The following is a 72089-nucleotide window of genomic DNA, read 5'->3' on the forward strand; positions in this document are numbered from 1 at the left end:
CTCGAGTTATCACATTTTGTCAAAATCTAAAGTTTAAATGTGTAATGAATTTAAAGATTTGACCAAGGTTTGACTTTATTGCTACCGGGCCTAAATTTTGGTTTCGGAGCTTGGTATATGTTCATTACTATATTTATGACTTGTATGCAAAATTTTGTGAAAAACGGAGTTGGTTTGACGTGATTTGTACGTCTGGTTGTTAAAATAGGAATTTCAAAGTTTCATTTTAAATTTCATTTGATGTGGTATCTGATTTGTAGTCCTAGGTATTATTTTGGCGATTTGATCGCGCGAGCGAGTTCGTATGAGGATTGTGGACTTATGTGCATGTTTGGATTGGAGCCCCGAGGGCTCGGGTGAGTTTCAGATAGGCTACAGAATGATTTTAGACTTAGGATCATAGCTGATGTTCGACTATTTCTGGTGCAGGCCTCAGACCTCGCAATTGCGAGGTATGGCTTTGCATTTGTTATATGGCAGACTTCCTGTTAGGTTTGCATTTGCGAGCTATTTCCTCGCATTTGCGAAAAATAGCTGGGCACCAACGGTTCGCAAATGCGAATAATTATTTCGCAATTGCGAAGTGGGCTGGGGGAGCAGTGTTCACATTTGCGATCAAAATGATCGCAATTGCGAGGAGTTCAAGTTCGCAAATGCGAACAAACCATCACAAATGCGATGGCAGCAAAAGTGTGAGATCTTCACATTTGTGAGGATTTCTTCGCATTTGCGGGATTTGCAATTGCAAACACCAGGTCGCAATTGCGACATTTGCGCCTGGGCTTAAGCTAAGTTAGACGGGATTTTGTTCATTCTTTCAAATTTTCAAACCTAGAAACCTTAGAGGCAATTTTTCCAAGAGCTCTTCTTCCCCAATCCGTTGGTAAGTGCTTCTAACCTATTTTCTTTCAATTACCTATTGTATTTCATAAGATTTCAACACAAAATCTTAAGGCTTATTTTGAATCGTTGGTTGATAATTTGCTAGATTTTGTTGGCTAGGAGGCTTGTTCGAAAGGGAAAGCCGTGGTTGAGCTTTGAGTTGATATTTGGAGCAAGGTAAGTGTCGTGGTCAACCTTAACTTGAGGGACTAGGACTTGTTTGTCTATTTTCTACGGGTTTAAATGTTGGATACAATGTATATGTGAGGTGACGAGTACTTATGCATTGTTGTTGGGTTAAAGCATGCTGTTGAAACTTGTTTCTCGTGATTTATTTCCTTCTTTGATTATGATATCCATGTCTAGACTATTTTATTACTTAATTGATCATTCTTCCCGCATTTATGAGTTATTGATTATAATTGAATACCATTGGAAGTTGAGGCTCCGTATTGTGGAAACGTTGTTGACGTAAGGTTTATTCTTGAATATTCTTTCTCCGAAATGTTTATATTTATTGCTTCATGGTAAGGGAGAGAGTGTTAATGCACGAGATTTATATATAGTAAGGAAGAGAGTTAAAGCATGAAGGGTGATGTCGTGCCGTATTTATCATTTCATGATGAAATTGAGAGTAAAAGCACGAAGGGTGATGCCGTGCCATATTTATCATTTTATGGAGAGATTGAGAGTAAAAGCACGAAGGGTGATGCCGTGCCATTATTACTGTTTCATGGTGAGGTTGAGGGTAAAAGCACGAAGGGTGATGTCGTGCAGTTTATATTCATTATGTTTATCCGTTTCATTGGATGAAGGTTTATTGACTGTTACATGTTGTCAATCCCTATTGTAGTTATCGTATTTTGTACCCTTTTTGCATGTCCCCTCCCAATAGTACATGTTAAATCCTTATTTGTTGTTATGTTGTGCGTATATTTTCATCTGTACAGGTTTAATTTCGTGGGTATCCTGTCATAGCCTCGTCACTACCTCGTCGAGGTTAGGCTCGACACTTATGGAGTACATTGGGTTGGTTGTACTCATACTACACTTTGCACTTCTTGTGCAGATTTTGTTACTGGTCCCAGCTCTGCGTGAGGCATATCATCTCGGATTAGCTTATTTGGAGACTCAAGGTAGATCTGCTGGCGTCCGTAGACCTTGAAGTCCCCTTCCTCCTTCCTTATTTACTGCTCATCTCATTCGAGATAGTTGTATTTATTTCAGACATTATTTGTAGAATCTCTAGAAGCTCGTGTACTTGTGACTCCAGATCCGGGTTGAACTAGATATTGAATTATTATGCTATTTCGTACTTCATTTCTGTCTGGTTGCTTATGTTGTTCAAAGTGTTTAATGTTGGTAAAAGAATTACTCTAACGTTGGCTTGCCTAGAAAGTGAAATGTTAGGCGCCATCATGGTGGCGAAGGTAGAAATTCCGGGTCGTGACACCATCGCACCTGCAAAAACCAGCCGCAGGTGCGATCACACAAGATCCTGCCACCGACTGCCTTAGCCTAAAATTGATCAAACAATCCGAACTTCGTCCGTAACTCTTCCGAGACACTCGGGTCCCTGCCCGAATATACAAACTAGTCCAATAACGCAACACGGACTTACTCGAGGACTCAAATCATGCATAACAACATCGAAACAACGAATCACACCTCAAATCAAACTTAAATGAACTTTAAACTTTCAACTTGCAGAACTTCCACCGAAACATATCAAATCAACTCGGAATGAACTCAAATTTTTCACACAAGTCCCAAATGACATAACAAAGCTATTCAACTTCCCGGAACCACAATCTAAACCCGATATCCCCAAACTCAATTATCGGTCAAACTTATAAACTTTTCAAACCTTCAAGGTTTTAATTTTTGCCAATTAGTGCCGAATCCTACTAGAAATATTCAAATGCAAATTCGGACATACGCCTGAGTCCACAATCATAATCCGGACCTAACAGAACCATCAAAATTCCGCTCTGGGGTCAAATTTGTTACATCCCATATTTTCATACGTGGAAGTATGTCATAAGTAAATTGATATAAGCTCGAAAAATGAGATGTTACATTCTGCATTTTTGTACGTTAAAGTTTTGTCATAAGCTAATCGACGTAAGTTCGGGAAGGAGATTATTTTGAGATTATAAGCATTATGCTATTTCAAACAAGTGATGAGTAAATTCGTGAAGGTGAGAGGGTAAGCAAATCAAAGAAACTGAATTTTCGTCAAAGTTTGACATGTTGCGGTAAAATACAATCCGAGCTAAAATACTCGGTATTTATGGACTAGTGCCATACAAGGTACCACTTGACCATAATAGTAAGGTATACAAAGTGTGTTAAAATTGAGTAGTATTTTAAGTAATTTGAGATAATTCTTAATTATGTGGGTAATTGATTAATTATTGGATTTGTGTATAAATATTTAAGTGAAATTTGTTGGATAATTTTAAGGGGGATGACAATCCATGTGGGATTTTGAAAAGTTGGCAGCAAGTTGATATCTAGTCATATGCTTAAGGAGGTGGTGGCTTATTTAGAGGATTTTGTGGCTTAGGCACATATAAGTGGGGCCCACACCCACTAAATACAAAAGGCTTCTCTAATGAAGATGGGCATTACTTACTAATACTAAGTAATGGATGACAATGCTTCAATAATTCATACAAGCATTTGAATGGTAGTAACGTGAGTTTTCTTGAAACAAAATTCATACGAGACTTCTTATCATAATAGAAATGAGATTTTGCGATTTTAAGGGAGTATAGTGTAATCTTTTTTAAGAATATCATACGTATTTTCTCCTACTTCGATTCGCCGTTACGTGTTTTTCGCAAAAGACGTGGGTTAGAGGGATTGCAAACAGAATTGGTTCAGGTATATTAAGGCTATCCCTTCTTTCTTTTTGGCATGATCCAAATAATACAAATGAAACGAGAAAAATACGCAACTATCATAAATGACTCTATTCATAGAAATACTAGGGGTGTCTATATTCTTGATTCCCCATGTGAATTATTATTATATCTTCTGTTCATGGGTCTCAAAAAAATACGTATTTGATAAAGTTTATGTTACATCCCGTACTTTAATATTAGGATAAGTAGTAGTAATCCATATGTGCTTGAATGGATTAAGACCATTCATGAGATTATAGAAAATTTATGACTATGTTATTATAAGACCCCGTAAGTTTAACAACCTTGATATCGTTATATACATTTGATATGATATTTTGAGTGGAACATTTTTGAAAAAACAAAGTTTGAAAAATATAATTTTATATAGTTATTAATATTACTACTTTCGAATATGCTTTAAATTATACACAAAATATGAGAAAGTTTATGAGATGTTCTTTATTGTAAAGATAGAAATTATTTTCTCACAAGAAAAGAAGATTATCTTTTTTATCATTTTAAGAATTAAGAATACGAGAATTTTTACTCTTTATATGAGATTAGAAAAATTATAAGTTGAGAAAATATATGTATTTTTACATGGATGTTTTACTGAAATAATAGTCTATGTATTTATTTTATATGGTACCACATGACCATGATAGTAGGGTACATAAAGTGTGTTAAAAGTAAGAAGTATTTTAAGTAATTTGAGATAATTCTTAATTATGTAGATAATTGGATTACTTAATGATTTTGGTGATAAGATTAACTAGGAAATTAAAATCTCTGGGATAATGATTAACGTGGCAGCCTTACCTTATGCGAATGGTGACTCTTAAAGTCATTATATTATGTGGCAAGAATTGAGATGTGAGATTTGGCAAAGTCTTAAGAACGTGAGTCATTCCATTTAATAAAGAAGAGTCATATATTCATTTGAAGTAAGTCACAAACTCATTCTTTATGTGCATCTGATAAGAATTCAAACGTACTTGTTTGTGTGTTATTAACGTAAGTCACATAAGCAAGATAAGATCTTCAACAATTCAAAGTAACGTGATATTTTGCAATTATAAAGCAGTATGGTGCAATCTTTCTCGAGAATATCATACGGATTTTTTCCTACTCCGATCTTGCCGTCATATGATTTGTCGCAATAAACACGTGTTAGAGGGATTGTCAAGAGAATCGGCTCAAGTATGTTAAGGTTAATCCTTCTTTATTTTGGCATGATCCAAGTAACGATATGTAAATGTAATATTATTTATAAATGGTTCTACTCTTAGTGACTAAGAAGGTCTAGGTTATTCATTCCTGTAAAATGATATTCAAGCATATCTAAGTATGTATCTAGTCCCTAATGAGGTATGTGATAGAGATGTTAATGTTTATAATATAGTGATACATGCATCTTCATGCATTTACCACCATGCTACGACCGGTTGGACAGTTATACATTTACCACCAAGCTACGGCCGGTCGGGCAGTTACCACCGGTTGGGCAGTTATGTATCATTATTTACCACCGGTTGGGTAGTCATGCATATTCATTTACCATCGAGCTACGGCCGGTCGGGAAGTCATGCATTTACCATCGTGCTATGACCGGTTGGGCAGTCATACATTTACCACCATGCGAAGGTCCGTTGGGCAGTTACCACTGATCAGTTGGGCAGTCATGCATCATACGATATGGATAAGAGTCTCAAAGAGAAGAATTTTATATATAAGTCGATTAAATACTTGACGAGATGAAGAAATCACATGACGGAGGACATTCAGTATGATCTATGTTCAATTTACACTACTTCCATCCTACAACTTTCTTGCGTTATTATCAAAGCAAAAGAGGATAAAAACAAAAAAAAACCCAAAATGTATTTGAAGGTAAATCATCATATCTTACGATTTCCGTTTGATGTTTAGTCCACAAGGCAATCTGGATCTTGCTTGTATTGGGTTAGTAATTGCGAGTAATCATTATGGGTTATGAAAATTAAGGGGCTTATTTTGTGACATTGTTTCAGTTGTATGTTAATTTATTCTATATTCATTGTTATGTTTCAGTTCCGCCTTACATACTCGGTACATTATTTGTACTAATATTTTTTTGTTGGGGACACTGCTTTCATGCCTGCATGTATATATAATCAGTTTGATGAGCCCTCATAGTAAACGAGATTGGCATTCAACGAAGGATCGGTAAGACTCTACCTCATTTGGAGTGCAGCCGAGTCTATGAGTCATCGGGTCAGAGTTTTTCTACAGACTTATGGGTAGACCGGTACCCTGTCCCATTTGATGTCAAATAATCTTAGAGGCTTTGTAGACAGAGGTTCATTTTATATAGTATGTCAGAGACCTTGACGGCCCATAGGTATTCATATTTTAAGAAAAATGGTTTAGTGATACAATATTTTTCACTTACAGTTGTACATTATGAGTTGTGGCCATGTGGACCCATGATAGTTACGAAAGGAATGAGTTCAGCTAACTCGACCTATATATGTTCTAGTTTTGGTCGAATAATCATGAGTTACAGAGTGGTTCGCTCTGGCCAGTGCGGCACCGAGTGCCAGCCATGCCTCCCCAGGTTTGCAGGAATTGAGATGTGAGATTTGGCAAAGTCTTAAGAACGTGAGTCATTCCATTTAATAAAGAAGAGTCATATATTCATTTGAAGTAAGTCACAAATTCATTCTTTATGTGCATCTGATAAGAATTCAAACGTACTTGTTTGTGAGTTATTAACGTAAGTCACATAAGATCTTCAACAATTCAAAGCAATGTGAGATTTTGTAATTATAAGGGAGTATGGTACAATCTTTCTCGAGAATATCGTACGGATGTTTTCCTACTCCGATCTTGCCGTCACGTGATTTGTCGCAATTAACGCGTGTTAGAGGGATTATCAAGAGAATCGACTCAGGTATGTTAAGGTTAATCCTTCTTTCTTTTGGTATGATCCAAGTAACGATATGTAAACGTAATGTTATTTCCTAAATGGTTCTACTCTTAGTGACTAAGAAGGTCTACGTTATTCATTCCTGTAAAATGATATTCAAGCATGTCTAAGTATGTATCTAGTCCCTAATGAGGTATATGATAGAGATGTTAATATTATAATACAGTGATACATGCATCTTCATGCATTTACTACCGTGCTACAGCCGGTTGGTCAGTTATACATTTGCCACCGAGCTACGGCCGGTCGGGCAGTTACCACCGGTTGGGTAGTTATATATCATTATTTACCACCGGTTGGGTAGTCATGTATATTTATTTATCACCGAGCTACGGTTGGTCGGGCAGTCATGCATTTACCACCGTGCTACGGCCGGTTGGGCAGTCATACATTTACCACTGTGCAAAGGCCGGTCAAGCAGTTACCACTGATAAGTTGGGCAGTCATGCATCATACGACATGGATAAGAGTCTCAAAGAGAATAATTATATATATAAGTCGATTAAATACTTGACGAGATGAAGAAATCACAAGACGGAGGACATTCAATATGAACTACGTTCAATTTACACTACTGCCATACTACAACTTTCTTGCGTTATTATCAAAGCAAAAGAAGATAAAAATAAAAAAAACCCAAAATGTGTTTAAAGGTAAATTATCATATCTTATGAGTTCCGTTTGATGTTTAGTCAACAATGCAATCTGGATCTTGCTTGTATTTGGTTAGTAATTGCGGGTAATCATTATGGGTTATGAAAATTAAGGGGCTTATTTTGTGACATTGATTCGGTTGTATGTTAATTTATTCTATTTTCATTATTATGTTTCAGTTCCGCCTTACATACTCGGTACATTATTCGTAATGATGTCTTTTTGTTGGGGACGTTGCCTTCATGCCTGCAGGTACAGATAACCAGTTTGATGATCCCTCATAGTAAACGAGATTGACATTCAGTAAAGGATTGGTAAAACTCCACCTCATTCGGAGTGCAACCGAGTCTATAAATCATCGGGTCAAAGTTTTGCTACAGACTTATGGGTAGGCCGGTATCTTGTCCCATTTGATATCAAATAATCTTAGAGGCTTTGTAGACTGAGGTTCATTTTGTACAGTATGTCAGAGGCCTTGACGGCCCATAGGTATTCATATTTTAAGAAAAATGGTTTAGTGATACAGTGTTTTCCATTTACAGAGTTACATTATGAGTTGTGGCCATGTGGGCCCATGATAATTACGAAAGGAATGAGTTCAACTAACTTGACCTATGTATGTTCTAGTTTTGGTCGAATGATCATGAGTTATAGAGTGGTTCGATCCGGCCAGTGCAGCACCGGTTGCCAGCCACGCCTCCCCAGGTTTGGGGCGTGACAGTTTATCCGGAAAGCATATTGATTTTTATGACATTTCGAGAAATCTTATTCATGAAATTCTTATGCATTTCATGCATTTATACATGTATATTGACCATGACCAGATGGCGTTATATACGTGTATATTATATGTATATGGGATATGGAAAAAGGTTACAGCGTTATATACGCACCACCACCTGATCAGCTGGTATACATTGATGATTTGCCCACAGTGGCCGAGATGATATAATGGGATGCCCTTAGAGGTTTGATGATGTTATGAAAGTATATACCTAAGCATGGTATGACATTTATACGCATATGCATGACATTGTAAATATTAATGATTCACAGAGTTATTCAGACTTACATGTTAAGTCTTTTACTCCATGTTTCTCTCATGTCTTTTGTTTCCTGATTTTCATTCCTTACATACTTGGTACATTATTTGTACTGACGTCCCTTTTGCCTGGGGACGCTGCGTTTCATGCCCGCAGGTCCCGATAGACAGGTCGAGAGTCCTCCAAGTAGGCTATCAGCTCAGCGGAAGGTGTTGGTGCGCTCCATTTTCTCCGGAGTTGCTTGTTTGGTCAGTATGATTTAGACGTGTATTGTTTGGTATGGCAGGGCTTTGTCCCGACCTTTATAACAATTAAGTATTCTTAGAGGCTTGTAGACAGATGTCATGTACGTAAAAGACTGTATGGCTTTGTCGGCCTATGTTCAATGTACAAGTGGTTATTTTGGCCTTATAGTCCCGTATGCCTTAAGTATAAGTTGGTATTACATGTTGTATTCTACTTATCGCACGATAGCCTCTCCGACTCAGTTATCTATTATAGTATGATACGAAAAGATACGTTATGTTAGTACTCGGTTGAGTAAGCTATCGGGTGCCCGTCGCGGCCCATCGGTTTGGGTCGTGACAAAAGTGGTATCAGAGCAGTTCTGTCCTAGGGAGTCTACAAGCCGTATCTAGTAGAGTCTTGTCTATGGGTGTGTTGTGAACCACACTTATAAGTAGGAGGCTACATGGCATTTAGAACTGCCACTCTTTCTTCTTACTCTAGATCGTGTGGTAGATGGTGCCTACATCCAGAATGACGGTTGGTGAGAGATATAGCTGTGAAAGAGTTGAGTCAGAGGAACTCGATTTTGCATCATACTTATGATGAGTAAATATGAAGTCTTCATCAGATCTTCTATGTATTAAGACGTGTAAGCTTCTTGATAAGGAGCCTTAAGGCAAGAATGTCTATCCACTCTTACTGTAAAAAGGGATAAGAGAATCGGAAGGTAGATGCAAGTTTCAGCAAGTTAAAAACGCAAGATGAAAAAGGGTACATGATACCCAGTTAATGAAGGATAACAGTAATTACAATTCAAGCAGAGAAATATAAGAATTCTGAGTTAATTTTAACAATAACAGAGATATATACAATTGATCACACCAATTTCAGTTATTCCCTATGGGGGCTGACAGGTGTTAGAGTATCAGGATATCAGGACGAGATATCAGGATCTGGCTGGGGTTAGAGTGTAACGACCCGACCGATCGTTTTGAGTATTACAACCTTGCTTTCCCCTTTACTGCTCAAATTGTACTTTAAAGTTGTAGTGTGAATTGCCGGGGCAATTGGTTCGGGTCCGGTGAGTATTTGAAATGAATTGGAACACTTAGTTTCAAGGTTTAAAGCTTAAGTTAAAATAGTGACTGGATGTCGACTTATGTGTAAACGACATCGGAATTTAATTCTGATGATTCCAATAGCTCCGTATGGTGATTTTGGTCTTAGGAGCGTGTTCGAAAAATTATTTGGAGGTCCGTAGTGGAATTTGGCGTGAATTGCCGAAAGTTAAATTTTTGCGAAGTTTGACCGGGGAGTTAACTTTATGATATCGGGGTCGGAATTCGATTCTGGAAATTTGAATAGGTCCGTAATGTGAAATGTGATTTGTGTGCAAAATTATAGGTCAATCGATCGTGATTTGATGTGTTTCGACGTAAGTTATAGAATTTGAAGTTTCAAGGTTCAATGATTTAGGATTGAGGAGTAATTCGTCGTTTCGATGTCATTAGGTATGATTTGAGGCCTCGAATAGGGTCGTGTTATGTTATGGGACTTGTTGATACAATTGGTTGAGGTCCCGATGGCCTCGGGTGAGTTTCAGACAGTGGACAGATCAAATTTGAACTTAAGGAAATGCTAGAACTGCTGCCTACGGGTGTGATCACACCTTCGAAGATTTTGATCGCAGGTGCGAAGCCGCATGTGCGTGAAATAAGCCGTAGAAGTGGCCAAGAGTGGGACTAGGCAGTGCTCGCAGGTGCGAGGAATTTGCCGCATCTGCGAGGCCGCAGGTGCGAAGGGGAATGCGCATCTGCGAGCCCGCAGATGCGAGAAAAGGGACGCAGATGCGAAGTTTTAGGAGGCTGGTTGTTTTCCGCAAGCGCGCATTTTTGTCCGCAAATGCGGATGCGCAGGTGCGAGCCCAGGCACCGCAGGTGCGGAAATGCCTGGGCAGTGTTTAAAAACGAGTGTTCCGAGATTTTTCTCATTTTTGACATTTTGGAGCTCGATTTGGGCGATTTTGGAGAGGAAATTTTCCACACAACTTGGGGTAAGTGTTCTTAAATTCCTTGTGATTATATTCCATGAATTCATCTTCATTTTTGGTGTAAGATTATTGAATCTTCAAGAGAAATAGAAGGAAATTTCTATAATGTCACAAAACAAACTTTTCAAGTTTGAATACCGATTTGGAGTCGGATTTGAGTGAAATTAGTATGGTTGAACTTGTAATTGGATGGGTTATCGTATTTAGTCAGTTTAGTCGGATTTCGAGACATGGGCCCCACATGTGATTTTTGGGGCGTAATTTTGGATTTTATGAAAATATTAATATTTTAATATGGAATTAATTCCTATAAATTTTGGGAGCTGAATCAAATTAATTGTGACTAGATTCGAGCCGTTTGCAAGTTGACACGCACATAATGGGATTTCTGGAGCATTGTTTAGCTTGCTCGACATTGGATTTGGCTTGTTCGAGGTAAGTAACTCTTCTAATCTTGGAGTTGAGGGTATGAACCCTGAATATATGTATTTTGTGAATTGTTGGGAGGTGACGCACATGCTAGGTGATGGGCGTGTGGGCGTGCACTATAGAAATTGTGACATAATTATTTATGTGGAATTTTATAGTTAAATAATCTTGGCTTTTTCCATGCGGTTTTATGTGTCAAAGAAATTGAGCTGAAAAGCATATTAAAAATCATGTTAAGGCTATGTGCCAATATTATTGGGACCCACAGAGGTCATATTGCTGTGAATTATTGTGTTAAATTGAAAATTTATTCTCAGTCATATTCATTTCATTGCATATCATAACTCAGTTTTATGGCTCTATTTTGATGCATATAAATGTTTTGGGCTGAAAGCCCTGTTTTACTGAGATGCCCGAGTGGCTTGAGAGGTTTATGACTGAGTGAGGCCGAGGGCCTGATTTATGTTGTATATTTATGGGATCGGGCTGTACGCCACAGCATGTTGCATATTTATGGTATCGGGCTGCACGCCGCAGTATGTTTGATATCGACCGAGGGCCTGATTTGTGAGGATGAGTGTGGATCGGGGCTGCCCGCCTGCAGCATATTTATGTTTGATATCGGTCGAGGGCCTGATTTGTGAGGATGAGTGTGGATCGGGGCTGCCCGCCTGCAGCATATTTATGTTTGATATCGGCCGAGGGCCTGATTTGTGAGAATCAGTGTGGATCGGGGCTGCCCGCCTGTAACATACTTTATTATTTTAGCATGTAAGTTGTCCGTGTAGATTATAGCGTTTGGGCTGAAGGAGCCCCTCCGGAGTCTGTACACACCCCCAGTGAGCGCAGGTACCTACTGAGAGCGAGTGCCGAGTGCGGAGTGCCTAGTGCTGAGTGACTGGGAGGCATGAGTGATTATGAGGTATGCCCGAGTGGCAAGAGTGATTGTGAGGTATGCCCGAGTGGCAAGAGTGATTGTGAGGTATGCCCGAGTGGCACAAGTACTGTGAAGTTTGCCCGAGGGGCTGTATATTAGTGATGTTCTGCCCGAGGGGCTGTTTATGATTTTATCATTGAGTTACATTGCATTGGCATGCACACATGACATACATGCATAGATATGTATTTCCTCGTGATGTACAACATCACATCATTCATGATTTCTCAAATATTTTTAACAGATGGGCATAGTGATGCATTTGTTTTTACACAGGTTATCCGGAAGGAAAATGAAACATCTTATTTATTATTGACATGATTTTGGGAGAAATTTATTGTTTCCAAACTATTTATATTATTGGAAACTTTGGCAAACGATTTGGGTTTTCACTGAGATATTTGAAACGAAGAGCTATAATTTTTGAAATCATTATTTGGCTGAGTATTTTATCCCTCAGTTATTTCTGGTATTATTTACTTTATGTTGTTATGGATTGTTGTGGACTATTGGTTTTGGACCCGACTTAGTGGAAGCTCGTCACTACTTTCAACCTACGGCTAGGTTTGTTACTTACTCAGTACATGGGGTCGGTTGTACTGATACTACACTTCTGCACATTGCGTGTAGATGTTGGCTGTTGTTGTTGCTGTGGTCGATGGTTGCGGGACTTGAAGATGTACCTGCGTTTCTATTGTAGCTTCCTTTTGTTCAGGGTAGCCTTAGATTTATAAAAGCTCTGTTTATGTATTATTCAAACAGACTATGTATTTATTTCATTTCCTATTTGTATACTCTATTCTTAGAAGCTCATGATTTGTACTACCAGTTCTTGGGGGATGTTTAAGATTAAGATGTTTATTCACTTAAATTACTTTAAATAATTGTTATTGGAATTGGATAGTTGAAAGTTGACTTACCTAGCGGGTTGGGTTAGGTGCCATCGCGACTAGTTGGATTTTGGGTCGTGACAAGGTGGTATCAGAGCACTAGGTTCATAGGTTCTACAAATCATGAGCAAGTGTCTAGTAGAGTCTTGTGGATCGGTATGATGAGGCCCATACTTATCTTCGAGAGGCTACATGGCATTTAGGATATATACTTCCTATCTTTCTTTCCTTATCGTGCGAGATTGATTCAGCTTGAGACATAACTCTTCGAATTCCTTCCACGTATTCGTATGCGCACATGAGCGCTCGGTATCAGCTGTGCATCGCCGACTTGTGATTTTATGAACGAGGTTCAAGAGGTGTATTATGTGTTTTGGTAAAGGGCCAGTTTGGAGGACTTGAGGCCAAGTTTAGACCGCAGCTTAGGCTCGGTAGCTTCAGTTGTAACCTGTACATTTGGACTCATATGTCCGGTAATATCCCTACGAGTGGAAGTTGTGGCTCGATGAGCGGCAGAATGGCTTTGTGATGAGTATGATGTAAATGTGGGATGTATTAAGACGATTTGAAGATGACGAGAAGTGTTTCCTTAAAATGTAAAGAAATGGCCATTGGGTGCTTGGTTTTCGTTTAAATGTAACATACAATCTCGAGTTTGAATGTTTGAAGGATCTTTCATATTGTTAAACTTTTGGGGTAAATTAAATTCTCATGTCTGGGTAATGAGTTTGGACGCAGATTGACTAGGTGATTGCATAGTAATTGTGACTGCAAAAAGATATAACGAGATACCAGATTGAGGCTAAGCAGGTGGATTATCCCCTGCGGAGTAATCTATGTAGGAGTATTTCTTGTGATGTGATTGGAGAGTTTCTTTTCTGCCGACAGGGTGTATGGGTGGATATTTGAATCTGAATCTGGTTAAGAAAGTTGACTTGTGTGGTGAGAGGATGAATACGAGCTTAGCGGATGATTGAGGTATTTTTATGGTTGGCGTTGTATGAACTTGGGAAGAAGTAAGAGACTGTGTAGTATTTGGTATTGTGAGTTATGGAATGTTTTAATCTATGGCTTTGAACCAAGTGGGGGAGTCTGCTGTTGACCACTTGATTTCATGGTTAGGTGTTAAATTTTAATTTTGGTCGGAGCCATACTTGTGGGTTAGCTATGACTTGCAGAAGTTGAGATCGAGGATGACTCGAATAAGGAAATTCCTGGTTAAGGATTGTATTTCACGTATGAGAAAATGAAATTCGCGGGATGAGGGAGTTGTTATTGGTGAATGACGTAGTGCGCACGTAGTATGCATTTGGTATGTGGTGTTAAAGTAGAGTTACTTCTTTGAGTGTTGTGGTGCTAATGGGGCACGTGTCTTTTGGCCCATTTGGGTGGTGCAATTAGATGTGAGCAAAGTGGGTGACTCACGAGAAACGTTTTAGTGGGTTTGAGAATTATATATAGCAATTGAGAATGTTTCTGGACTTATGTAAATCTGAGATTTGTGTTTGATGGTGACTGGACTTACGAAAATTCTATATGACTATGGATTCTACATTTTTTTTTGTAAGGAAGGTAAGAAGAGAAATTTCAAATTCACATAATGTATTCTCAGAGTGAGTGTTACAGTTGTGGTATTTTTTTGAAGGTGCTTAAGAAGAATACAATTGCTTATAGGCCGCAAGGCATTGTGGTTCTATGCTAAGGTTTGTAGGGTAAGTTGTGGTTAAAGATCATGTTATTTTAGCAAGAAGAAGTATCAATCTGAAGACAAATTCGGAAGGGACTTGGAGAAATAGGACAACTGGTAGTAGGTTGGATCAGTATGGTAATGGATAAGATCGGCTCTTTGGGTGCTTATGAGGTGGGGGTTTTCTACAGGTGCTTTGTGGCAATACACCTAGACTTGGCGAGCTGTGTGGCTTGGTCGAGTTAGAGGAATTTAGTTTTAAGATCTTGATTATGTGCAAATGGATTCCAAAGTATTCTTGATCGTTTCTACCGGTGTGGAGAACGTGTTGTGTATTGTGATTTCCTCCTAGAAAGAAGCAAGAGAAAGGTTTCTAACTAAAATGGTATGTAAATTATTGGTGACTCAAAGTTGATAATAAGATTCTTGTACTTTTCACATGATGGCAAGATAGATGTTTTGTGTTGTACGGAAGTTAGATTTACATGTATAAGGTGGCAGTTCAACCTTGAAGAGAAGGTAATGAATGTTGGACAACATGGACGGTTTCAAATAACTATATGAATACTATTACTACTTGATGTTGTATGAGAAATGGGCGGACTTCAGAAGGCACATTGTATTTTACTTACGAAGGTATAAATTAGTATTGCAGTACTCACATGGCTGATAGACTGCTGATATTCGAATTTTGTCAATTGGCACGGAAGAACTTTTAAAGTATTTTTCGTGGGATAATCGTGTATGAGAGAGTTATTAAACATTCGGGCGGTGGAGATAGAATCAAATATGGTGATTCGCGTGTTCTATGGATTTGGAGATTGGGAGTTCTCGGGAGCGGATTGTTTCATGGATGTGGACTGTGAAGTTGTGGCCGGAGCTAGCCATATGATAGAATGTGTTATGATTCAGTCATTATGGGTTTTTGGAAGAATTGTTATCTATTTGTGGGTAACCCGAGTTAATTTGGGGGTCCATAGGTAGGCCCAATTAAGATGTGTATTCTACACTGAGCCAGAATGGTTGGCTCCATACTTCTATTATTGAGGGATGTGTCATTTGGTTGATGTTGAACTTATTCATGTGCTCAAATGATCTGTGAATTATTCCTTTATGCTACGAGGAGTTGTGATTCATTGGTTATGTATACAAATGGTGCGGTTCTATTTGAGCTTTATAGTGGAAGTTGAGCGTGATGAGTATTTGGGTATTGCATGATTGATTGCGTATGAATTATGTTCTTTCAGGTTTTGTGTGGCATTTTTGTCATTTTCCTCTCTTTGGTTATTGATTTTGAGCAGGGTGGCTCGGGGTATATAATATGGACCAACATTTGGATGGGGACACCTATTGCAGCGGAGCTATGTTAAGTTATGAACCTTGTGTTAAAATCGGGTGATGGTTCTACGGTGTATGATGAATTTTCAGCATTTTGTCGTGGCGGTACTTGTTAATATGGTGGGGGCAGTTCTCTCATTTGAGTCATTTTCCATGACTGAGTACATTTGAATAGTTGCATATTGGTGCACGGATGGTACGGGTTGTGGCTCTGAGTTATATTGGTGCGGTATGTCTGTGGAATAGTTGTATTTAATAATATAAGGTCATTGGACCTAGAATGGGTACTATCAGGCTTGATTGTGGTATATTCAAGAGGGTTATGGTTTTAGTTGGGCGAGAGAGCTCCATGGCTAGTTGATCTGATGAGTGGTTATGAGTTTTCGATTGTTTCTTTCATCATTGGCAGTATATGAAGGTTTTGGAATGAGGTTTGACTTGATATGAGGTTTTATACTAGTACTTGGTTGGTTTGGAGTAATTACTGTGATTGGGAATGGTGCTGCGAACATGCGAGTTGTGTAATATGCTGGGTGATTATATCTGTGGTTATAGTTATAGCTCGATGCAGCTTATTCGGACTTATACAGTGTGTAAATGTAAGATTCGTGTCTTGAAAGAGATTTTAAAGGTTGGAAATTAAACTCCAAGATTTATGGGCTAAGGTTACATTAATTATTTTCAGTTGCATTGTGTAGTCAAGACCTATGTGGGATAGGGTGACGTGGGTTCACCCCCGGGTACGTGTGTTCTCAAAATTGACTGACCTTTAGGAGGAATATGATGCATTGATGCCTTGTCCTAGTTATGATTGCCCAGAATCTAAGAACTTGTAACGACCCGGCCGGTCGTTTTGAGTATTACAACCCCGTTTTCTCATTTACTGCTCAAATTGTACTTTACAGTTGTTGTGTGAATTGCCGGGGCAATTGGTTCGGGTCCGGTGAGGTTTTGGAATGAATTGGAACACTTAGTTCCAAGGTATAAAGCTTAAGTTAAAAGAGTGACCGGATGTCAACTTATGTGTAAACAACCTCGGAATTTAATTCTGATGATTGCAATAGCTCCGTATGATGATTTTGGACTTAGGAGCATGTTCGGAAAATTATTTGGAGGTCCATAGTGGAATTTGGCGTGAATTGCCGAAAGTTGATTTTTTTGGAAGTTTGACCGGGGAGTAGACTTTTTGATATCGGGGTCGGAATCCGATTCTGGAAATTTGAATAGGTCCGTAATGTGAAATGTGACTTGTGTGCAAAATTTGAGGTCAATCAGACGTGGTTTGATGTGTTTCGACGTAAGTTATAGAATTTGAAGTTTCAAGGTTCAATGATTTCGGATTGACGAGTAATTCATCGTTTCGATGTCGTTAGGTGTGATTTGAGGACTCAAGTAGGTCTGTGTTATGTTATGGGACTTGTTGATACAATTGGTTGAGGTCCCGGGGGCCTCGGGTGAGTTTCGGAAGGTTAACAGATCAAATTTGGACTTAAAGAAATGCTGGAACTGCTGCCTACTGGTGTGATCGCACTTTCGAAGATTTTGATCGCAGGTGCGAAGCCGCATGTGCGTGAAATAAGCTGCAGAAGCGGCCAAGAGTGGGACTGGGCAGTGCTCGCAGGTGCGAGGAATTTTCCGCATCTGCGAGGCCGCAGGTGCGAAGGGGAATGCGCATCTGCGGACTGCAGATACGAGAAAAGGGACGCAGATGCGAGGTTTTGGGAGGCTGGTTGTTTTCTGCAAGCGCGCATTTTTGTCCGCAAATGTGGATGCGCAGGTGCGAGCCCAGGCACCACATGTGTGGAAATGCCTGGGCAGTGTTTAAAAACGAGAGTTCCGAGATTTTTCTCATTTTGGACATTTTGGAGCTCGGTTTGGAAAATTTTGGAGAGGAAATTATCCACACAACTTGGGATAAGTGTTCTTAACTCCCTTGTGATTATATTCCATGAATTCATCTTCATTTTTGGTGTAAGATTATTGAATCTTCAAGAGAAATAGAAAGAAATTTCTATAATGTCACAAAACGAAGTTTTCAAGTTTGAATACTGATTTGGAGTCGGATTTGAGTGAAATTAGTATGGTTGAACTTGTAATTGGATCGGTTGTCGTATTTTGTGAGTTTCGTCGGATTTCGAGACGTGGGCCCCACGTGTAATTTTTGGGGCGTAATTTCGAATTTTGTGAAAACATTAATATTTTGATATGGAATTAATTCCTATTAATTTTTGGAGCTGAATCAAATTAATTGTGACTAGATTCGAGCCGTTTGGAAGTTGATACGCGTATAATGGGATTTCTGGAGCATTGTTTAGCTTGCTCGACATTAGATTTGGCTTGTTCGAGGTAAGGAACTCTTCTAATCTTGGAGTTGAGGGTATGGACCCTGAATATATGTATTTTGTGAATTTTTGGGAGGTGACGCATATGCTAGGTAACGGGCATGTGGGCGTGCACTATAGAAATTATGATATAATTATTTCTGTGGAATTTTATAGTTAAATAATCTTGGCATTTTCCATGCGGTTTTATGTGTCAAAGAAATTGAGCTGAAAAGCATATTAAAAATCATTTTAAGGCTATGTGCCAGTATTATTGGGACTCACAGAGGTCATATTGCTGTGAATTATTGTGTTAAATTGAAAATTCATACTTAGTCATATTCATTTCATTTCATATCATAACTCAGTTTTATGGCTCTATTTTGATGCATATAAATATTTTGGGCTGAATGCCCTGTTTTACTAAGATGCCCGAGTGGCTTGAGAGGTTTATGACTGAGTGAGGCCGAGGGCCTGATTTATGTTGCATATTTATGGGATCGGGCTGCACACCGCATCATGTTGCATATTTATGGGATCGGGCTGCATGCCGCAACATGTTTGATATCGGCCGATGGCCTGATTTGTGAGGATGAGTATGGATCGGGGCTGCCCGCCTGCAACATATTTATGTTTGACATCGGCTGAGGGCCTGATTTGTGAGGATGAGTGTGGATCGGGGCTGCCCGCCTGCAGCATATTTATGTTTGATATCGGCCGAGGGCCTGATTTGTGAGGATGAGTGTGGATTGGGGCTGCCTGCCTGCAGCATACTTTATTATTTTGGCACGTGAGTTGTCCGTGCAGATTATAGCGCTTGGGCTGAAAGAGCCCCTCCGGAGTCTGTACACACCCCCAGTGAGCGCATGTACCTACTGAGTGCGAGTGCCGAGTGCCGAGTGCCTAGTGCTGAGTGACTGGGAGGCATGAGTGATTATGAGGTATGCCCGAGTGGCAGGAGTGATTGTGAGGTATGCTCGAGTGGCAAGAGTGATTGTGAGGTATGCCTGAGTGGCATGAGTGACTGTGAGGTTTGCCCGAGGGGCTGTATATGAGTGATGTTCTGCCCGAGGGGCTGTTTATGTTTTTATCATTGAGTTGCATTGCATTGGCATGCACACATGACATACATGCATAGAGATGTATTTACTCGTGCTGTACAACATCACATCATTCATGATTTCACACATATTTTTGACAGATGGGCATAGTGATGCATTTGTTTTTACACGGGTTATCCGAAAGGAAAATGAAACATCTTATTTATTATTGACAAGAGTTTAGGAGAAATTTATTGTTTTCAAACTATTTATATTATTGGAAACTTCGGCAAATGATTTGGGTTTTCATTGAGATATTTGAAAGGAAGAACTATAATTTTTGAAATCATTATCTGGCTTAGTATTTTATCCCTGAGTTATTTCTGGTATTATTTGCTTTATGTTGTTATGGATTATTGTGGACTATTGGTTTTGGACCCGACTTGGTGGAAGCTCGTCACTACTTTTAACCTACGGCTAGGTTTGTTACTTACTCAGTACATGGGGTCGGTTGTACTGATACTACAGTTCTGCACATTGCGTGCAGATTTTGGCTGCTGTTGTTGCTGTGCTCGATTGTTGCGGGACTTGAAGATATACCTGCATTCCTGTTGTAGCTGCCTTTTGTTTAGGGTAGCCTTAGATTTATAAAAGCTCTGTTTATGTATTATTCAAACAAACTATGTATTTATTTCATTTCCGCTTTGTATACTCTATTCTTAGAAGCTCATGATTTGTACTACCAGTTCTTGGGGATGTATAAGATTAAGATGTTTATTCACTTAAATTACTTTAAATAATTGTTATTGGAATTGGATAGTTGAAAGTTGGCTTACCTAGCGGGTTGGGTTAGGTGCCATCACGACTAGTTGGATTTTGGGTCGTGACATAGAGTACCCAAAATGATAAATGGATGATTTGTGTTAGTTGACATTTTCGAAGGATATTGCAAATGTGGTAATAGATCTCCTTGTGAGACACCTAGAGGGTGCACTTTAAAATAGTACATCTAGATATGAATACTACAAAGATAGGCACTGGAAGCCTAAAAGGGATAAATATTATCTTAGTGTGACTCCCGTCCCTAGTAGAGAGAGAATGTTAGGCAACCCGAAGAGCCAGTGGATGGAGCAAGGAGAGCTAAAAGTAAAAGAATGTCTTGTTCGAGTTTTCAGAATAAAGCGATAGACGTAAATGTTAGCGGGAAATAAGGAGAGAGTTAATGAAGCATTATGAGTAAGATATGATACATGGATAACAATGGTAGAAAAAAATGACAGTATTATAAAGTCTATAGACAAGGGAAGGAAAATACGAGAGGAGACAAGCCTTGAGACAACAAAAGAGTATAGGTCATAAAGTCACATCCTTATTTCGAGAAATAAGTTCGTGACTCTAACGTGATTACCGAAAGGAAAAGTTAGACCCCAGAGTAACAGAAATCAATATGGATTGGTGCACAAGATAAACTAAACATGAATTAGGGACTGAATGATTTGATAATGGTCGACGTCATGAGAATTTCAGATTTCGTTCTGGCGATAATAGAATGGACAATAGAAGAAGATTCATGAGAAATTAATAGAATGGTCATTCAGGAAGATACTTCTCTAAAGCAAGCAATGTGAGCAAAGTTCAGCTTAAGGGACTGTATGTGCCAGTTATACTAAGAGTTACCCTCGTGAGTAAGGAAATTTATTATCCTTGGTACAGAAGGATTACCGCGAGGCGAGTAAGGGCCATCGATGATGTGAAAAGACGCCAAAGATGAAGAGGTAAACCATCTATACATAGATCATTGTAGTACCAAATCTTAGTACTCCCCTAAAGGGGAAAATATGGAGTGATGTGACATTAAGTTAGAATTAAGTGGTTCTAGTAACTACGGAATGCTAAAGAAAGAATGCGATAAAAATAAGAAAGAAATGAGATTGAACTTATCCAAATCCTACAGATATACTACGATTCCAGAACATTATGCAAATATGACGTAAATGAGAGGAAGTAAGGGTTCCTGCCCGAGTTGTTATTGATAGATAAGGAGCATGTGCGAGACGTAAGTTAAGATAAAGGAGATAACCCAAGAAGATTACGAAGAATATTGATATAAGAATGGGCCAACGCGTAGTTAGTAGTTGATCCAGGAAGAGCCTAGTTATGGCTAAACAAGAGGACACAGACAAATCAATAGATTGTGCAAGATGAATATAGTGAACCCCAATATGGGGAATTCAGTCTCGCAGATATGATATCATGATCCTTGAGAAATATTCAGATAGGAGTTGGGGTATTTAAAGGTAAACAAAAGAGAATGTCACTGGAAGACAGTCAAAACAAAAGCAACTCTACAAGCACAAGGGCGTGGAAATAAGTAACTACGGATAATTATAGGCTGGGAATAACATCAAAAATTCCGTCAAGTATACGATGTGAAAAGCTTGTAACTTTACAAGAGCCAGAAGGTCTCCCTAAATGCTACAACGAAAGACTAGCTGAGGAAATAAGGAAGAAGGCTTCAACCTAAGCACAGTGACCTAAAGAGGAAATGGTCTTATAACAACAGTCTCACAACAACATTGTATGCACTCCACAAGAAAGTGGCACTTAGCGTGGCTAAGGAGCGGGAAATGAAACCAAAAGTAATATTCGAGACCATATGAATTGCACAAAATTCTGACATGCATAGGAACTAAGATAAGCTAAGTATGCACGCAACAAGGGGCAGAAAGGCCCGGAAAAGTAATAGCTTACGTTTAAAGAAAGCTGAGAAGGAACGAAAGAAATTATTCGATCAATGATCCAGAGTTAGTTACGTTATGAACACACTTAAGAGTTCGGAGTATTATCCATGTAGCATATATGTTGGTAATCATACAGTCTTAGAAGATCCCGGTATAAGTTAAAAGAAAGAATTGAGCCTAGGTCATAGACAAAGAATTGAATTGTTAGAAGATTGTATCATGGATATTCCATAGCGTCCATGAAGGGCTACAGTAATAACTAATACCAGGAGCCGCAGGGCAGAAGATAGCTTAAGACTACATAAAGGATGATCAGAAGGAAGAGGAAACTAAAGAGTTACATCAACCAAATAGATCAGGAGTCTAATTATGGGACCTAAAAAATTACAGAAATCGTGATTGAGAGCATTACATATTCACTCTTAATATCAGAGGTAAAAAACAGATAGTACAACAACCATATACTATAACGGCTCTACGAGAAAGCCAGTTAGAAGAGTACCAGCCTCATAAGAAGTCAGTATAAAGCTCCCACCGGATTGTGTATGCACCAGAGGTGCAAGTATTATAATAGATCTTCAAGTTATGGAGGTGAATTATACCTATGTGGAAGGGAGGTTATGAAAGGAATATAAGATGTGATGCGAGAGTTTAAGGAAAGTAAGTTAAAGTTGAACAACGTACGAGATACTCAAGTGCAGAAGGTTTAGAATGGTCCATACTTCAGATAGAAGGCTAGAAGCGTCAGGATTCAGTATCCAGGAATGATAGCGGCATCGTCAGTAGTATATCTTCCAACCTATGGTTTCTAAGTATCGAGAGGTCTAGCTAAGGGAGTAAAGGGGAGTTAGAGACGATACGATGTCTCGCTTGATATTCAGAATAGATATTTATGGTACAAGCAAGTTGAAGAAAGATTGCGAGTAGTATAAATAGATGTGTACGTCGCAAGCTAAAGTATGGTAAAGCGACAAGGTTTTAGGAAGACAGGAGTAAAAACAAGAAAAAGGCAAGTGTGAAGATGGCGAAAATGGATAAGTCCTCGGGATTAAGCCCATGAAAACAAGAGAGCTGATGGTTTCTCTAAGTTATGGAAAGTTCAGTATAGCCTGAATGAACTCAAATGAGTCTAAGACTAATAGCATTTAGAAGAGATGGAATGATGCCCTAGTGGTAGACTAAGGGTATAATTGTGATAAATAAAGGATGACGTTTGGGCCTTCGATTGAGTAATGATTTGATTTCATGGACGACACGGGATTAGAATACCCCACCCATAAGATGAATCACGTTGGAATGCTATGAAATACGGTTATGGAAGTATGGTATCACCCCCAGGGGGGTCAGGAAAATCACTTCAGATGTTCCCCGATGAGACGTGAGCCCTAGCGACAGTGTTACATAAGAGATCAAGTTATCAGTGGTAGATGATAGATCAACATTAAGGTGAATCAACAATGGAGGGACAAAAGTCACAAAATATAAGGTGAGATTAGGCCGTCATTCTTAAGATGAACAGTAATGAGGAAGCATTAAAGGACATAGATTTATACATATTGGATAAGCAACGAACGTAACCTAGAGTTTGGTAGCAGACCTCAGTAACGATAAATCGAGGTAAGAGTTATGGTATATTATGACCTACTTGGATGCAGTAAAGTCATGCGGATAGATAACCGGGCCTATGAAATAAGATATAGCAACATACGTAAGTTCGACAAAGTACCGAGCGAAGAACTTCAGTATACATATAGATGCCCAGAGGGACATCTTGTCAAGCTCTGTATATGTTTACAAAGTGAGGCCTAGAGATGGGCTAAAATCTGGAGGAAAAAGGAGAGAAGAGTCACATAGGCGCACTTACAAGGTCAGAGTCGTACAGGCTGCATGATAGAAGGTAGCAACAGTTACGAGATTGAAAGAATTCCGACCATATGTCATGGTGTGAAAAAGAGGCCTAAATAGGGAAATGCCCTGGCCTTTGGAATTATTCACAGAACGGTTGCCTAGATGGCAAGGAGAGTACTAAAGTATTCGGAAGACATAAGGCATGAAAATGATAAGTGCATCAGTCAACATTCGAGGACGAATGTTCTAAAGGGGGGAATGATGTTACACCCCATGTTTTCATACGTGGAAGTACGCCATAAGTAAATTGATATAAGCTCGGAAATGAGATGTTACATTTCGCATTTTCGTACATTAAAGTTTTGTCGTAAGCTAATCGACGTAAGTTCGGGAAGGAGATTATTTTGAGATTATAAGCATTATGCTATTTCAAACAAGTGATGAGTAAATTTGTGAAGGTGAGAGGGTAAGCAAATCAAAGAAAATGAATTTTCGTCAAAGTTTGACCTGTTGGGGTAAAATACGATCCTAGCTAAAGTACCCGGTATTTATGGACTAGTGTTATACAAGGTACCACATTACCATAATAGTAAGGTGTACAAAGTGTATTAAAATTGAGTAGTATTTTAAGTAATTTGAGATAATTCTTTATTATGTGGCTCATTGGTTAATTATTGCATTTGTGTATAAATATTTAAGTGAGATTTGTTGGATAATTATAAGGGGGATGACAATCCACATTGGATTTTGGAAAGTTGGCAGCAAGTTAACATCTAGTCATATGCTTAAGGAGGTGGTGGCTTATAGAGAGGATTTTGTGGCTTAGTCATACATAAGTGGGGCCCACACCTACTAAATACAAAAGGCTTCTCTAATGAAGATGGTCGTTACTTACTAATACTAAGCAACAGATGAAAATGCTTCAACAATTCATACAAGCATTTGAATGGTCGTAACGTGAGTTTTCTTGAAACAAAATTCATACGAGACTTCTTATCATAATAGCAACGGGATTTTGTGATTCTAAGGGAGTATGGTGTAATATTTCTCAAGAATATCATATGTATTTTACCTTACTTCGATCCGCCATTATGTGTTTTTCGCAAAAGACGTGGGTTAGAGGGATTGCAAACAGAATCGGTTCAGGTATGTTAAGGCTATACCTTCTTTCTTTTTGTCATGATCCAAATAATACAAGTGAAACGATTAAAATATGCAACTTTCATAAATGGCTCTATTCATAGAAATACTAGGGGTGTCTATATTCTTGATTCCTCATGTGAATTATTATTATATCTTCTGTTAATGTGTCTCAGAAAAATACATATTTGATAAAGTTTATCCGAAAGGCATATTGATTTGTATGACATTCCGAGAAATCTTATTAACGAAATTCTTATGCATTTCATGCATTTATACATGTATATTGACCCATGACCAGATGGCATCATATACGCGTATATTATATGTATATGGGATATAGGAAAAGGTTACGACGTTATATACGCACCACCACCTGATCAGCTGGTATACGTTGATGATTTGCCCACAGTGGCCGAGATGATATGATGGGATGCCCTCAGAGGCTTGATGATGTTATGAATGCATATACCTAAGCATGGTATGACATTCATATGCATATGCGTGACATTGTAAATATTAATGATTCACAGAGTTATCCTTTTGACTGGGGATGCTGCGTTTCATGCCCGCAGGTCCCGATAGACAGGTCGAAAGTCCTCTAAGTAGGCTATCAGTTCAGCGGAAGGTGTTGGTGCGCTCCATTTGCTTTAGAGTTGCTTGTTTGGTTAGTATGATTTAGACATGTATTGTTTGGTATGGCAGGGCTCTATCCTGACCTTTATAACAATTATGTACTCTTAGAGGCTTGTAGATAGATGTCATGTACGTAAAAGACTGTATGACCTTGTCGGCCTATGTTCAGTGTACGAATGGTTATTTTGGCCTTATAGGCCCGTATGTCTTAAGTATAAGTTGGTATTTCATGTTGTATTCTACTTATCCCACAGTAGCCTCTCCGGCTCAGTTATCTATGATAGTATGATACGAAAAGATACGTTATGTTGGTACTCGGTTGAGTAAGGTGCCGGGTGCTTGTCGCGGCCCATCGGTTTGGGTTGTGACAAAATTCACAAAAGTCCAATTTAATGAACTCTTCCACTTAAAGCTTCAAACATGAAATTCATTCTTCCAAATCACTTCCTGATCACCTGAAAAACCAAGACCGACGATTCACACAAGTCGGAATACATCATACGAAGCTACTCAAGACTACAAATAGCTGAACGGAATGCAAATGCTCAAAATGACCGGTCGAGTCGTTACATTCTTCCCCACTTAAACATTCGTTCGTCCTTGAACATGCCAAGAGTCGTTCCAAAGCCATCAAACCGTTGTGTAACCTTATCACGCACATACCCGGGGGTAATCCTACGTCACCTATTCCATATAGGCCTGACAACGCAACATAACTGAAGATCATTACTTCAACCTTAGCCCGTAAACCACAGAATCCAACTTCCAACATCCAAACTTTCCTATAAGATCTGAATCTCGCATCTACACACTGTATAAGTCTGAACAAGCTGTATCAAGCCATAACCGTAACCCAAGATGTAATCACATGATACACCGCATAAATCAAATACTCATAGCAATAATTCTGCCCATAATAATTACTTGAAGCAAACCCAGTATCAAACAAAACCTCATTCTAAAACCTTCGTACACTACCAATGATGGAAGAAACACATAGAAACTCATAACCACTTATCAGATCAACAAGCCATGGAGCTCCCTCTCCTTCGACAAGAACTATAGCCAATTTCTAAGCCAATCAACAACATTATCCTATTGACATGCCACACCAATACTATCTAGAATCACAACCTGTACAATTCGTGCACGAATAAGCAACAACTCAAATATACCCAAAATGGAAAATGACTCAAATGAGAGAATCGCCCCGCAAACTCAACAAGTACCACCACGACCACAATGCTATGAACCCATCATACGTGGTAGAACCAAGACCCACGAAATCGAACACAAAGGATCATATCCCAACATAACTTCGCTGCAATGCGTGACCCCATCCAAACACTGGTCCACATGAAAGGCCTCAAGTCACAATGCTCAAAATCCACAACCTTACGCAATTGACTTCAGTACCGAAAGTGCATGACCATAACCATGGAGAAGCGAATAACACAATACCTTAGTCCGGAAAGAACATAACCAATGCACAAATCAATCATTCAATAGCTTAATACCTATCTCGCTCAAATTCCGTTATAAGGCCCAAATAGAACTGCACCATGTGTGCTTATAACCAACAAATCACAACCCTTCGTAGCATAGAGGAGTAACACATAGATCATATTAGAACATGAATAAGCTCAACTCCACTGAATGGCACATCCTCCAACAATAGCAGTACAGAGTCAACCAATCTGACCTGATGTAGAATACACATCCTCATTGGGTCTACCAAATAGGCCCCAAATCAACTCTGGTCATCAACAAATAAATAAATAACCCTCCGAAAGTGTATAATGACTGAATCATAACACATACTATCATCTGGCTAGCTTTAGCCATATCTTCACGGCCCACAACCACGAAACAATCTGCTTCTGAGAATTCCCAGTCTCAAAATACATAGAACACACGAATCACCATATCTGATCCTAACTCCACTGCCCGAATGTCTAACACATCTCTCATACACGATCATCCCATGAGGAATACTTGTAAAATACTTCCGTGCCACATAGCAAAAGTCTGAATATTAGGAGTCAATCAACCAGGCGAGTACCGCAATACCACTGAAGCATTCGTACGTCAACACACAATGCGCCTTTTGAAATGTGCACCCTTCTCAGGAATTACCAAGCGATTATAATATTTGTCTATATATCTGAAATTGTCCATGCTGTCCAAAATTCATGACCTTCCCTCTAAATATGAACCGTGACCTTGCACATGCAAAACTTAATCCTACACAATACACAATATCTATCATGCCATCATATGAAAAGTACAAAAATCTCATAATCAACTCTGAGTCACCAGCAAAATACATACCCGATCAGTCAGAAACCTTCCATTTGATCCCACCTAGGAGAAAATCACAATACACAACATGCTCCTCATGCCGATAGGAAATATCCATCTCAAGCCATGATAGAAACCATCGAGAACTCTTCGTAACCTATTTGCCCATAACCAAACCATTAGAACTGAGTCTCTCTAACACAACCAAGCCATGCAAGTTGCCAAACCCAAGAGCATTGACTCCAAAACACTTGTAGAGCGTCACTACATCATAAGTACCCAAAGAACCGATCATATCTATTACCGTACTGATCCAACCTACTACCAAGTTGTCCCATTTCTTCGAGTTCCTTTCGGATTGCCCTCAAGCTGACACTTCTCCTTGTTAGAATACCATGATCCTCACCCAAATCTCACCACAAGAGATCCTAGCATAACATCACACTGCCCTAAGGCCCATAAGACGTTCTATTCCCTCTTAAGCACCCCTAAACGTACCGCAATTGAGATACCCACTCTGAAGAGACCTTCTGTGAATCTAAAGCCATTTCCTCCACCTTTCTGATACCGAAATGTAAAATCCATAATGATATAGACATACTGTGAGTCTGGACACCATCCAATGTAAATCTCATATCCTAGCCATATACAAATTCGAAAATATATAATTCTTGAATCCATTAAATCCTTCTCGAGAGTCATCCATGCTGCTCAAATCTCAATTACGTCGCCCAAACGGGCCAAACGACCTGTGCCCCCATTAGCACAACAACACCCAAAGAAGTAATCCATACCTTTAAGCAACCGATCAATTTCTGACTCCACGCACACTACATCCTTCATGAATAAGAACTCAATCATCCCATGATTCCCATATACCCATAAAGTGTAACACAACCCGTATCCAGCAATTTCTTTACTTGAGTCATCATCTATATCAACCTCTGCAAGTCATATCAGATCCACGAGTGTGCCTCAGACCAAAATCAATGCAACACATAACCATGCAATCAAATCGTCGATATCGGACTCCCCCACTTAGCTTAGTGCCATAGAATAGAACATCTGATAACTCACCATACCCATACTCTATTACTGCCATAATACCGCAGGGAGATTCAACTAAATCCTTCATAATCTCGCATAACACAAACCATATAATATCTCAAATCATCTACTAAGCCTGCATACATCCACATGACTATCAGGTCAACTTTCTCAACCAAATTCAAATTCAAATCTTAACACATATATCCTGCTGGTAGAAAGGAAACTCTCCACAAAACATTATAAGAATCACACCTCCGTAGATTACTCCGCAGGAGATAACCCACCTACTTAGCCTCAAATTGGCATATTGCTATACCCTTTCACAGCCACGATTACTACGCCATCACTTAATCTTTCTGAGTCTGAACTCACCACAAGACATGAAAAATCTACTTCATTCCATAATTAAATAACATGAAAAATCTTTCAACACACTCAACTCGAGACTATACGTCACATCAAGACAACAATCTAGCACCCTATAGTCCTTTTTACATCTCAAGCAAACTCTTGTCATCACATTCTAACCATCTGAACACATCCCGCAGTCACATGATACACATCATATAGCCATCCAACCACTCACCGAATCACAAATTCCACTCATAGGGATACTACCAGACATATAAGTCCACAAGCACATGCTTACACAATCAAAATCCCCATGCTCAAGCTACGGTCAAAACCCGGCCTCGAGTCCTCCAGATTGGCCTATCATCGGCACATCGAAAGCACATCTCGCGCCTCATCCATTGAATCACAAGTCATTGATGCACAGCTGATACCGAGCGCTCACATGCACATACGTAAGTGTGGAAGCAATTCAAAGAGTTTTCTTCAAGCTGAATCAATGTCGCACGATAAGGAAAGAAAGAATGGAAATTTATCCTAAATGCCCTGTAGCCTCTCGAAGATAAGTATGGACGTCATCATACCGATCCATGAGACTCTACTAGACACTTGCTCATGACTTGTAGAACCTATGAACCTAGAGCTATGATACCACCTTGTGACGACCCAAAATCCAACTAGCCATGATGACACCTAATCCAACCCGCTAGGTAAGCCAGTTAACAACAAACCAGTTCAAATGATATTTATTAAGAGAAGAGATGATAATACAACTGAATAGTTATACAAGAATTCCCAAGGACTGGTAGTACAAATCATGAGCTTCTAAGATTTAGAATTTACAAAGATGGTATGAAATAAAGTACATCATCTGTTTGAAATATACATGAACAGATTAAAATTCTAAAGCTACCAAGATCAAGAGGAAGTTATGACCGGAATGCAGGTACATCTTCAATTCCAGCTCCCGCTGTGCACATCAACATCAACATCCAACATCTGCACACAAGGTGCAGAAGGGGTGTGTGAGTACAACCGACCCCATGTACTCAATAAGTAACAAACCTAACCTTAGGTTGTGAGTAATGACGAGCTGGAACAAAGGTCGGAGTTCAACACCAATAGCCAACAACCGTTCATAACAACATAATAAAAGTGATAAAAGGAGTAAATCCAAGATATAGTTCTCAGCTCGTTTACAGTTCCGAAAAATAAGAATGCTTTACAAGTATGTCAGTGAAAACCCAAATCTTTTACCGAAATCACCAAAATATGAGTACGTTTGTAAAACTGTGATTTTTCCCAAAACTTTCAACTGGTAAATGTTTCATTTTCCAATGGCATGAGGAAAGTACATCTCTATGCCTACATGTCAATTTGTATGGGAAGTCATAAATGAAGTAATGTCGTACAACATGAGGAAAATGCATCTCTATGCCTGTATGTCAAGTGTGCATGTCGAATGCAATGCAACTCAATAATAAAACCATATGCATACTCTCATAGTATCAACTCACTCAGTACTCTAGCAGGGTAGTATGACTGTTACTTAGTACGAGACTCGTTTTGTGGATCTAATACATCATGCTCTCCTTCTGCTTCCTACCGAGAGAGAGAGGGTGAGGAGGTTTATTGATGGACTCGCTCACCCTATCAGGCTACAGATGGCCAAGGAGGCTGGGGGTGAGATAGCTTTTCAGGAGAGAGGGTAGGGGTCTGATAAGAGGCTCGTCATTCCAGTGGGTTCAGTGGCGCCTCGTCTGGAGGCAGGGGTACTTTTGGTAGAGGCCATACCCCCAGGCCGTATCATTCAACACTCTAGGCATCTCACAGTGCTTTAGGTGGTTGCGACCCTCATATGTCTCATCCCGATCAGCTGGCCTATAGTGCACTACTAGCTCCTATTAGTGCACCTCCGCTCCATAGTTTTTAGGGTGGTTACCCAGGTCGACAAGGTCAGTTTTAGGGTCAGCAGTCACAGCATCCGAGGTCTTGTTATACTTGCGGTGACCTAAGGCACATTGCTAGATTTTGCCCTCGGGCACCAGGAATCTCACAGTAGCAGGGCTCTCGTGCCATGGTTCCGGCACCGGTTGCTTCACCGCCTGCTCAGACAGCTAGAGGCAGGGGTCAGGCAGCTAGAGGTGGAGGTCAGGCTGTTAGAGGTGGAGGTCAGGCCGTTAGTGGTGGAGGCCAGCCAGTTAGAGGTCGTCCCAGAGACGTGGTTCAGAGTGGTAGGGCCCAAACCCAATTTTATGGTTTCCCAGCTAGACTGAGGTTGAGTCATCTGACACTGTTATCACATGTATTGTTTAAGTTTGCAATAGGGATGCTTCAGTTCTATTTGATCCGGGATCTACTTATTCTTACGTGTCATCCTATTTTTCTTCATATCTGGTTGTGCCTAGTGATTCTTTGAGTGCTCCTGTGTGTGTGTCCACACTTATGGGAGATTCTATTGTTGTAGATCGTGTCTATCATTCTTGTGTGGTTACAATTGGGAGTCTTGAGACTATATAGATCTCCTGCTTCTCGATACGGTAGATTTTGATGTCATCTTGGGTATGGATTGGCTGTCACCTTATCATGCTATATTAGATTGTCACGCCAAGACGGTGACCTTAGCCTTGCCGGGGTTGCCTCAATTAGAGAGGAGGGGGACTCCTGACCATTCTACCAGCAGGGTTATCTCTTATGTGAAGGCTCGACATATGGTTGAGAAGGGGTGTCTAGCTTATTTGGCTTATGTCCGCGATTCTAGTGCGAAGGCTCCTTCCTTGGATTCAGTACCAGTTGTTCGTGAGTTTCCAGAGGTGTTTCTTGCAGATCTGTCGGGGATGCCACCAGACAGAGATATTGACTTTTGTATTGATTTGGCTTAGGGCACCTAGCCCATTTCTATTTCGTCATACCGTATAGCCCCGCTAGAGTTGAAAGAATTAAAGGAGTAGTTGCAAGATTTGCTTGATAAGGGCTTCATTAGACCTAGTGTCTCACCCTGGGGTGTGCATGTGTTGTTCGTGAAGAAGAAGGAGGGGTCCATAAGGATGTGCATAGATTATTAGCAGTTGAACAAATTAACTATTAAGAACAAGTACCCATTGCCGAGAATTAATGACTTATTTGATCAGCTTCAGGGTGCCAAGGTATTTTCGAAGATTGATTTGAGGTCTGGCTACCATCAGTTGATGATTACAGCATCCGATGTCCCTAAGATAGCTTTTCAGACTCGATATGGGCATTATGAGTTTCTAGTGATATCATTTGGACTGATAAATGCCCCAACAACATTTATAGATTTGATAAACCAGGTGTTCAAGCGATATCTGGATTTTTTCGTGATTGTGTTTATTGATGATATCTTGATCTATTCCCGCAGTCGAGAGGAGCACGATTAACATCTTCGGATTTTACTTCAGACTCTGAAAGATAGTCAGTTGTATGGCACGTTTTTTAAAGTACGAGTTTTGCCTGGACTCGGTCGCTTTCTTGGGGCACATAGTATCAACAAAGGGCATTTAAGTGGATTCTAAGAAGATTGAGGCAGTTCAGAAATGGCCTAGACCCACTTCAGCTACGGAGATCCGGAGTTTCTTATGTTTGGTGGGTTATTACCGTCGATTTGATGAGGGGTTTTCATCTATGGCAGCCTCATTGACGAGATTGACCCAGAAGGGTGCCCTATTTAGATGGTCAGACGAGTGTGAGGCGAGCTTCCAGAAGCTCAAGACTACTTTGACTACATCACCGGTGTTGGTGTTTCTCACAGGTTCAGGATCTTATACGGTATATTGTGATGCATCTCGTGTTGGGCTCGAAGCAGTATTGATGCAGGATGGCAGGGTGATCAAATATGCGTCGCGTCAGTTGAAGGTCCATGAGAAGAATTACCCTGTTCACGATCTAGAGCTAGAAACCATTGTTCATGCGCTGAAGATCTGGAGGCATTACCTTTAAAGCGTGTCGTGCAAGGTTTTCACGGATCATCGGAGTCTACAGTATTTGTTCAAAAAAGGATCTCAATTTGAGTCAGAGGAGGTGGTTGGCGCTATTAAAATACTATGATATCACCATCTTGTATCACCCCGAGAAGGCCAATGTGGTGGCTGATGCCTTGAGTAGAAAGGCAGCGAGTATGGGCAGCCTTTCATACATTCCAGTCGGTGAGAGACTGCTTGCATCAGATTTTCAGGCTTTGGCCAATCAGTTCGTGAGGTTGGATGTTTCAGAGCCCAGTCGTGTTCTAGCTTGTACAGTCGCTCGTTCTTCTTTGTTTAAGTGCATCAAGGAGCGGAAGTATGATGACCCTCATTTGCTTTTCCTTAGGGACACAATGCGGCATGGTGGTGCCATGCAGCTTACGGTTTGAGATGATCAAGTTTTGAGGATGCAGGGTCGTATTTGTGTGCCTAATGTAGATGGGCTTCGTGAGTTGATTCTTGGGGAGGCCCATAGTTCTCGGTATTCTATTCATCTAAGTGTCGCCAAAATGTATCAAGATTTGTGGCAACATTATTGCTGGAGGAGAATGAAGAGGACATAGTTGTTTATATAGCTCGATGTTTAAATTGTCAGCAAGTAAAGTGTGAGCATCAGAGACCTGGTGGTTTGCTTCAGAAGTTAGAGATTCTTGAGAGAAAGTGGGAGCGTATCACTATGGATTTTATTGTTGGGCTTCCACGGACTTAGAGGAAGTTTGATGCGGTATAGGTTATTGTGGACAAGATGACCAAGTCAGTGCATTTCATTCCTGTGGCAGTTACTTATTCGTTAGAGCGGTTGGCTGAGATTTACATCCACGAGATCGTCCGTCTTCATGGTGTGCCCGTGTCTATCATTTCGGATCGAGGTACACTGTTCACCTCGCACTTCTGGAGGGAAATATATCATGAGTTTGGCACGCAGGTTGAGTTGAGCACAAAATTTAATCCTCATACGGACGGACAGTCTGAGCGCACTATTCAGATATTGGAGGATATGCTCCGTGCTTGTGTTATAGATTTAGGGGGTTCTTGGGATCAGTTCTTGCCATTTGCGAAGTTTGCCTACAACAACATCTACCAGTCGAGCATTCAGATGGCTCCCTATGAGGCATTATACGGGAGACAGTGCCAATCTCTAGTTGGATGGTTCGAGCCGGGGGTGGATCGGTTGTTGGGTACAGATTTGGTACAAGATGCCTTGGATAAGGTCAAGATTATTCAGGATCGACTTCGCACATCCTAGTCTATGCAGAAGAGTTTTGCCGACCATAGAGTTCGTGATGTGGCATTCATGGTCGGAGAGATAGTATTGCTTCCGGTTTCACCTATGAAGGGTGTGATGAGGTTTGGAAAGAAGGGCAAGCTGAGCCCTAGGTACATTGAACCCTTTGAGATTTTGGACAGAGTGTGTGAGGTGGCGTACAGGCTCGCATTGCCACCTAGTTTATCAGCAGTCCATCCGGTGTTCCATGTGTCCATGCTCCGGAAGTATCACGGTGATCCATCCCATGTGTTAGACTTAACTCAGTCCAATTGGACAAGGATTTGACTTATGAGGAGGAGTCGGTGTCTATTCTAGACCACCAGGTTCGACAGTTGAGATCTAAGTGTTATCCTTTATTTCGAGTGCAGTGGAGAGATCAGCCGATTGAGGTAGCTACTTGGGAGTCCAAATCGGACATGGGAGTAGATATCAACACCTTTTCACCAGTTCAAGTACTTTTCTATATCCGTTCGAGGACGACCGATTGTTTTAGAAGTGGAGAATGTGATGACTCGATAGGTCATCTAGAGTTTTAAACCTTAAATATGTGTTTCGAAACCTCCGATAGCTCCTTTAAACATTACTCGATTTGCGTGCGCAGTCCAGATATTTTTCTGGAAGGCTTTTATGTTAAAAATTTATAAAATATGAAATTTAGCTTTAAAATCCATCTGAGTTGACTTCGTTCAACATTTTGAGAAAACGGACCCGGATCCATGTTTTGACAGTCCCGGTGGGTCCGTATCGTGATTTGGGACTTGGGCGTATGCCCGGAATCGAATTCGGAGGACCCTAGCTTGAGTTATCGCAATTTGTTGAAAATTTGAAGTTTAAAGGTTTAAAGAATTTATAAATTGGATTGATGATTGACTTTGTTGATACCGGGTCCGAATTTTGGTTCCGGAACATGGTATAGGTTCATTACAATATTTATGATTTGTTTGCAAAATTTGTTGCAAAACAGAAGTGATTTGACGTGATTTGGACGTCCGGTTGTTAAAAATATAAATTATAAAATTTTCTTGAAAATTTCATTTGATTTGGTGCCCGATTCGTAGTTCTAGGCGTTATTTTGGTGTTTTGATCGCGCGAGCGAGTTTGTATCAGGTTTAGACTTGTGTGCATATTTGGTTTGGATCCCCGGGGGCTCGGGTTAGTTTCGGATAGCTACGGACCTTTTGAACTTAGAAAGTTTGCTGGTTTTTCACTTCTGCTAGTTTCTGGTGTTTCCCTTTTTGCGGTCGCGAATATACTTCCGCGATCGCGAATGGTAAAATGGGCTGGGGGATATTTTGTTCTATGCGAACGCAAAACATTGGTCGCGAACGCGGAGCATTGGGGGCCCTACTCTACGCGAACGCGACCAGTCACACGCGAACGCGTAGTGTTAGATAGGCTGGGTAGGGGAGTTGAGGTAACTCTACGCGAATGCGAGCCCAGTCTCGTGAACGCGGAGGTGAGGTGGGCTAGACCTTCACGAACGCATGGAGTTACTCGTGATCGCGTAATCCAGTTAGGCCATGCTCTTTGCGAACGCGTCAGGTTTCACGCGAACGCGATGAACACCTGACGCCAGTGATTTAAAGCAGTCCCAAAACAGGATTTCTTCCATTTTTCATAAACTCTTCATTAGAGCTCGGCCTGGAGGCAATTTTGAAGGGAAAACTCAACACCAATTCATAGGTTTGTACACTTTAACTGATTTTCTTCCATTTCCAACATCACCCATTAAATTCTAGCCCTAATCTTTGGTCTTCCATGGTAGAAAACTAGGGATTTTGGAAAAATTGAGGATTTTTGCAAATTAGGGATTTAGACCTCAAATTGAGGTCGGATTCCGAAACTAATTACATAATCGGGCTCGGGGGTGAATGAAAAAATGGTTTTTAGTTCGAACCTCAGGTTTTGACCAAGCGGGCCCCGGGTCAATTTTTGACTTTTTGGGGAACAATGCGGAAATCCAAAATTTATGCTTTTTATTTGATTCCTTTAGCAATATTTGATATTATTGAGTCAATTGTGGTTAGTTACGAGTGGTTTGGAGACGGATTCTAGGGGAAAGGCTCTGATAGAGCTTTGAGTCGACTTTTGGAGTGAGGTAAGTGTCATGGTTAACCTTGACTTGAGGGATTAGGACTCGTTTGCCTATTTGCTTCTTGTCTAAATGTTGAATACAACATATATGTGAGGTGACGAGTACTTATGTGTTCTTGTTGGGTTAAATCATGCGAGTGAGACTTGTTACTTGTAATTTATTTATTTCTTTGATCTTAATATCCATGCTTAGACTAGTTAATTACTAAATTGATTGTTCTTTCCACACTTATGGACTATTTGTGATAATTGAGCATTGTTTATGAAGTAGAGATTGGTATTGTGGAACTATTGTTGACATAAGGCTTGATCTTGATTATTCTATCTCCCTGTTGTTATATGTTTATTGTGCCATGGTAAGGGAGAGTGTTAATGCACAAAGGGTGATACCGTGCCGTATTTGAGTTTTAATACACGAAGGGTGATGCCGTACCATATTTGAGAGTTAATGCACGAAGGGTGATGACGTGCCATATCTATTGTTCATGATGAAATTGAGAGTAAAAGCACGAAGGGTGATGCCGTGCCGTATTTATCATTTCATGGTGAGATTGAGAGTAAAAACACGAAGGGTAATGCCGTGCCCTTATTACTGTTTCATGGTGAGGCTCAGAATAAAAGCACGAAGGTGATGCCGTGCAGTTTTATTCATCATGCTTGTTCATTCTGTTGATTGAAGGCTTATTTACTGATTCTTGTTATTATTCCCTGTTGTAGTTACCGTATCTTGTACCCCTTTCGCATGTCCCCTTCCCACTAGTACTTGTTAATTCTTTATTTGTCTTTATTTTGTAAGTATATTTTCGTGTGTACAGGTTTGTCTATGTGGGTGTCCTGTCATAGCCTCGTTACTACCTCGCCGAGGTTAGGCTCGACACTTACGGAGTACATTGGGTCGGTTGTACTCTTACTACACTCTGAACTTCTTCTGCAGATTTTGGTACTGGTCCCAGATGTCCGTGAGGCGTATCAGCTCGGATTGGCATTCGGAGACTCGAGATAGATCTACTGGCGTCCGCAGACCTTGAAGTCCACTTCCATTTCCCTTATTTACTGTTCTTTTCATTCGAGACATTTGTATTTATTTCAAACCTTATTTTGTAGAGATTCTAGAAGCTCGTGAAATTGTGACTCACATTTTGGGTCATCACATTCTCCACCTCTAAAACAACCGTTCGTCCTTGAATGGCCATAGAAAAGTACTTGGGCTGGTGAAAAGGTGGGGATATCTACTCCGCATATCGGACTCGAACTCCCAAGTAGCTTCCTCGATAGGCTGACCTCTCCACTGCACTCGAACTAAAGGGTAACTCTTTGATCTCAACTGGCGAACTTGCTGGGCTAGAATTGCCACCGGCTCCTCCTCGTAACTCAAATCCTTGCCCAACTGGACAAAGCTGAAATCTAACACATGGGACGGATCACCGTGATACTTTCGAAGCATGGACACATGGAATATCGGATGAATAACTGCTAAACTAGGTGGCAACGCAAGCCTGTAAGCCACATCTCTCACCTTCTCTAGAATCTCAAAAGGTTCGATATACCTAGGGCTCAACTTGCCCTTCTTTCCGAACCTCATTACACCCTTCATAGGTGATACCCGGAGCAACACTCTCTCTCCGACCATGAATACAACATCACGAACTCTGTGATCGACATAACTCTTCTGCCTGGATTGAGATGTGCGAAATCAAATCTGAATAACCTTAACCTTATCCAAGGCATCCTATACTAAGTCTGTTCCCAACAACCGAGCCTATCCCAGCTCGAACCACCCAACTGGTGACCGGCACCGCCTACCATATAATGCCTCATAGGGAGCCATCTGAATGCTCGATTGGTAACTGTTATTGTAGGCGAACTCTGCAAGGGTCAAGAACTGATCCCAAGAACCTTCAAAGTCTATAACACAAGCACAGAGCATATCCTCCAAGATCTGAATAGTGCGCTCGGACCGCCCGTCCGTCTGAGGATGGAATGTTGTGCTCAACTCAACCCGCGTACCCAACTCACGCTGTACTGCCCTCCAGAAGTGCAAGGTGGACTGCGTACCTCTATCAGATATAATAGACACGGACAAACCGTGAAGATGGATTATCTCACGAATGTAAATCTCTGCCAACCGCTCCGAGGAATAGGTAACTGCCATAGGAATGAGTTGTGCTGACTTAGTCAGCCTGTCTACAATGACCCAAACTGCATCGAACTTCCTTTGAGTTTTTGGGAGTCCAACAACAAAATCAATGGTGATACGCTCCCACTTCCACTCAGGAATATCTAACCTCTGAAGTAAACCACTAGGTCTTTGATGCTCACACTTTACCTGCTGGCAATTTAGGCACCGAGCTACATAGGCAACTATGTCCTTCTTCATTCGCCTCCACCAATAATGCTGCCTCAAGTCCTGATACATCTTGGCGGCGCCCGGATGAATAAAATACCGGGAACTGTGGGTCTCATTAATAATCAACTCACGAAGCCCATCCACATTAGGCAAAATACGACCCTGCATCCTCAAAACTCCGTCATCTCCAACAGTAACCTACTTGGCACTACCATGCCGCACTGTGTCTCTAAGGACAAGTAAATGAGGATCGTCATCCTGCCGATCTCTGATGCACTCAAACAAAGAAGACCGAGCAACTGTACAAGCTAGGACACGGCTGGGCTCAGAAACATCTAACCTCACAAACTTAATGGCCAGGGCCTGAACATCCAAGGCTAGTGGTCTCTCAAGAACTGGAATATAAGCAAGAGTTCCCATACTCACATCCTTTCTACTCAAAGCATCGGCCACCACAATGGCCTTTCCGGGGTGATACAAAATGGTGATATCATAGTCCTTCGACAACTCCAACCATCTTCTCTGCCTCGAATTAAGATCTTTTGGTTGAATTGGTACTGAAGGCTACGATGATCAGTAAATACCTCACACGAGACACCGTAGAGGTAATGCCTTCAAATCTTCAGCGCATGAACAATGGCTGCCAGTTCTAAGTCATGAACGAGATAATTCTTCTCGTGAACCTTCAACTGCCGTGAAGCATATGTAATAACCTTGCCACCCTGCATCAATACCGCACCCAAACCAATACGAGATGCGTCACAATATACTGTATAAGATCCTGAACCTGTGGGTAACACCAATACCAGTACCGTAGTCAAAGCTGTCTTGAACTTCTGGAAGCTTGCCTCACACTCGTCTGACCACCTGAACGGGACACCTTTCTGGGCCAGTCTGGTCAATGGGCTTGCTATAGATGAAAACCCTTTCACAAACCGACGATAGTAACCTGCTAAACCCAGGACACTCCGTATCTCTGTAACTTAAGTAGGTCTAGGCCAATTTTGAACAACCTCAATCTTCTTAGGATCCACCTTTATGCTTTATGCCGATACAACATGCCCTAAAAAGGCAACTGAGTCTAACCAAAACTCACATTTTGAAAATTTGGCATATAACTAATTATTCCTCAAAGTCTGAAGCACACTCCGAAGATGCTGCCCATGCTCCTCTCGACTACTGGAGTGAATCAAGATATCATCAATAAATATAACCACAAAAGAACCCAAATAAGGCTTGTACTCCCGATTCATCAAATCCATAAGTGTTGTTGGGGCGTTGGTAAACCCAAATGATATTATTAGGAATTCGTAATGCCCATACCGAGTCCGAAAAGCTGTCTTAGGGATATCAGATGCCCTAATCTTCAACTGATGGTAATTAGACCTCATAATTATTTACCCGAATTAACGAGTCACATTTAACACCACCTGGGCGGGCACCTATCTCGTAGGTTAAAACTTAATAATTACAACACGAATTTGGCAAGTATGCACAGAGAATTCCATACAAGAATTTACAATTAGACCTAACAGGAATGACTCCTAATTATTGCTATAGTACGACTTTAATTTCATAAGGGAGAACATTAACATAAGAATTTTGCTCACAAGGATCTCGTCCTTATATAACTTACACCACAGCTCGTAGCTCGATTTGAATATATCAATTTATATTAAAGTGTGAGGATCTCGTCCTCAGTTCCGATCACAAGTAATATGCACATGGTGCCAATGAAAAATTTCCATTTTCTTCTTTTAAAAAAAAAAATTTGGTTACACCAAATCACAACGCATAATGAACCCCACACAGATAGGGCATATAATTCATAATTTATAATTAATTCCATAAGTTACATCAAAACTTACCGAAATGAGTAAAAAAAAGCCACATTTAGTCTCACAGCTCTTATTGGTGACCAACATGTAATGATAGGCGTAGTTATCTTCATAGAATCTCCCAACAGGAGTAAACACATAAGTAGATTATAGAATTACTAAGCTTTCTCATACGTGGAGCATAATAGGAGGACTCATCTTGATACTCAGAACTAGATTAATTTAAGGAAATTATTCCTTTATTTTAAATCGAGGTCGTACCCATGATGACACCATCTGATGTAACAACCTCCGCCATACCATAAAACCAATATAACAACGGTTGGGTCTCCACCTCTAGGATGCCTTCTACCCGCCTGTCCTCCGCCTCTAACGGTCTGACCTCCACCTCTATGTACCTGACCCCTTCCATAAGTGCCCCTACCTCCAGACGAGGCACCACCGAAACCACCGAACTGATGAGGCCTCTTATCAGACCTCTACCCTCTCTCCTGTGCAAGTACCATCTCGATCCTCCTCGCGACATTAGCAGCCGCTTGAAAAGAAATCTCACTTCTGGTCTCCTTGGCCATCTGAAGCTTGATAGGGTGAGTGAGTCCCTCCATAAACCTCCTCAGTCTCTCTCCCTCATTAGGTAGTAAAAGGAGAGCATGTCGGGCCAAATCCACAAAACGGGACTCATACTGAGTAACGGTCATACTACCCTCTTCATAGGCTTGCCACGGACACCTGTGGAGAATTATCTCTCCCAAGGCCAATTTCTTCTTTTGTTATGCTGACTAAACACTATTGAGCTGACCCATTTCTTAACATACTCTTCGAATCTTCTTTAGGGTAACCCTTACCCCTATTTATACACAATGATCACAAAATTAGAGCTCCATACAGGCAAATCTTGGCACGAACCACATAGTCCAGAATCTCGTCAACCACTGTACTTCCTCCGAAGCACTCCAAAATCTGCAACCATGACATCCACGCTGAGTAGACATTCTATAGATTTAAAGTTGTTTCTCTAACTCCTTTGGTACTGAAGTATACGATTATTAAGTAGGCGGACATACCGCAAGTCTCAACCTTATCCTCTACAAAATCTCAGGACTTAAACATGTGTAAATTTTTGGGAAACTTTTCAGTACCACATATATACATTTTAGGACAAAACTGATATAACACATGACCCCGTAATCCATCCATTTATAGTGGACTCCCCAAACTCGGCGCGAAGTCATAGTCCACCACGTCCGATGATCCACAATATTAACCTTCATTACTCGTATAAATCAACCAGATGCCAAGGTCCGTTGCACCCCTCACATGATTCACTGGTTGATATCTCAATACGCCCGCATCTTCAGTTGGAACCACACGTGGAGGCAATGTTAAGCATCTATGACTCTCTCGTAGTCAACCTGCGGCATCACGAACCGTCAACGCACAACTGATACTGAGTTCACAATGTCATGCACGAGTGGATACAAAGGAATATGAGATATATGTTTCAAGATAAATCAATGTCATATGATAAGAAATGAAAGAAGTAGAATTATTCCTAAACTTTGTAGCCCCTGGAAGATAAGTACAGATGTCTCCGTACCGATCCTTCAGACTCTACTAAGCTTGCTAATGACTCATGAGACCTATGTAACCTAGTGCTCTGATACCAACTGTCATGACCTAAAATTTCCCACCGACGGGACCGTGATGGCGGCTAACATTTCACTTACTAGGCAAGCCAACGTTAGAGAATCACTAAACCAATTCTTTATTCCCATTCAGTAATTAACAATAATTAACTAAGATGAAACATAATAAGAGCGGAATATCATAAAACTGTATTAATTACTACAACCCGGATCTGGAGTCACAATTCACGATCATTTTAGAATTTACTACAAGTAATAGTTTAAAAGAAATACGACTGTCTGAATGAAAGAAAACAGTAGGACATAAAAGATAGACGGGGACTTCAAGGTCTGTGAACGCCGACAGATCTACCTTGAGTCTCCGGACAACGGACCAATAGCAAAATCTCGATCAACCTGAGTCGGTACCAAAATCTGCATAGAAAGTGCAGAGTGCAGCATCAGTACAACCGATCCCATGTACTGGTAAGTGTCGAGCCTAACCTTGGCAAAGTAGTGACGAGGCTAGAACAAGACACCCACATATAACCTGAACAATATAATCATGCTAGTGGCAATAACAGTAAATAAAAAAATAATGTAGAAATAATGGGAAGGGACATACAGTGGGGGAATGCAATATAAAGAGTGAGAATAATGAAAATATAGAATTAAACCGAAAATCCTTAAACAAATTGAGCAAATAAAATAGTAATGGAAAACTGCACGGCATCACCCTTCAAGCTTTTACTCTCGACCTCACCGAATAAATAAATAGAACAACACGACATCACCCTTCGTGGTTTTACTCTCAACCTCACCAAATAAATAAATAGAACGGAACGACATCAACCTTCGTGCATTAAACCTCTCATAATATACACGACATCACCTTTCGTGCTTTTACACTCTTCCTCACAATACAAATAATGCATGCACGGCATCACCCTTCGTGATTTACACTCCTCCTCACAAATCACAGAATCAATAATAACGGATAGATAGGAGTATCACAAAGAAACCAGTATTTTACCCATAATCAATAGCACAATGTAACCTCAACCTTGAATCAATATTCGAAAGTTACCAAATCTCAGTGAAACCAGATATAGGTCACCCAACATTTCAAATAACTCGCTAAGCATGGATAGTAGAATTTAAGGCTACAAAATAGACAAGAATAGAATTTCACTCGCATGCTATGACTTGACAAAGACGCATAGATGCTCGTCACCTCACCTATATATCGTATTTAATAACCAAACACGTAGCAAATGAACACATAATACCTATTCCCTCAAGCCAAAGTTAGACACGACACTTACCTCGCTCCGAATGCTTCTTAATTATCAATCATAGCTTTTCCTTTGGAATTAACCTCCAAACCACTCGTATCTATTCAAAAATGACTAAATAATATCAAATATTGCTAAAGGAATCAACTTTAATAAATAATTACAGATTTCCCAAATTTTTCTCCAAAAAATCAAAAACTCGACCCCGGGCCCGCTTGGTCCAAACCCGAGGTTCGGACCAAAATCCATTTACTCATTCATCCCCGAGCCCGAATATATAATTGGTTTTGGAATGTGACCTCAAATTGAGGTCTAAATCCCCAAATTCCTGAAATCCCTAGTTTCTACCCTAACCCTTATTTCTACCATGAAAACTCTAGATTTTAGGTTGAAAATTCAAGAAATGTAATGGGTCATTGAAATAAAATGGTTTAGAATCACTTACCAACATTTTGGGGAAGAAATGACTCTTGAAAAATCGCCTCACACCGTTTGGTTTTTGAGAAAAAAATGAAATTTTGGCTAAATCCAGTGTTTGGATTCTGTTAAGTGCTGGGCGACAGTGTTCATCTCGTTCGCGAGAGCACTGTCGCGTTCGCGAAGAGTATAGGCTGCCAAGCCTTCGCGTTCGCGAGATAGTGCTCGCATTCGCGTAGGCTACCCTTCCCTGGTTTTTGCGTTCGCAAGACAGTGTTCGTATTCGCGATGAAGAAAAGGCCGACTCCCCCTCCCTAGTGCCTAACACTACACGTTCGCGATGGGCTTATCGCGTTTGCGATGGGCGTATCTTGTTCGCGAAGGGTAACTCCCCCATTCCTTCGCGTTCACGACCAAGACTTCGCATTCGCGAAGAAGAAATCCCTACCTCATCAGTTTACTCTTCGCGTTCGCAAGAGGACCTTCGCGAATGCGAAGAAGGACATGCCAGAACCCAGACACTACAGAAAAAACTAGATTTCCAATGTCCAAAACATCCCGTGGCCTATCCGAAACTCACCCAAACCTCGGGGCTCCAAACAAAACATGCACACAAGTCTAAAAATATCATACGGACCTGCTCGCATGATCAAATCGCCAAAATAAAACCTAGAACTCTAAATTTAGCACCAAATCAAATGAAATTCTCAACAACACTTTAAAGTTACTATTTTTTCAACTGAAGGTCCGAATCACGTCAAATCAATTTCGTTGCTCACCAAATTTCACAGACAAGTTTTAAATATCATAATGAACCTGTATCGGGCTCCGAAACCAAAAATACGGACCCGGTAATCACAATGCCAAACATCAATCAATTCTTAAAAACAATTGATTTTCAAACATTTAATTTTCATCAAAAATTCATAACTCAAGCTAGGGACCTCCGAATTTAATTTCGGGCATACGCCCAGGTCCCATAATTCGATACGGACCCACAAGGACCGGTAAAACATGGATACGGGCCCGTTTACCAAAAATGTTGATTGAAGTCAATAAAAATCAACTTTTAAGTCAAAAATTCTTATTTTCATTAGTTTTCAACGTAAAAGCTTCCCAGAAACATGCCTAGACTGCGCACGTAAATCGAGGAGGGTAAAAATGAGATTTTTAAGGCTTAAGAGCGCAGATTCGAGTTCTAAAACATAAGATGACCTTTTGGATCAAAACATTCTCCTGAGCTTGAGACCTTGTGAATGGCTTTCTTGGTGATTCTAAATCTTTATCCTTATCCGTGGAGCTATCACCTATAGGACTGAAATGATCATTTGTACACTCAAAAACATAGGTCGACAAGGCCATATAATCATCCATATATATGACATATGTGTACAAGCCCCTAAGAGTGTATAAACGTCGTAACAGTCGGGACAGGGCCCCACCATACCAATTAATACATGTCCAAAATATACTAACCAAATAGGCAAATTTAAAGCAAGTGGATTGTACCAACACCTTCTGCTGAACTATTAGCCTACTAGGAGGACTGTCAACTTGTCTATCGGGACCTGCGGGCATGAAACGCAGCGTCCCCATGCAAAATGGACGTCAGTACAAATAAAGTACCGAGTAAGTTCGGCATGAAAAGCAGTATATAAAAGACATGAAATAAATATAGAGTAAAGAACTCAACCTATAAGTCTGAATAGCTCTGTGAATCATGAAACATTTATAATGTCATGCATATGCGTATAAATGTCATATCATGCATAGGTATATGCGTACATAACATCATCAAGCCTCTGAGGGCATCCCATCATATCATCTCGGTCTCTGTGGGCGAAATCATCAACGTATACTAGCTAATCAGGTGGTCGGTGCATATATAATGCCATAACCTTTCCCCATACCTCATATACATATAATATACGCGTATATAACGCCATCTGGTCATGGGTCAATGTACATGTATAAATGAATGCAATGCATAAGAAGTAAGTAAATAAGATCTCTCGGGATGTCATAAGATCAGTATGCCTTGGGTAAATATCACAAAATAAACTTTATCAACTAACGTATTTTCTAAGACCCATGAACAGATGATATAATAATAGAACATATGGAGAATAAAGAACAAAGGTAACCCTAGTACTTCTAAGAATAGAGTCATTTGTGAAAGTTGCGTGTTTGCTCATTTCGTTGTATCATATGGATCATGCCAAAAGGAAAGAAGGGATATCCTTAACATACCTTTGAAATCTTCTATCAAATTGTCAACCAAGCTCAATATGATCTTTTTACGTCTACAATGAACAAACCGACTTCGTCATCATCATATAAGCATTGTAACTCTCATATTTGGAAACCAATATTCTACAAGAAAATAGACAACACCTCCCCTATTTGTACTACATCCCATATGTTACTAAATATGTTACCAACAATGGCCAAACAGCCCAAACAACAACAATATAATTCACAATAACCTCTCGGATTACTTGTTGCATTTTGAGCGGCAAGCAAGGTTTACGATTAACAAAATATGGTTTGAATCCAATTCCTTTTCCATTAATATGCCTACAAGATATATAGAATCATACTTATGCTTACCATATCATTTTAAGAACAAAACATCATAAGAATAATCTTCAAATATAGTCTGCACGCCTAGCATCTTAACCTTTATCGTCAACCTCTTATTTTTCGTGTTATCTTCTTCAATCAACTTAATTAGCACATAGATAAGCTTAAAACAACAGCCATAACATAATCAAGCTATTTATAAAAATTTTCATCCACAAAAAACTATATATATAGCCTCAACACAGCCGACAAAAAAAAGATAGATCCCTTATGCCATGTCAATTATTATCTTGTAGAGTTTCACTCAAACAACTAAACCAACACATGATTAACCTTAATAACAACAAAGAAAAGGATTTAATTTCCTTAGGCAGTAGATACAGCTTGAAATCCCCACCTGGTGTAGCTCACAACAACTCTCAATCACACCACCACACTATAGAAATTGTATTCTCTTCTAGAATCAACTTTTGAATTCAAGTTGGTGTGTAAATACTTGTATTTCGCCTTGAAACTCTAATATATATGAAGGAGGGACTTATTCTTCGGTTAATCAACAAGAACAACACACAATATGAGGTTACTTACCTTTGAAGAAACCTCCAAAACTGCCACAAGATGAAGAACTACGATCTAGCAAGCACCACGGGATTTCTAGCATTGGATTCATGTTTTTATCTTAGGTTTTCACCGTAGAATTATGGAGGAAACCTTGGATAGAATTTAGGAGGGTTAAGGAACTGTTTTGGATGAAAATATTAGTTAAAAAGACTTAGAATTGACTTAAATACAAGGTGGAGTTTTAAATCGACTTTGTGAATCCCATGGGAGCTGCTTGCGCAGTGTCGCAAAAATGGGAATATCGTTCCACTGCAATATCGTATTGACAAACGGTTAAATGTGTTAGAAACTAGACTCATAGATATTCATTTTTATAGGTAGATTACACCATAATTCTAAGTATATTAGGAGAAATTCTCAGCTACATTTGACCTAATGTTCCGCATATTTATGAATATAACTTGTGATGACCTTTGCCAACTTTTGTTCCACAACTCGTTTAACTTCAAAAACATAACACAAGGCTATCATACAACAAACATAGCTCATAAAATAACTTCCTTATCATTTTAAGCACCTTAGTCTCACTCTAAAAGTACATGTTATAACATTCCCAACTTGTCGACTTTTGACAAAACTTATTTTCTTCATGTCGTTTAGCTTCTAAGCCTTCCAACCCTCTTGGTACTTGTTAATCATGCTTTTTAAATATTTGAAACCTCAAAAGTAACACTATTAACTTACTTTATAGACTTCCAAATATAATCTCATTTCTGAGCTTACATCAACTGACTTACTACGTACTCTCACATACGAAAACATTGGGTGTAACATCATCCCCCTTTTGGAACATTCGTCCTCGAATGTTGATTAATGCGCTTATTAGTCTTATAAACTATATCTTTTACGAGTAGTTTAATACTTTCCTTTCCATATAGGCATCTTTCTCACACCACGACCCCCTTTTAGGCCTCTTTCTCACACCATGACCCCCCCTTTTAGGCCTCTTTCTCACACCACGACCATTGTGCCAGAATTCTTCCAATCTCGTAACTATTGCTACCTTCTGTCATGCAGCCTTTATGACTATGTCCTTGTATGTGCGCCTATTCGACTCTTCTCTCTTTTTTTCTTCACTTTTTAGCCAATCTCTAGGCCTCACTTTGTGAACATATACAGAACTATGACAAGTTGTCCCTTTGGGCATCTATAGATGTACTGAAATTCTTCGCTCGGTACTTTGTCGAGCTTACGACTATTGCTATATCTTATTTCATAACCTCGATTATCTATGCTTATGGATTTACTACATCTAGGTAGGTCATACTATACCATAACTCTTACTTTGATTTATTATTAAATGGGTCTGCTACCCAACTCCAGGTTACTCTCTCACTACTTATCCTATATGTATAAATCTAAGTCCTTAAATGCTTCCTTATTATTGTTCATCTAAAGAATGTCATCCTTATCTCCTTTCATACATTGGAACTTTTATCCATCTATTGTTGATTCACCTTAATGTTGATCTATAATCTACCACTGATAACTTGAAACCTCTTGCGTAATACATTGTCACTAGGGCTCACGTCGCATCGGGGAACATTTGAAGTGATTTCCCTGATCCACCTTAGGGATGATACTATACTTCAATAACCGTATTTCATAGCATCCCAACGTGATTCATCTTATGGGGGTATTCTAATCCCGTGCAATTCATGAAATCCCTTTTCTTAAAATCATTACTAAATCAAAGGCCTAAATGCCATCCTCTTATCTATCACCATTACACCCTTATTCTACTACTAGGGTAGCATTTCATCTCTTCTAATTGCTCCTAGTCTTTGATTCCTCTGAGATCATTTAGGTTGTACCGAGCTTTCTATATCTTACGGAAACCACCAGCTATCTTGTTTTGATGGGTTTAATCCCTAGGACTAACCTATTCTCGTCACCTTCTCACTCACCTTTTCTTATCCTTGCTCCTATCTACCCGAAACCTCGTCGCTCTACGATACTTTAGCTTGAGACCTACACATAGCTATTTATACTACCCCCAACCTTCCTTTAACTTTCTAGCACCATAGAATTCCTTTCGTGCCTTCTTAGTTGTCTTTAAATGTATGCAATTACTTTTTCTGGTCGTTCTGCCACTTGTTGCATGAATTCTTGGCTTATCTTATTGCCCACAAATACTATAATTTTTTGTAACTCATATGATCTCAAATATCACTTTTGATTTTTTTCCCGTTCATTAGCCACGATAGTTGCCCCTTTCTTATAGAGTGTATACAATATTGTAGTGAGATTTTTGTTACAAGACCATTTCTTCTTTAGGTTACTATGCTTAGGTTGAAGCATTCTTCCTTATTTCCTCAGCTAGTCTTTCATTGTAGTACTTAGGGGAGACCCTCTGACTCTTGTAAAGCTGCGAGCTTATTACATCATATACCTGACAGAATTTTTGATGTTCTTGCTCACCTATAATTATCCCTAGTTACTTACCTCTGCGCCCTTGTGCTCGTAGGGTTGCTTCTGAACTAAATTTTTTGACTGTCTTCCTAGTGGCACTCTCTTTTATTCTCGTAATATGTATACGGTGCCTTTAACTACCCAACTCCTATCTGAAAATTTCTCAAGGATTAGGACTTCATATCTACAAGACTAAATTCACTATGTTGGGGTTCACTATGTTTATCTTGCACAATCTGCTGATTTGTCTATATCTTCTTGTCTAGCTATAACTAGTCTCTTCCTGAATAAACTACTAAGTACTCATTGGTCCATTCTCATATCTATATTCCGCGTAATCTCTCTTGGGATATGTCCTTTGTCTTAACTTACCTCTCGCACTAGCTCCTGATATATCAAGTGTCTATTCATACTTATTTATCAATAACATCCTGGCCGGGAACTCTTACTGCCTCTCCCCAGCATCGTGCTTGCATAATGTTCTATAGTCGCGACATATCTGCAGGATCTGAATAAATGCAACCTCATCCCTTTCGCCTTTTTACCACATTCTTCCTTTACCACTCCATAGTTACCTGAACAACTTAACCCCGACTTAATACCAGATCTCACCATCTTCCTCCCTTTAAGGGAATACTAAGATTTAGTGCTACGACGATCTACCTATAGATGTTTTACCTCATCATCTTTGGCGTCTTTTCATATCATCAATGACCCTTACTGGCCTTACGGTATCCCTTCTGTACCAGGGATAACTGAATTCCTTATGCACAAGGGACCTAGTGTAACTCGCACACTTAGTCCTTTAAGATTAACTCCGCTCATAATGCTTGCTTTAGGGAAGTGTCTTCCTGAAAGAATTTTAAAGGTTATTCTTTTCTTGTCCATTCTATTATTGTCAGAAAATTATCTCTAAAATTCTCACGATGCCGACTATTATCAAATCTTCTGATCCCTAATTCATGTTCAGTTTATCTTGTTCATTATCCCATACTGATTTCTATTACGCCGGGGTCTAACTTAGCCTTCGTGTAATCACGTTCGAGTCACCAACACATTTCTCAAAATTAGCGATTACAGTTTTATTGTCTCAAGACCAGTCACCGCTTGTCTTTACCTTCACTTCACTATAGACTCTGTCACTTTGTCATATTTTGATTTACCGTTATCATCCATTTACCATATCTTACTCATAATGCTTCATGTCTTCTCTTCTTATTCTCCGGCTAATATTTCTATCTACCACTTTATTCTGCAAACTTTAACAAAACGTTCTTTCACTTTTAGCTCCCCTTGCTTCATCTCACTGGCTCTTTGGGAAACCTAAAATTCTCTATTTTTTCTAACTAGGGTGGGAGTGAAAGTATCCTGGGGAGCTCAACTCTATTCAAGGACAAGGATGAAGCTTTGGAATCTCAAAGAAGGCCTTTAACAGGATGTCAAGCTAAAGAGTTGCAAAACAAGGCCATTAGACTTCAAGTGCAAATAAAGAAGTTGTTAATTGGGAGGAAGAGCTCAAATATAAAGGATGTGAATTGGCTAGGTGTTATAATTATTTTATGACCCAAATTTATGTCCAAGAAGAGGAGTAATGGATCCCAAGAGACATCCTTTGAAGAAGGTCCTAATTAGTCCAATGTGAACCAATTTGGCACCAAAAATGTGTCAAAACTTGCAGCCCATGATGTCCTACATAAAGCCACATTTTTATAACATAAAAAAAGACTTACTTGTTGTCCAAGAAGGGTACAATCGGCGTGCTAGATTTTGAGTGCAAGTTGGTACCAAGTTGCTTGCAAATTTCCTTCAAGATTTTCAAGATTTCCAAGATTAGTTTAGAATTTTCAAGATCCTATCCTAGATTGATTTTAACTTATTATCATATATTTTGGGACTATATTTATTTCTTTTCTAGGTGGTTAAGGTTATGATTTCCTTTTCCTAAGATTGTTGGAATTACTTTCCAAGAATGACTTGGTTGTTTTCCCTAGTATTTTTCCTTTTCCTAAGGTTGTTGGACTTATTGTCCAAAGTAGTTTAGGACTTTATTTCCTTGTTTTTAGCCTTAATTTCGTGACTCCCTCTTACCTATATAAAGGGATGTCTTCTTTATTTTTAGAGATAGATTATTATAGGTTATTATCAATAAAAAATATGAGATTTTTCTTGCAATCTTGTGTGTGGCTACTCTTGGATTTATTCTTTAACTTTCAAGATTGAACTTAAGGTGGTATGATTAAACTCTTTCGAAATCTTAGATCACTTCTAGGTATTCAATAAAGGTAATATGTTTAGGCGTATTATTGTTCTTGTTATTCTAAAGGGTCGGGTTTCACAACCTATCTCTTATTTTTAATTCTCTATCAAAGGCAATTTGTTCTTCGTTAGCTAATTATTGTTGTTAGGATTCAACTTCAAGAATAGACTTCTTGAATTCAAGAAAGTCTTTCTTGAATTCAATCTATGTTTAATTTTTATCTTCTTTTTCGTTTCCCTATTTTCTTTTAGCTTCCGCACGTTTCTTGATTTTCTTATTTTTTTCTTGAGTAATTCCTGAATCCTCTATCATATTTTTATCAAGTGGTATTAAAGCATAGTCTACTCAATATTTCAATCTTGATAATCTTGGGATGTTCTTGAGCAGAAAACCCAAAAAAAAAGAGAATATCAGCCCAAAAAAAGTGTTATTGCTCATTATTATTTTTTAGAATTCTAGTATTATTTGGTTTCTAAGTCAAGAAAGGAAACAAGAAGAGGGGATCCTAGTTATTGAAGATTAAGGTAACTTCTTTTTTCGTATTCTTGTGGGTTTTGGGTTTCTTAAATTCATTGCCTTTTTTTCCTTCTAACCAATTCCTATTCTTCCTAGGTTTGGTCCTTCACTTTTCTTTTTCTAACTCCATATTCTTATCACTAAGGGTTGTGAGTAGTAAGGTTTATTAATAAATCTAAGATTAACGGTCAAGAGTTGCTTTGAGTGAAAAAAGGCAAGAGAGGTGAGAGCGTTAGAAGGAAAAGGCCAAATTTTAGAGTTACATATTTCTTCTAATCTTTGTTCAAGATGTCTCAAACAGGTAGTTATGAAGAAAGAAGGTGAGCTATGACTCAACAATTTGAAAAGTCAAACTTACAATATGCTGAATGGATGGAAGACAATAGTAAAGTTATTTTTCAAACAAGAGCTAAAGTGATGTCTGTGATTTGTGCCCTTAGAATTGACAAAGTTTGGCTATAATTCAATTTGTACTTATATGGTTGAGAAATTGAACTTGCCTTGTGTTGAGCATATTAAACCTTAAATGGTGAGAGGAGTAAAGGTAGATAAAAAAGTGTTATTACTATTCTCTATTGGAAGGTACGGGGATGCGATCTGGTATGATGTGATTCCTATGAATAATTATCATATCTTGTTGGGAAAGCCATGGTATGTCACAGAAGAGCTTCACATAACATGAAAAAAAATAGATACTCTTTTGAGGTTAACAAAAAGAAACTCATTCTTAGATCTTTCACTCCCTCACAAATTTATGAAGATGAAAAGACTGTTAAAGAGAATATGGAAAAATATGAGAGAGAAAAGAATGAGAAGAGTAAGGGAGTGCATGTTGACATCCCAAGAGAGGAAAAATGAGAGGTTGTGTTGAGTGAAGAGAGTGGGATGTCAAGGCAGGAAAAGAGTGAGCTTGAGGGAAAAGAAAAGAGAGAATGCAATGAGATAACAAAAGTCTATGAGGTAGAGAGAGAAAAACAAGAGGGTTTGAGTGAAGAAAAAGAAAAAAACATTAGTGAGATAAAAGAGGCTAAGGGTGAAGAGAGAGTTAGTCTTGTGATAAAAGCCAAAGAGAGTGTAAGTAAGAAAAAAAATATTATTTACTTCCTAACCCATTAACTCTTTCTTATTTTAGTTCTTGTGATTTTGTGCAGCCACGTGTTGAAAGACCTTCTAAAAGGAGAGATGAGCCACAAGAGATGGTGGGAAAGGATACAATTGGATTCCAGCATGAATTGGGCGAAATCAATTCTTGTTGGATGGTGGAAGATAAAAGCTTGGTTAAATTCTTTGTTATTGAACCTTTTGACTATTTTGATTCTTATTTACAGGTTTATGACATGGAGTTGCCTAAAAGCATTGCTAAGTTGGAGCCATTACATAAAATAATACAAGGTGATGATATTCCATTGGTAAATAAGTCAAAGTATAGTATGTATAATTGGTTTATTCGCATTCTTGGCCTTTCTAGAACACATAAGGTATTTTTGGAGGTAATGAACTATACTCTTATTTCTTATATTGGTGACTTTATTATTTTTGTGGATGATGATATTTTGATGCATATCAAGTCATTGACTATAATATCTAAGTTCAAGCGCAAGAGTGAGTTTCTTCCTTTTGAAATTGAGTATGACATAGATGATTATGCATTCCAACTTGGTGAAAAGAGGCTTGAAAGTTATGAGAAGATGATTGCGAATGAGTTAAATATTTCTTCTTCTCTTATTCAAGTGTCTAATGAGTTTTCGTTGATAAATTGCTAGAATGTGATTTTTGTTGTGTGATGGAGAGTCACTCTTCAGTTCATGTTGAATGTCAGCTTATAAAAGTGTTTGCTACTAGTAACGAGGATATGCATGATTGTTATGACACTAGTGATCAAATACTTTTTCATGAGCCTATCTATGACTCTTTTCTGTGACAGTTTGAGCAATTATTTAGAATCCATTGATGACATCTGGTGCAAGCTGTCTCTCACCAATAGGAATATATGCAAGGCTACCCATACTCACCACATTTCTGCTCAAGGAATCGGCCACCATATTGGCCTTTCCGGGATGATACAAAATGGTAATATAATAGTCTTTTATCAGCTCCAATCATCTCCGCTGCCTCAAGTTTATATCCTTTTTCTTGAACAAGTGTTATAGACTCTGATGATCTGTAAATAGCCTTGAGTAGCTTCACTTCAGGTATTATGACTTGTACATGTGATTAGAATTGAATTTTGGGAAGTTCGGAATTGATTTAAATTCTAATTTCATAAGATTTAAGTTGGAAGAATTAGATATGGTTTGACTTTTGAGTAAACCACATCGAAATCAGGATTTGAAGGTTCCGATAGGATCGTATGATGATTTCCTACTTGGGCGTGTGTTCGGGTTAAGTATCGGATTACCGGGAGCATTTTGGCACTTATAATGGAAGGTTGGCAATTCAAAGGTTTAAGAATTTCCTAAGTTTGGTTTGAAGTGAGCTTTGATGTTATCGATATCCGCTTGGGATTTCGAGCCTTGGAATGGGTTTGTATTGTGATTTATGACTTCTACGCAAAGTTTGGCGTCATTCCGGAATGTTTTGGTATGGTTCTAGCACATTCGTCGAAGTTTATAAGTTTGAATGTTTAAAGAAAGTTTTCGATCATCGTTTCACAATTTTGATGTTGTTTGGTGACTTATTGGTAAGTTCGGATGGGATCTCAGGGGCCTTGTGTGTGTTTCGGACGAGTCGTGGATCACTTTGGAGCTTTGTTGTATTGCTGAAGGACCTAAGTAGTGGTGCCATGGGAGCAATTTTGGAGCAATTTTGGAATGCCATTTTCATCATCTATTATGGGGTAAGTGATTTTTTCACACTGTGAGTTAAATACATGGTTTATATATGGATTTAAGAAAGGAATTTGTATAAATTGGAATTTTGGTAGAAGACTTAGAAATTTAATATTTTTAGATTTTGACCACGAAATTGGACATGGAATTTGGAATAAATTATATATTTGAGTTCGTGGCGTTACGGGTAAAGTTTATCTTCGAATACTTTTGGAATTCGGGCACGTGAGGGTTAACTTTATTGACTTTTAGAGCGGAGTTGGGGATTGTTATGAACTGATTAATTATAAGCATTTGAGTATATTTTGATTGAGTTGCACATTGTTTGACTAGTTTCGGATCGTTTGGCTAGAATTGAAGAGTTAGAGAGGCGTTGGAGCCGGTTTTGGAACTTCGGAGCGAGGTAAGTCTCCTGTCTAACCTTGTGAGGGGGAAACTATCCCTAGGTGATGTAATTTCTATGTGATACTAGTTGTGGGTATAACGTACGCACGAGGTGATGAGAGTCCGTACGTTGCTAAAGCATGTTTATGTCCGGGTAGACTTAGGACCTTATTATATAAGAATTGAATTATTTGAACTCGTTCTGTTGGCTTAACTAATTGAACTTATAATTGAAATTGATTTAGAAATAAATATGTATACTAGGCCGGGCCTTATCACCTTGAGTTGTTGGCTAGTTATTTGAGAAACGGTAAAGATTATATTCACCTTGTACCCATGTACTGTGTTGTAAGCACGTGTCTCGTGATTTGATAACTTCCTTCATTTCTTGTGGAGCGGGCTGAATGCCTCGGTAGTATAATAGATGCATCTATGGTTCGTGCCGCTCGACCCTTGACCGTGTACACATTATTTTGGATCGGGCAGAACGACCTCAGTATAATCGTGCATTATATCGCTGGTAGTCCAAACATTCACGAGATTATCTCTCTGCTGATGCCCGACATATTATATGGTATTCCTTATTCATTGATATTGGCACTTGACATTTTCTGAGCCGTTAAGGTAGAATACAAGATTGAGAAATCCATACTTTGAAGTAATGATTTGGAAGATTATGTAACTTACAGATTTACCTCATTATCGCTGTGCACTTCATATCTGTTATGAGTTATTATATTATTTTATTGGACCTCTAGTAAGTGTTAATGTCGACCCCTCGTCACTACTTCTCCGAGGTTAGGCTAGATACTTACTGGGTACGTGTTGATTTACGTACTCATGCTGCACTTTTGCACTAAATGTGCAGGATTTGACAGGTTCATTGGGTGATTATCTTGGCGCGTGGGCGCAACTATTAAGGAGACTTTATGTGAGCTGTATCCTAGACTACGCATCACAATCTATTGAGTCACCATCGTACTATTTATTTTATTCTGTCTCATTTACATTCTAGATAAATGTTGTATTATTATTGCACTCCTTAGTAAGGGCTCATGCACTTGTAACACCGAGTTTGGGATATTCTAGGAGTTGTCATGATTTGGTTTAGCATTTACACACTTATATCATCTATTCTATTAACAAATTGTAAATTTCCATGACTTTTATGCGTTGATTTATTCATCTAATAAAGATCTACGACTTCAAAAATAATAAAATTCATAATTAAATCGGTAGTTCACAGTTGGCTTGCCTAACAGCGACGTTGGGCGCCATCAAGGCCTATAGTGAGTTTTGGGGCGTGACAGTTTGGTATCAGAGCGTTAGGTTCACTTAGGTTTCATGAGTCATGAGCAAGTCTAGTAGAGTCTTGCGGATCGGTACATAGATGTTTATTCTTATCTTCGAGAGGCTACAAGGCTGTCAGGAGCACTTCTCTTCTTGATTCCTCATCTTGCGATTTGATTCCTTTGAGGCTTATGCCTTTATTTCCTTCCTACTCAATCTTATGCGACGTGAAGCGCTTGGTATCAATTGGGAATTGAGAAGTTGTAATGGCATTGCAAATGTTGTGCAGGATCTTTTTCCCTGCATCATCGAATGAGTTATTATCATCGTCTTGTAGAAGTGGGTTATGTCGTTCCATGCCCTGTATCAGTATTGCCCATGGTTTTGATGCTACGCATAGATTGCTATGATGTTCATGCATTGTCATCGCGTAGTGTTGGTGTAATGGTAGGGTGCTCGTTTATGTGTTGAGGCAGTGAATGACTTGAAGGGAGGATTTCTCAGTGCATGATTTAAAGGTTTAGTGTTTAATTCAAGTAGAAGAAAGACAATCAGACTATAGATGTCCAAGTTTGGTTAATTATGTAACGACACTTGATATTTTTGAGCATGGTGGAATTCTGATTGGTAATGTGGTGTCATCGTCCTTGTTCGAACGTATTAGGGTTCCCCAGTGTTATGGTCTTCTTTGATTTTGCCTTAGGGGCAGGGTGTTGTGAATTGGTGCCTGAGGAGCGGTTGTCAAAGATAGCAGTGTGTAGCGGTTCAGAATCGAATTGGTATTTCTAATGTTGATGGCTTGAGAAAGATGATCTTCTAGGAGGTTTAAAGTTGGTAGCAATTCATTAGTTTTGGTGCTATAGGTATGGATTTGATTTGAGGCAATGTTTGGGCAGCGAAGTATGAGGAAGGACATGGCGGGAGGTGTCTCGCTGTGGTTGAATTACTAGCAGGCCAAGTATGAAAAGCGGAGGTCAAAAAGTTGCTTAAAGGAGATAGTTTGACCGAAGTGGGAGTGGCAGAGTAGCATATGGTTTCTGCGGTAGGATAGCCACGTAGCTTGAGGATTATTAGAGCAATTTGGGAAGCATGATAGAAAGTAAATAGGTCCACGGATTATAATTGGAATGGTGGTTATTGTACAGAGAAAGATCTAATATGGCAGAAAGGAGTTTTCTTGAAATAAAGAGGGGTGTGAAGAATTGATTATCGTTTTGGATGCAACATGTCACGCCCCAAAACCGAGGAGCGCAACCGGTGCTCAACCGAGCGAACCCGACCGAGCAAGCCTGTTAGATTTTATTCTACCCAAACTCATCCATGAATAGAGAAAATACATATTATCATTAATTAGACGAAAATATGTTCATGTCTACAATACCAATTCATTTCCAATAGTTTCATCATTTTTAAAGTCCCAAATGGACAAGTAATACATCCACAACATAACATAGTTTGTCTTTCTCCAGCACCAATACATAACCCACACTATGTCTATGGAGCCTCTATAGATAAAGAAGAGTGCAATGATAATGCCGGCAACAAGGCCCCGGCTATACCTCAAACAGAATACACAATGTACAAAAGATTTATGACCCCGGAATGAAGTGAGGCTTACCAAGTCAGCTGGGAAGAAGGTGCACTGCTATCAATGAGCAATATCTCCTACTGTGGAACCACCTGCATCTATTTAAAGATGCAGCGCCCCCAGAAAAAGGGACGTTAGTACCGTCGAATAGCACTAGTATGCATAATTAAACACCCTCTCAATAGAATGACATATAATACAAATAAGATTATCATAATATCAATGAAAGACTTAATCAACATCAAACCTCAATTTAGGATCAAAACAATGTCCAAATTAATTTCCACATCTCACATTGGGAGATTTTTAGTATCGATATACCATTGTCCATAATACCATTATTTACAAAACCAGTACCACAGTACTCTCAGCACGGAGTTCGATCACGACCCGATCGGTTAGGCCATCTCATTAGAGGCATCAACCATAATTTTTCTTAATATCAATACCACCGTCTTTAACACGGAGTCCGATCACGACCCGATCGGCTAGGCTATCCATTAGGGACATCAACCACAATTACCATTTCAATTACAATTTCCAGCACAATCACCACCATGTGTGCGACATGGTGTCCGATCATGACCCGTTCAGCTAGGCCATCTTATTGGAGACATCAACCTTTTTATATCAATCATCGCATTTCATAATACTTTCACATCTTTTCATTTCATTGGCACTAGTGGCCATAATTATAAGATCATTCTTGGCACGTTGGCCATATTTAGTACTTCATGCTCACGTTATCAATTTCAAATATCATCCTCATCATCAACAATAAACACAATTCAAATCAAAGTGTGTAGTATACATGTGAGCAATTTAGAGTCTAATGTACATAGAGATATTTCACAAAATTTTGCATAATAGCCTTCATTTGAACTTGACTTAAGGTCGAAACATTATAAATGCACAGCCCACATTTTAACACATCCTCAATTGGTAGCATAACATGAATAGATCATTTGTAATGCTTGTTGAACATATATCGTTTAACCCAATCTTACTCGGAATAACTAATTTCATAATGAATCACTCGGGACTTACATAATTTACATGAATATCGTGGGATTCAATTCTAAGAGAAGAGTTTAGCCAACATACCTCACTTGAGATTCCTTACACTCTCAAACGTTCCGGAATTCTTAGCAACTTCAATCTATTTTAGAAATATAACAAATTGAATCAAAACTAGGAAGATGATCATAGTTCGAGCTCACTTGAGCATTTTATCAAACACTAGATGTGCATAAGGTTTCAATGTCCTTTTTATGAAGGACTTCATCATCCCACAACCTAATCTTTACCATATTTAGCTCAACAATCTCCATACACCCTTTGATAACACATGCATGTAAAATATACAACTCTCATGCCCTGAAATTTATCTTGCTAGTTACTAATTTTCAGAAAATTTTGAAATTAGGATTTAGGGTGTAGAATCTTACCTCTAGGATGAAGACCTAGTAAGCTTCCCTTCTTAATCTTCCAAAACATGAGCAAGAATTGAAGAAAAATTATGGAAGAACACCTTCTCACTCTAGGGCACTCTCTCTCACTCTAAAATATGAGATTATGTCTCAAAAATGGCCCAAAGAGTGTATTTAACGAAATAGGGTCGGGTTTTAAAAACCCAAAAATGGAGCTCCGGAATAAGGTATGTGATCGCATAATCGGTATGCGGACCGCATATCGGTCGCATATTTGGTTACAAAATAGCCAAAAAACCTGCCTGTGCATGCGGTCACTATGCGGTCCGCATAACTGTTATGTGGTCGCATAATACACCGCATAACAGTTATGCGATCCCATAGTTGACAGCATAGTTGCTTCCAACTGACCCAATGAACTGCCTCACTCTGCGGCCATTATGTGGTCCCCATAGTGGTTCTGCGATCACATATATGACCACATAATGGATATGCAGACCGCATATCGGTCGCACAATTGCTGACAAAAATGATCAAAAATTTGCCTGTGTATGTGGTCACTATACGGTCGCATAGTCGACCGCATAGCTGCTTCCAGAATGGCCCTCTCCTGCTCACTTCTGCGGCCATTATGCGGCCCGCAGAGTGATTATGTGGTCGCATAATGGACCGCATAAATGCACTTTTCCACCAAAAATTTTCCTTTACTTTTCTGTGCATTGTTCAACCCAAAAAGTCCGCCATAATCCTCGACATGTAAGCCTAGTCCGGCACCATGAAATATTATTTTCTTTGCAAATTTTACCGGGCATTACACTTAAGTACTTCAGAATTTTCCGGGGTGTTACACAACATGATTTTGAGTTTGGAATGTATTATTGGACTTTCAGTTGATGTCAATGGGGAAGGAATATACTTGTACAACTAGTGGACGAGAATAGGCTCAGGAGGGTTTAGTGAACTCGTGGTAGTTGTACCCTGTGCAGCGTCGTTTGAAGATGTCGGCATGGAATACCACAAGTGGGTTATATCCTGTGAACAGGTTAGCGGTTATGTGATTTTAATGAGGTTTCTACGAAGAGTTCTACTTACTACCAAACAGAAGGTCGATTATGCGATCGTGGCTGATAATTCGGAATGTTTCATGAAAAGTTTAACAAACAATTTTGAGAATTTGGTGGGTTAAGGGTGCGATATCATGTTAATTTAGAAGGAGGAATCCTTGTGGGTTCTACATTATGTGATTGTAGCTTAAAGCTAAGTGGGGGAGCCCACTATCTAAGATTGGATCGCGTGGTTGTCTGCTTGTGCGGTTTCTGGTTATCGGTGCATTAGTGGACTATTTATGAGTAAGAAAAGAAAACATTAGGAGTAATTCGAGCAAGGAACTCGATGAATGTGTACTATACTTCGCCTTATCGATTGAGGTGCAGGTTTTGGGAAGACCTATAGTTTATGCTTCTTGTGGATGTAATGTACAAGGAAAGGAATTCAGCCGGTTGCTTCTTTGATAGGGTGTTCATGTGCTAGCAGAGCATTGGAGTTTGGTTATATGCAGACCAGTGCCTAAGGATTTTGGGTCCGTTGTGTGGTTAAAGATCAAGTTTTCGCATTGGATTATGAATGGGACTTGGAATGTTCTATGTTATCATCGGGTATGCGGTGCTGTATCGGAGGAAAGGAAGAAATACCTTCAGATTCGCGAAAGGTCTTGCAGAATAGGTGTACCAGTTGGAGATGCTATCGTGCGCATAAGGAGGGTATGAAATGGTTCATGAGTATTGAGATGATATGGTCTCATGATGCGAGTCACTCGGGATGAATGCGGATTTAGTTCATTTTGTTTCGAATGGAGCTATTATTATTATTATTTCTAAGGCAGGTCCAGAGTAAATTGGAAGAACTGGGGTACTAGTAATGGTTTGAATCAACAAGATTGTGGCAATGATCAGTTAATTTGCCGTGTTAAGTTATACAGGTGGTTTGTGGTTATACGTGTAGGCTTGACAACCGTCGTAATCTGATTGATTTTGAGGTATTTGATTATAATGACCTGTTATGTGTAGATAGATCCTGGAAGAGTTATGGTGATTTAGACCACAACTTGAGGTTTGTATTTTTCGGAATTATGGAAATTGGAGGTTGAGGATCAAGATTACGGTTCAGTTTGATGAGAATGTCCCGATCTCGGAGGAGCGGGGGAAATGATCCAGAAGTTCAGAGTAAACTGACATCATCTTTAGTGTCACCTAAGAATGGTGTCTTGCTTAAGAGGCTTTGTGTATTCAATTGCAGACTTTGGGTTGGCTTTACAGAATTAGTATGGTTGGTGGTGTGGAGGTGCAGACTTTGCTATCCGGTGCAAAAGGTCGTGGGAGAGTATCCCACTAGGAAATCTATATAAGTGTGACATGTTAGTCACTTGATTGTTAAAGATTGAAACCAAGCATGAAGATTATGGTACTATCATTAATGTGAGAGTTTATGCCTAGAAGGTGCTTTATTCATTTGGTTGTGAACTATGGGAGTTGTTCCGGATTGAGACAGCTTGATGATCACACATGTGTTAAGGTCCCGTGTAGCTTGTGGTGTTATATGAGCAGGATGAATCTCGATATGCAGGTCATTTATCGCACCTTAGTTGTGCTTGGATTTTGTGGCATATTGCGCTATCCGTCTCCCTAGAGTTGTATTTTTGCACTTGGCGACGATATTCGGTATTTTTTAGGTATAGGCATTATGGCTTGATGGATATATCCTTATTTATTGTTATGTGTGGATCGGGTGGCACGCTGCCACGTGTACGTTGTTTGGATCGGGTTACTCGTCGCAACAATATCTTTTTTGGATTGGATTGCACGCCGCAAAGGTATCATGTGTGGATTGAGTTACACGCCACAACAGTGAGATGTTGAGTACGGTCCCCTATACTTATTTTTGTGTATTTGTTTCTCATTCTCTGATAAAGGTTCATAGCATCTCTTCGGCCATTTTATTCGTTATGCGGGCCGGGTAGTTATTTTTCCAGAGTTCGTTCTCCCTTATGTGTCATATTCAAGTTGTATCTTGTAGGCGGATTGATGGCGTAATATGCGATATGGGTCAGTGTTTGAGGTGTATTATTGCCCAAGCAATGTGTACTGGGTGAGACGAGATTATTGGACCTGAAATCAGTGCAATCAGGTTTATATGAGGTATATTAAAGAGCAAATATCGATATTCAGTTCAGAGTGAGGTAATGGTTCCTGTCAGGAGGAGAGACTCCATGTTTTGTTGATTTGGGAGGTGGTTATGAGTTTCTACATCTCTCTTCTATCGTGGCAGTATTGTGAGGATTGAAATCGGGCTTATATGTGTTATGAGGGGCGTTGCGGGCACCAGATTCGTGAAAAGGAAGCTATTATGGTTAGAGAATACTATTATGGCCATATGAATTATGTGGTGCATGGTGTGATTTTAGCGGAGGAGCATGGTCATGTTGGGTACAGTGTTTTGTGATTGATGCGGTGTTCGTATGTTAGAATCGGGCCTCGTGGAAAATTTTGGATGTTCGAATTTGGTTCTAAAACTTGTTAGCCAAGGTTATAGGAATGATCTTCGGTCTGTATTGAGCTAACATGCTCACATGGGTTGTGGTGGCATGGGTAGGTGTGCGAGGTATTAAACAATGATTTGGGACAACTCTAGAGCAGATCTTAAAACGTTTGAGGATGAATGTATGTTTAAGTAGGGGAGAATGTAATGACCCGACCGGTCATTTTGAGCTCTACTATGTCGTTCGGCGGTTTGAGGCCTTGAGTAACTTCACTTAAGGTATTATGACTTGTACATGTGGTCGAAATCGAATTTCAAGAAGTTTGGAGTTGATTTGGAAAGAAAATTCTAATTTCCGAAGCTTTAAGTTGGAAGAATTTCCTAAGGTTTAACTTTTAAGTAAACGATCTCGGAATCGGGATTTGAAGGTTTGGATAGGTTCGTATGATGATTTCGGACTTGGGCGTATGTTCGGGTTAAGTATCGAATCACCTAGGAGCATTTCGGTGCTTGTTATGGATGGTTGGCAATTTGAAGGTTTAAAAATTTCCTAAGCTTGGTTTGAAGTGGGCTTTGGTGTTATCGATGTCCGCTTGGGATCCCCGCGCCTTGGAATGGGATCGTATTGTTATTTATGACTTGTACGCAAAGTTTGCCGTCATTTCAAAATGTTTTGGTATGGTTCGGACGCGTTCGTCGAAGTTTGAATGTTTGAAAGTTTAAAGAAAGGTTTCGATCGTCGATTCACAATTTTGATGTTGTTTGGTGTGATTTGAGACACCGAGTGGGTCTATGTTATGTTATGGAACTTATTGGTAAGTACGGACGGGGTCCCGGGGGCCTCGGGTGTGTTTCATACGAATCGCGGATCATTTTGGAGCTTTGTTGTATTGCTGAAGGGCTTGAGTACTGGTGCAATCGCACCTGCAGAAAAAGGGCCGCAAGTGCAACGCCGCAAAAGTGGCCAGGCAAGAGCAGGAGCGGATTTCGTTGGGCAGTGCTGGTGTAGATCACAACAACCCTCAATCACACCACAACACTATAGGAGTTGTATTCTCTTCTTGAATCAACTTTTGTGTTCAAGTTGGTGTGTAAACACTTGTTTTTCGCCTTGAAACTCTAATATATATGAAGGAGGCACTGAGTTTTAGCTTAATCAACAAGAACAACACAAATCTGAGGTTACTTACCTTTGAAGAACCCTCCAAAACCGCCACAAGATGAAGAACTACGATCTAGCAAGCATCACGGGATTTCTAGCATTGGATTCATGTTTTTATCTTAGGTTTTCTCCCTAGAATCATGGAGTAACCCTTGGAGAGCATTTAGGAACTGTTTTGGACGTGAAAAATGAGTTAAAACGACTTAGAATTGACTTAAATACAAGCTGGAGTTCTACACCGACTTTGTGGGTCCCATGGGAGCTGCTTGCGCAGTCTCACGAAAATGCGAATATCCTCTACTCTTTGGTAGGTAGATCACCCTATAATTCTAAGTATATTTGGAGAAAATCTCAGCTACATATGACCTAATATTCAACATATTTATGAATGTAGCTTGTGATGACCTTTGCAACCTTTTGTTCCACAACTCGCTTGACTTCAAACATAACACACGGCTATCATACAACAAAACAAAAAACTCATAACATAACCATCTTATCATTTTAAGCACCCTAGTCTCACTCTAAAAGTACATGTTATAACATTTCCAACTTGTCGACTTTCGAAGAAACTTATTTTCTTCAATTCGTCTAGCTTCTAAGGCTTCCAACCCTCTTGGTACTTGTTATTAATGAGTTTAAATATTTGTAACCTGCAAAGTAAGACTATTAACTTACTTTATATACTTCCAAATATAATCTCATTTCTGAGCTTACATTAACTGACTTACGTCGTACTCTCACGTACGAAAAAATGGGGTGTAACATCATTCCCACCTTTGGAACATTCGTCCTCGAATGTTGACTGATGCGCTTATCAGTCTTATAACCTATATCTCTTACGATTACTTTAATAGTTTCCTTTCCAGCTAGGCAATTGTTCTGTGAATAAATCCAAAGGCTAGGGCATTCCCTCCTTTAGGCCTCTTTCTCACACCACGACCTTTGTGTCAGAATTCTTCCAATCTCATAACTATTGCTACCTTCTGTCATGCATCCTTTATGACTATGTCCTTGTATGTGCACCTATGCAACTCTTTTCTCCACTTTTTAGCCAATCTCTAGGCCTCACTTTTTGAACAAATACAGAACTATGACATGTTGTCCCTTTGGACATCTATAGATGTACTAAAATTCTTCGCTCGGTACTTTTTTGAGCTTACGACTATTGCTATATCTTGTTTCATAACCTCGGTTATCTATGCTTATGGCTTTATTACATCTAGGTAGGTCATAATATACCATAACTCTTATTTCAGTTTATTATTATCGGGGGTTGCTACCCAACTCTATGTTACTCTCTCACTACTTATCCTATATGTATAAATCTAAGTCCTTTAATGCTTCCCTATTATTGTTCATCTAAAGAATGACATCCTTATCTCCTTTGATACGTTGGAACTTTTATCCATCTATTGTTAATCCACCTTAATGCTGATCTATAATCTACCACTGATAACTTGAAACCTCTTACGTACTACATTGTCACTAGGGCTCACATCGCATCGGGGAACATCTAAAGTGATTTGCCTGATCCATCTTATGGGCGATACTGTACTTTAATAACCGTATTTCATAGCATCCCAACGTAATTCATCTTTTGGGGGTATTCTAATCCAGTGCAATTCATGAAATCCCTTTTCTTAAAATCATTACTAAATCAATGGTCTAAATGTCATCCTCTAATCTATCACCATTAAACCCTTATTTTACTACCAGGGCAGCATTTCATCTCTTCTAATTGTTCCTAATCTTTGATTCCTCTGAGTTCATTTAGGTTGTACCGAGATTTCTATAACTTACGGAAACCATCAGCTCTCTTGTTTTGATGGGTTTAATCCCGAGAACTTACCTATTCTCGTCACCTTCTCACTCACCTTTTCTAATCCTTACTCCTATCTACCTGAAATGTTGTCACTCTATGATACTTTAGCTTGAGACCTACACATAGATATTTATACTACTCGCAACATTCCTTTAACTTTATAGCACCATGTATTTCCTTTCGTGCCTTCTCAGTTGTCTTTAAATGTATGCAATTACTTTTCCTGGCCATTCTGCCATTTGTTGCATGAATACCTGGCTTATCTTATTGCCCATGAATACTAGAATTTCTTGTAACTCATATGATCTCAAATATCACTTTTGATTTTTTTTCCCGTTCATTAGGCACGATAGGTGCCGCTTTCTTATAGAGTGTATACAATATTGTAGTGAGACTGTTATTACAAGACCATTTTTTCTTCAAGTTACTATGCTTATTTCCTCAGCTAATCTTTCATTGTAGTACTTAGGGGAGACCCTCTGACTCTTGTTAAGCTGCGAGCTTATTACATCATATACCTGACAGACTTTTTGATGTTCTTGCTCGCCTATAATTATCCCTAGTTACTTTCCTTTGCACCCTTATGCTCGTAGGTATATCCCTAATCATATACCTGACTGAAGTTTTTGACTGTCTTCCTAGTGGCACTCTCTTTTATTCCAGTAATACATATATGGTGCCTTTAACTACCCCAACTCCTAACTGAAAATTTCTCAAGGATTACTACGTCATATCTGCGAGACTTAATTCACTATGTTGGGATTCACTATGTTTATCTTGCACAATCTGCTGATTTGTCTATATCTTCTTGTCTAGCTATAACTAATCTCTTCCTGAATAAACTACTAAGTACTCATTGTCCCATTCTCATATCTATATTCCGCGTAATCTCTCTTGGGATATGTCCTTTGTCTTAACTTACGTCTCGCACTGGCTCCTGATGTATCAAGTGTCTATTCATACTTATTTATCAATAACATCCTGGCCGGGAACTCTTACTGCCTCTCCCCAGCGTCATGCTTGCATAATGTTTTAGAGTCACGACATATCTGTAGGATCTGAATAAATGAAACCTCATCTCTTTCACCTTTTTACAACATTCTTCCTTTACCATTCCATAGTTACCTGAACAACTTAACCCCGACTTAATACCACATCACACCATCTTCCCCCTTTTAGAGGAGTACTAAGATTTAGTGCTACGACGATCTACCTATAGATGTTTTATCTCTTCATCTTTGGCATCTTTTCATATCATCAAGGACCCTTACTCGCCTTACGGTAACCCTTATGTACCAGGGATAACTGAATTCCTTATGCACAAGGGTGACACCTACTGCAACTGTCACACTTAGTCCTTTAAGCTTAACTCTACTCATAGTGCTTGCTTTAGGGAAGCATTTTCCTGAAAGAACTTTAAAGGTTATTCTTTTCTTGTCCATTCTATTATTTCCAGAACACTATCTCTGAAATTCTCATGATGCCGACTATTATCAAATCTTCTGATCCCTAATTCATGTTCAGTTTATCTTGTTCACTAGCCCATACTGATTTCTATTACGTCAGGGGTCTAACTTAGCCTTCTGGTAATCACGTTCGACTCACCAACTTATTTCTCGAAATTAGGGTATGACTTCATGGCGATTACAGTTTTATTATCTCAAGGCATGTCACCTCTTCTCTTTTCCTTCACTTCACTATAGACTTTGTCATATTTTGATTTACCGTTATCACCCATTTATCATATCTTACTCATAATGCTTCATTTACTCTCTTCTCATTCTCCGGCTATATTTCTATCTATCAATTTATTCTAAAAACTTAAACAAAATGTTCTTTCACTTTTAGCTCCCCCTGCTTCATCTCACTGGCTCTTCGGGACGCCTAACATTCTCTTTTTTTTACTAGGGTCGGGAGTCATATTATGATAAATATTTATCCCTTCTAGGATTCCAGTGCCTATCAGCTAAATTTTCTGAACTTTTTAGTATTCATATCTAACTGTACTTATTCTATAGTTCACTATCTAGGTGTCTCACAAGAAGAAATACTATTACATTTGTAATATACTTCGAAAATGTCAGCTAATGCTAACAATCCATCAACCATTTTGGGTTACTCCAATCCCAGCTGGATCTTGATATCCCATCCTTCTCTTAAACTATATTTGTTAGCTCCCATCGGGCATAACCGAGATGGGTGTGGCCAATTGTATATATCTCTATTACTGTTGAAAGTAACTCATAATGCTTATATTTCTCTGCCTAAATTTTAAATACTGATAATCTTCACTAATTGGGTACCTCGGACCCTTCTTCACCTTGCTTCTTTTACTTGTTGAAACTTGTATCTATCTTATGATTCTCTTGTTGCTTTTTACCATATTAGTGGATAGATATTCACGCTTCAGGGATCCTTATCAAAATGCTTACACGTCTTAGTAGAAACATGATCTTCTGAAGACCTCAGATTTACTCATCATAATCTGATGCAAAATCGAGTTCCTTTGACTCAATTCTTCCACAGCCACATTCAATCTGTTACCAACTATCTTTCTGGATGTAGGCATCGTTTTATTAAGAATAGAATAAAATTTAGGAGTTTGAATTAGTAACGACCCGACCGATCGTTTTGAGAACTTAAGATCCGTTCGGTGGTGTAAGGTCTTGAGCAGCTCATGTTATATGTATTGACTTGCGTGCATGACTGAATTCAGTTACCGGATGATTTAGAGTCGAATTGGAAGAAGGAATCTAGTTTTGGAAGCTTAAGCGGTGGGAATTTGACCGGAATTTTAACTTCTATGTAAACGGCCCCGGAATGAGTTTTGGATGATGTCAATAGTTTCGTGTGGTGATTTTGGACTTAGGCGTGCGTCCGAATTTAGATTTGGAGGTCCGTAGGGTGATTTGGAACATTTCGGCAAAAGTTGAAGTTTGGAAAGTGGAAAGGTTTGACCAATGGCTGACTTTGCTAATATTGTGTTCAGAATGCGATTCCGAAAGTTGGAACAGCTCTGTTATGTCATTTAGGACTTGCCTGCAAAATTTGGCATCATTCTGAGTTGATTTGATAGGTTTCAACGCGCGTTTTAGAAGTTGGAAGATTTGAAAGCTCATAAGTTCGATTCGTGGTGCGATTTGCCTTTTCGGCATTGTTGATGTTATTTGAGACCTCGAGCGAGTCCATGTAGGGTTATAAAACTTGTTTGTATGTTTAGACGGGGTCCCGGGGACCTCGGTTGTGTTTTAGATGGGCGTCGGGCCAATTTCTTCTATTTTTGGATTGCTGGTTTCTGATTTCTGGTGCTCTCTTTCGCGATCGCGTAGCTCCAGTCACGATCGCGTAGTGTTCTGTTGATTTGCCCCATTTTTCTTGATCGCGTTTTCATAGTACCTCTCGCGATCGCGAAGGTCTGCTTTCTTCTACTTCGCGTTCGCATAGTAGAAATTAGGAGCTGGGGGCTGTTGGCTATTTCTTCTTCGCGTTCGCATCATTTGCCCTGCGTTCATGTAAGCTCCTGCCTATTTCTCATCGCGTTCGTATCCATTCACTCGCGATAGCGAAGGGTCCTTCTTGGCAGCCTCAATTCTCTTCTCCGCGATCGCGACCCAATCTCCGCGATCGCGATGCATAGTCATCTAGGCAGAATAAAAGTTTTCCCAATCGAGGGTTAGGCCATTTTCACCATATTTTGACTTGTAGAGCTGAGTTTTGAGCGATTCTTGGTGGGTTTGTCAAGCAATTCGATTGGGTAAGTGTTCTTCACCTAGTATGTAATATATTCCATGATTTTATCTTAATTTTATCATTTAAATTATGTTTTGAGTTAAGGAAAATGTTGGGTTTTGAAGAAAATTTTCAAAATGAAAACAAATCACGATTTTAGGGACGAAATGATATTAGAATTTGATAATTTTTTTATTGTTGAATTCATATTGGAATGGGTGTTCAGGTTTTGTAAAATTTGTCGGGTTCCGAGGTACGGGCCCAAGGGTCGACTTTTGGGTTGATTTTTAGATTTTATCAAAGATTGAGACTTTATGATCCATAATAGCTTCTTATGAGTTATATTTGTGCTTTGAAGTTATTTTGGTTGGATTTGAGCCTTCCAGAGGTCTTTTCACTAGAGAAGTTCAATTTTAGAGTACCAGTTTGTCGTCATTTAGGTAAGTATCTTGCCTAACCTTGTATGGGGGAACTACCCCTTAGGATTCGAGTCTTCTATGTTGATTGTAGTCCGTGTATGGGAGGTGACGAGTGCGTGCTCGGACTCATTTGTGGAAAGTTGACCTTTTAGGGTTCTTAGGTTCTTATATTCACTGTGTATGAAGTTGTTCTTGATACGTTTGAGTTCCTATTTACTAGTTTCATGTCTACCTGCTTAAATTAGAATTACATGCTTTTGGATTCACTCTTATTGGCTATTTGACTCCTAATTGACTTAACTGAAAATTTTTACCCCTTTCACTGTCATGCTATATCTTCATAACTGCTTATCTTTATTTGTAATTATCATCATCTTATCCTAATATTGTTTAGACTTAATTGAGGTTGTGGTTATCTACCCGCTGCTTGTACTTAAGTGAAATTATTGGATATCCTCATAATTGCTCAACCCTAAGGGAGGCTTAGATATCCCATACCTTAGTTGACTCGCCCTTACATAGAATTATTAGATTCGTGATAGTTTCTTGTTGAACTGTGCATTTGGGTACGACTGTTACATGCTCATCTTTCTTGTTGAGTTGTTCTTATCATGCCTAGATTTCCTTATTGTGGTTCTTCTTTGTTAACTAGTTTTACCTTTTTCCCTGTGATCAAAGGTTCTTGAGTTGATCTATTTATCGCAACTTGTATTACTATCATTGTTGCTGTTGTACGTGCGGTTGTGGTTATTATGATGCACGAGGTTTCTGCCTTGCAGTTGTTGATATGGGGATTTTCACGAGGTTTCTGCTGTGCCATGATTACTATTGATATTGCACATGTAGCGTGATAAGGCGGAATATACATATATATATATATGGGTTGCGCATGTCGCGAGACAAGGTGGGAACATAATTATGCGCGTGTGGCGAGACAAGGCGGGCATATACTCTACTATTGCACACATGGCGAGACAAGGTGGGTTGTGTCAGGGATGGTTTGTGATACTTGTGTTGGCCTTGGGGCATTTTCTTGTTGTTGATATTGTGTAATGGTACACTTATTGTGTGAGCTTATTCTTATGAAAATTGTGAGGAAACATTGTACGTGTTGCCCCTTTGCTTTCCTTATGCTTAGTAGCTGGTTGAATCATGTTAGGACACCTGCTCAAGCATACATGTAGCTAAGCAATCTTATCGGA

The sequence above is a fragment of the Nicotiana tabacum genome, chromosome 13, assembly GCF_000715075.1.
Source record: "Nicotiana tabacum cultivar K326 chromosome 13, ASM71507v2, whole genome shotgun sequence".
NCBI lineage: Eukaryota > Viridiplantae > Streptophyta > Magnoliopsida > Solanales > Solanaceae > Nicotiana > Nicotiana tabacum.